The sequence below is a fragment of the Tympanuchus pallidicinctus genome, unplaced genomic scaffold, assembly GCF_026119805.1.
Source record: "Tympanuchus pallidicinctus isolate F22 unplaced genomic scaffold, pur_lepc_1.0 scaffold1, whole genome shotgun sequence".
Taxonomy (NCBI): domain Eukaryota; kingdom Metazoa; phylum Chordata; class Aves; order Galliformes; family Phasianidae; genus Tympanuchus; species Tympanuchus pallidicinctus.
In genome coordinates, this window is record NW_026294618.1 from 59,480,818 (window position 1) to 59,546,490 (window position 65,673).

The 65,673-nt window shown below is 36.8% G+C and overlaps 1 protein-coding gene across 1 annotated transcript; it reads left to right on the forward strand.

Moving 5' to 3' along the window:
• The first annotated feature begins 20,240 nt into the window (after window positions 1-20,240).
• Window positions 20,241-59,708, forward strand: NOX3 (NADPH oxidase 3). The gene is made up of 12 exons (XM_052678219.1): window positions 20,241-20,249; window positions 20,472-20,582; window positions 22,141-22,225; window positions 29,455-29,600; window positions 32,531-32,712; window positions 34,718-34,847; window positions 38,009-38,101; window positions 39,469-39,722; window positions 42,998-43,160; window positions 50,475-50,621; window positions 52,160-52,284; window positions 54,540-59,708. The coding sequence occupies exons 1-12, from the start codon at window positions 20,241-20,243 to the stop codon at window positions 54,664-54,666; spliced, it is 1,572 nt and encodes a 523-aa protein (XP_052534179.1). The 3' UTR covers window positions 54,667-59,708.
• Window positions 59,709-65,673: the final 5,965 nt, after the last annotated feature.

Consider the following 65,673-nt stretch of genomic DNA (forward strand, 5'->3'; position numbering starts at 1 on the left):
GATTTAAATAGTGCAATAGCTGTAGATCATCAGTGTGAGATATGCTTCCAGTCCATATACTTTTTTTTTTTTTTTTGAGTGGAGAGTGGTTTAGAAGGAGACAACCGTGTCAACTCTTGCTTAGCTATTAGTAGAAATAGTGAATCTGTTCTGATATGGGGTGGTCATATATATGTTCCCTAAGGGGGATAAAGTTAGAGGCAGAGGAGGTAAAGGCTATGACTCAACTTGCAGGTACTAAGGATTTTTTAACGCCTGCTCACCTATCAAAATTACTGCCTGGAACTACTTGAAAAAAAGTAAAAGCTGTAATAGAGCTTTCTGCAAAACTCTGCACATTTCTCAGTCATAACCTGATGTTTCAGAAGACCCACTTCTGAAGTGGGAAAAGCAGATGAAATATCTTCTGTCTTCTGAAACCCTCTACATAGAGCCTATCCTCTTGATCTTTTGTTCTGAAGACACTTGAGAGTTAAAATGTTTATTTCTAAACTACTGCATGTATAAATATAGAGCCCTAAAGTCAGATATTTTTTTCAGGCAGCAAGATGTCTCAAGATTATTCACAGAAGAGCTCTTTACCACAGAAGTTAAATTGCATATACCACCGTTGTCTCTTTTCCTAGATATTAATGATATAAAAATTCAAAATCCTTTCTCATTTTATTTGACGTTGATCTTATATTTAATTTGAAGCATGTGATACAAGCCATAGGCGTACTTTTGCAATAAGTTGCCCTTTAAACAAATAGACTTAAAGTTTATGGCAGACACATAATGAGTAAAATCAACCACTTAATTCCACCTCACTTAGGTTTACTCTTAGGGGCAGCTTGTTATAGTGAATATCAAATTCTGAGTTAGTAGCAGTGTGCATTCCCCAACAAGTGATTTATCCTTCTCTGGACAAGCTGTAACAGGCATATGTTTCCTTCATCAACTATGAGATGCAATTCAGAGGAAGCCCAAGCAAGGCAAAGAGGTATTTAATACATCCTGAGTTCTACAAGTCAATGAGAGTACTGAAAGTTTGTACTCTTTACTAACAATGTCTTGAGGACAACCTAGAGTCTGCTGTTAACAATTTCTGAAATGCACTGATATTACTCACATAAGTGAACGGATACAGGAGGTGTACTCCCATAAGCGAACAGATAAAAGAGGTGAGGCTCATGAAAAGCAAAAGTTTTGTATCTTCTGCAGGTATGTGGCTTTTGTTTTCAATGGATTTACTTTCATGAGGGAAAAGATCTTGGAGGATTCCACATAAAACATTTATTTACAGATCTCGGCGATATTGTGGCATCATACCCGAGGACTGAGGTCAGTGGAACACTGGTTTTACAGCAAAGCTCCAGCCTGAAAACTTTTCCATCTCAAACTGGTGAATACTGTTCTGTTAATGTCAGACTGAAACTTCCTCTCTTTTCCTCTCTTCTCTTTTTCTTTCACAAAAATGGAATCCTGAATCCCTGAATCTTTTTAGCACCCTCAAATTTTCAGGCAAAACAATCTGCTTTTGGAGCCTTTCTCAAGCAGTGCACAATTGACTATTTCTCTAGACAAAACAGTGTATATGTTGAACACTCAAAGCACTTCTGTTATTACTAGAAAAAAAATTGCATTCTAGGAGGAAAATGTGTGCTTGGATAAATTTGACTGACTACTGCTCAGTTCATGTAAACTGACAAGATAGGAGGCCTGTACATTTAGTCAAATAACATACGAAGAACTAATTTCAAACTAAGTATCTGAATGCTATCCTGATTAACATCAGTTAGATGTTTGTACAGATTAACTTCACTATAATACTAAGACGAAGTAAAAACAAACAAACAAACAGAAAGCATACAAAATACACAAATACCGAGCAATAAATTCAGTAGTGGTTCAAATAAGTCTCCATGTTGCATTAAACGAAGTTGAAAGGAAATATTATAGCTAGATAGATGTTTTGTTTGAGAGGGCTTTCTAAACTAATATTTCCTTTTTATCTCAGAACAACATCATCTAATCTAAAGATATATTACCTTTTGGAATATCGGAAATGCCAGAGACAAAACATAGCATCTTGCACATAGTATGAAAAGAAAATGATAGGCATAGCCTTATTCACCAGATTTATTCTGTGAAACAGAGTGCACTTGAACTATGAAACAGAGTGCACTTAACTACCTCATTTCAAGAAATGTTGTCAAGTAGCTTTTAATCTTACTAAGACTACCCATGTCCTTGAAAGTATTAACGATTTGGCAATTAAGAGGCATAGAACGTCGTGTCTTATATTTTGCCTTTACTTTACTGTTATTTTTTAATAATGGATAGTGACATATTTGATGTTCTATATGCCAGTTCTTCATCGCTTCATATAATTCTATTTCTTCTTAAAGTAGAAAAGTCTTCACAGCAAGTTGAAAGTCACCAGATAATAACTATGCTCTTCTTAAGTCAAGGATAAAGTTTCCAGAATTTCAATCATAACACTGTAGGAGCGCATTTCTGAATTCTATGTTTATACTTAGTAATTAGCAGAACCAATAAACTGGCTTACTGATGGGATATAAGTCATACTGACAACGATACAATACAACATGTCAATGCAGAGTGAGTCTTGAAGGCCCACCTACACAATTAAACAGCTGAAAGTTTATGAGACTTGTTTATGATCATTTATGCTGACAGAAATAACTTCTTAATTCCAGATTAGAGTTTCTCTTTCAAATATGAGATACCTCATAAAAACTCTTGGTATTAAAACTAAATAGAAAGAAATACCTGGGTGGCTTGCTGTAGGTGGCCCTGCATGAGCAAGAAGGTTTCACCAGAAAACCTTCAGAGATCCATTCTAGCCTCAGCTGCTCTTTAATCCTAAGGAAAAATGTATTGACTGGCAGCTATTTCTGATCTCTTGGGGAACTGGTCTTGTACACAGATTTGTAGTTTTAACCTAATAATTTAATTCCAGCAGTTGGCCCACCTTTAACAACAGATCTCTCCCTAACCACTTCACAATGTAGTTAAAATGCAAATGAAGAAGTAATTTGAAAAGTCCCAAGTTTAAAGCTATCTTAATGAAATCACTTCTTAATAATTTAGTACCCAAACTAGATAAAGTGATGTGACAGGATGCTAAACTGTAAGAATTTTAAGTTTGATCTGGCAGTTTTTATCGCTACTTTGTTTTTGTTTTTGCTTTTCCCTCATAATTCAGAAATTATATCCTTTTTTGCCTACAAGATGAAAAGTGGATAATTCTGATTCTATCGGATCTATGCTGTATTGATTAACAAGCACAATCTAAATTGCTTTCATAATTTTGCTGTTTATTGTGTTTAGTGGACTTATACTTCTCTATATTAGCACTCAGATGGTACCAGAAATCAATGTCAGTAGTGTGTACTTCCAATTTCATTTTGAATCTTGCATATTGTTATACAATCAGAGAATGAATATTTTATTATGTGCTCATAATAGTAATGTATGAGAATGAGAGATCCTTCTACGACTACAAAACTAGATGATATCATTGGACAAAAAATTCTCCAAATTACATTTAGTGGCAGAAATCATATGCTTGTTCTTTCCCATCTGATACCAACCATCAAAGGATTATGTATTTCTTTCATGAATAGAGAAAGGTATCTTTGTATATCTCAACTTCTGAATTTAGATTAGTGCTTACAGTGATTAATAATCACTTTAGGAGATTAAATTCTGGCAAAATGAGCCCTGTGACTTGTGTAGAATAGACTTGCAAGCTATGAACAAAACTTTTCCTGAAAAGATCTCTTCTGGACATCTTCCTTGTGCAACTGTTGTGGATGTCTGTGTGCGATAGAAAATAAATTTTTTAAGCACCTTTGAAAAATTTCAGTACTGTAGGTTTTATGGTTTTAGAGGCAGTAGAGCACAAGATGCACATCAAGGTTATCTCATATTTGCCTAACATTGAGAACTACATATTCTACTTGCAGCTCGTAAAATCTTGGATGAATTGGTGAATTGCTAATGAGTTTACTAAGCTACCAAACATAAAATGTGGAAATTCTGTTCTGAATAAAATGAGTTCATATTATCTATAGATAGTGACAACTGGCCATAATCTAAAGAATGAGATACAGAAATGCCTATTATTACTCACCTGAATGGACAAAGATAACATATTGTATTCTTAGAGAGAATCATCAAATTAAGATTTCCTTATCACTATATCCAATTGAAAAACGTAAGTACACTTTGATTCAGGTAGAATGAATAATCATGTTAAAGCGGTCTGGATAACTTGATAGTAAGCAGAACTAAAATAATCAATGTTCCTGCTAGAATTTGTTGGAAAGAAGAGTTCCAGAAGCGTTCTCAAGTGTTAGGTATGCCAGAACATTGTCCTGGAGTAGAAAATTTCATTTAATTGTCTTAAGATGGCTTTAGAGCAGTTGCACCAGAATACTGATTAGAAGAAAACTTAGATACTTTTCTGGTTGACAGGAGGCTCTTTGCAAGGTGACAGTTTCAGCCTCAGTTGCTGTTCACAGCTGAGGCACACACAGAAGAGTCCATGGGCCATCATAGAATTTAGGGGGAAAAGTGGATGTGCAACGGCCATTTTTAGCAGTTCAAGAGGCTGACATAGATTAATTTCATTAGCTACATATTGGTGGGTGGGCTGAATCTTTGCGTAAATAGCTTAGAGAAAAATACTGATATTCCCTATTAATATCACTCTGATTATCAGTTTAAGATGTCACCTGACATTAGCAGCTAGATGATTTCCAATAGCTCTTACTTCATATTTCTAGAAATAAACTCAAAGTGGGCTTAACTGTAATTATCACTCCTCTTGCTTTTTTCCAATACACCTGAGGTATCTGCTGAGATTAGAACTCAGTAGTCTCAGTGTCAGTGATATTTACTGAGTGTTACAGTGATTCAGCTTTCATTTTTAATCAATAGAAGTTCACTGGAGATCTTGCACCGACCCAATGCTAATTCCCCCATCACACACACTGTCAGAAGGCAATGTTTGCACTTTGTCCTCTAATTGTGCCTGGGAGACAGCCCTGAGGATGGACTGACAGAGAAATCATACAAAAGCTTGAGTAGAGGAGGAGGAACAGCTTCTTAAATTCATCTCTGCATGTGTAAAATGAGAGGCAAATGAAAGGCAAATGAAATAATAAATTGTCTAACCCTCTTTTTAGAGCCTTAGTTGCCTTCAGGACGGAGATTTTTTCCCCTCCCTTTGTATACAGGACCATGAAAAAGAATGTTGCAGTTTAGGGTAAGAAAAACAACAAACAAAAAAACCTGGTGGGAAGGACAAGGCAAAAAGATCTGATAATCCTTGGATAGTTAGGAGTTTCCTAGTGATTATTAAAGAAACAAGTGCAAAACAACTAAAAATCTAGGACACTCAAACAAGAAAATGATTGTACATCAATTTAATGGCATTCTTTTATGGGTTACAGGAGAGTACTAAAGATATATCATGGGAAATACTCATGAAACATAGCTCCATTTATGCACACAGCATGGGCAGTTTTTTGAAATAATTCTTTTGATCAGCTTTAAATGTAGTAGAAAAATTTAATTTCATGAGCATCTTGGCAAGTAGAGCAAGACTTCCAGAACAGACCACAACAGTACTGATGAAACTGCATCGGTTGCAACCAAATTAGGAGAGAGCTTTAAAAGCATGTTTATTGTATTAAGAACTTATGGAAGCCATTAGTGAAAAGTCTGTTCCAAAAGCAATATTTTCAGGTTTTTCTTTCTCTTGATGTTTTTATTTAAAAAAATACTCATATGAAAATTTCTATTGCTTAGGAGTACATTTTTTTCCACAGGGATTTTGATTTCAAGTCAGGAAAAAGCAGCAGTCACAGCTAGGTTCCTATGTGTGTATTTCAATGCAAATATATCTACTAATCAACAGGGAAAAGTGATAAAAAAGCATATATGCACTAGAAACAGAATTATATCTACACAAAATGTTCTCGGAATTTCCCGTGAGAAGATGGTAGCTTTAAAAAGTAAGTTACAAACGCCATCCCTAATCAGGAAAAAAAAAGTATGGCAAACTTTTCACAGTGCACTTATGAAAGGCATAGAAAATAAGTATTTAAGGATACATACGCTGTCAGCTCTGGAAGTAGTTCACATTAATTAAACACATGAACTCTTTCAGCATTGACACTGAAAATGCCTCCATGAGAGCCTTTGCTGAGCACTCCTTGTCATCTGGTTAGCAGGTTACTGTCAGTAAGGGAAGCTGCAACATCACCCCAAAAGTGAAAACCTCAAGAGCTTCAAGAGAGCCCAAGCACTGCTCGCCCACAGGATGCCTTTGTACTGGCTATGTTCTTCCATCGAGTTTCCTCTCCAGAGACACTTTGCCTTCCAATCTTGTTCTTATCACCTCACTGTTCTTTATCGCTCTTTCACTGCAATACAGATTTGTCCTTTCTTATTATTACTGTCAAACCTCAGAGTTGTCTGGTTTCTACTTCCACTCTCTGGAAGGCATACGGTAAATGTGTAGTGAATAGAGAAATGAAGTTAGAGGTAGATACAAATGCACCATAGACTGCCATAATGCATTAGATTTGCTTGCATACTTACTCAGAAAAATGAAGGTGCCAAGTCACCCAAAAACAGACTTCCAGAAAACAGTGTTGTTCAGGCTGTTCTAGCCTTCTCAGTTTAGCATTTATGGCTAAGGATACAAAAAGATCCTGGTTTATCTGCTTTGCCTTTGAAAATACTTGTAGCTTAATCCACATAAAAAAAAGGTCAAACTCCTCTTGAATGACTTGTTCTTCTACTGTTTTTCTACAACCTCCTTCTCCTTCCAGCCAGAGACAATTTTTCAATTTCTATTTCTATTTCTACTGCACTTAGTCCTGTTTTTCAGTCCTTTTGATGGACCTTTCTGCAGATCAGATGCAAAAGCACTGCTGTTTGTTTTTTTTCCATTGCAGGAAGCCAATACAATGTACCCAGCTTTACCTAAGACATGATGGAGCACTCCCAGTTTGTAGTAGATATAAAGATTTGGGTATTCATTTGCACAGTAACTTTAAGACTATCAGATGCATACTCTTTTGTTCAAAGACAATTTGAAAGGCCATTTGAATCTAAGGCAATAATTTTTTTCCAAAGAGCAGAGTGATAAAGAAAAAAATACATTAAAAAGTGAAAAAGCCTTAGCTTTTAAACCATCTTAATAAGTTCCTTGAATCATTATCCCAGCCAACCACTGACAGGTCAGGATGAGGGCAGACTCACAGGCCATTAGGTGAAGGATAGATAAGGTACAAAATACGTCACCCTCAGTCCTTCTCTAGAAATAATAAAATCCCTTCATTTTATATTTTTTACAGCATGTATTTAGCTAGAAGTGTTTATCTAAAATTGTTCACATCAAATGTATGAGATACTTGGAAAGTTACAGAATCTTTCAAAACAAGAATATTCTAAGAAGAAATTCAAAGGGTACTTCATTTTCAAGAAGAAAGTGATTAACCCTATTTGCAGATAACATTTTATCTTGAATTCTCACTCCTTCTCTTCACATAATAAGGAAAAATAAAGTTTTTGTAAACTCATAAGCAAACACACAGTAACAACTATGGGATATTTACTAGGCAGCTTACCACAGGTGCATGCACAGTTGTAGAGAGATGTCCCATTTGTCAAACTTCACTATACAACTAAAAAATAAGATTATGAATTGTATTCTTTTCAAATTTGGATGAGGAAACAGTGATAAAAATATAAAAAAGAAAAATCGCTCAGGAGAGTTAAGCTGTCTCATTTGTTTTATTTAGGCCCTGATTAATTTTCTTTTCAAAATTAAAATCAAGAATTTTAAATATATAATACATATTTTAACATGTTTTAAGTATAAAATACAAATAGAAACTGCTACTACCTGATTTAATATCAGATTTTTTATCAATATGAATTGGGTCAAACAGTATTATGTAACAGAAAAATGAAGATCAACAAATTTTCCAATGGCTTTGAGGATAAGAAAATGGATGAAAGAGAATGGAAGTAACAAAAAAAAAACCAGAAAAGTTGACATTCAGTGGATGTTCAGAAAGTGTAATTTACATGTATAGGAGACGGAGGGGAGTCATTAAAGGAAAAGCAAATTACGGGATAGTGTAAGTCAAAATCTGTTCTCTTAGAACTTTAATTAGCCACCCTCATCACGGTTTTTCTCTTACAGGCACTTCTGCCCCACTGCATTCAAACTACACCAGTTTTGTGCGCATCTGAATTCAGGGATAAATTACATGTTTTAATAAATACAGTCGTCCTCTGACAGGCTCATTCTGCAGCTTGTCACTCTTTATGATGTTGCTAAAGTTAGGGCAGCTTTGATGGAGAATTCGTTCACTCACTGCAGCCCGGATTTATCTGCCTTAGAAGCATGATCTGAGTCAAGCTCCTTACATTTTGTGATGCTGCAGAGGAAATTTTATGGCAGTAAATATTTAAGGATTATTTCATTTGATGAAATACAAAAATGTATACTGTTGTGTGCAGCATATTTTATATAATGTATCTGATATTGCACTTATTTCATACTGCCTGGGCTGCTTCAGTATCAAATATGCCACAAGCTGTCATTTTTAGGTTTGAATTAGCAGTTCATTAATATGTGTAGAACACTTCATGTTCCTCAGCAATCATCCCATGATGCCTTTAAGGTCTGGGAAGCATCATTAGATCAGTTTAAAATTGATTTATGTTTTCAGGGCTATCATCACAACATATTGTTTATTTATTTGTAAACTGAGACTCTTGAGCACTGCTCTGGTGCAAGGGATAAAAAATATTTAGAGACTGACTGCACACAAAGGTTTGTCAAAAGACGGCGTTATTTTCATTCTTGATCTCTGTGGCCATTTTCTTTATCATTCCCAATTTTTGCACATCATTTTTGACTACAGTCTCCGGATACATTTTCTTAAATTGGTTATAACAAGGCTATAAAGCATGCTATATTCCTACTCCCAGCCATAGCAATACAGCCAATGTCCCACTCTGCTAACTCATGGTAATAGGAATTCAGAATGAATCAAATTTCTGCTCAAAACCGTGAACCTTTCTGAAGTCACTGCTTTTCAGAAAACCAACCTCCATTCTGAACATAGAACTTTATTGTTAACTACATAGCTTGGCATACAGTCTATTTTGTTTGCCAAGACCAAGGCTGCAGGGCAAACCAGCCAGTGCCAGAACAGCACCAGCCACAATGTCAGTGATGCTGGAGCAGGTCTCACCACAAAGTATGGCAGCGGTTTCCCATTTAGCAATTATCAATAAGAGCTGATGGGTGGTGGACACAGAGGTATTAGAAGACACATAATGAATTATGCAATGTTTGTTATCATGTTTCTTTCAGTTTCTCACTGCCATTTACAAGTGGTCTATCAAATCACAGTAAACAAACATCATAGTTTTCTCCTCAAGAATAACAATTAACAGTGCTTATTTTACATTGTAGAAACAGTAGCAAATTTATTGTGAACTGCTTATGAGACAGGTGTCTGAAAATTCTGTTTTAATCATGTCTTACGAGTAATCGCCACATCTCCTTTGGCAAGTGATGCCATCTTCCCATTCTGATTTTTCTTTTAGTGATACTGTATCTTTGTTATTCGCAGTCTGATGTAAAGACTAAAAGGAAATGTTTATACAATACTTTACGTATGACAAGAGCTACCAAAAAATTGACCATGTTTTTTTGCATGAAAAATACATTATTTCCCACATATCAATTGAGTTATGACTCAAAGGAAACAGAATTGTAACTGAATTTCTGTCAAAACAATTTAAAAATTGGCACAACTTGTGAACAGGTTTCCCTCAAGGTTTTATATCTTTAAAAAAAAAAAAAAAATTATTCCACTTTTAAATTAATAGCATTTAACTGATAGTCCTTTAAGTGTCTTTTAATTTCTCTATTCTCAATTCATAGTCTGTTCTCAGAATTTTTACGAGAACTGAAATGAGCAATATTTGAATATAAACTTACTTTAATCTCTTCTGTTTTAAAACATTATATTGGGAAAACCTTTAATAAAATTGAATTCATTAGATTAAGCTGTAACTACAGTATAAACAGGCATACATTACAGACTTTAATCACCCCGTCCTTGCAGTTACCTTTGTGTTCACACTGAAAATGAGGAGAATTTACAGCTCCACAGAAACTGCAGGCAACTCAGATGTTGAAAACACACACAGTGCTCATATAAGATTGGAGGGAAGTGATGTAGGAGCTGACTTCCCAGTGTAGTGGGGTAATAGCGTAGAAAAAAGACAAAGCTGGGCTGTTTTTGTAGGGATGGGGTGGCAGAATGGTGGTAGGTCAGAAAGCACATTGGTGGTCATTGCCTGGCTGGAGCAAAGGGGAACTGCTCATGCTGCTTGCACTGCATTTCTGAGAAAGAGCCATGGTAGGAGAACAGCATGCACACAATGATCACTGACTGTAAAAGTGAATGACTTTTTGCCTTTGTGCACATTGTTGCCATGAGATGTTGGAGAAGTCTGAAGTTGCTACAAATTTCAGAGCTTTCATAAAAAGAATGGAGTTTGATGGTGGTGATATAGACGTGAGGAGAAAATGTTGAAAGGAGAAATAGCTAGAATCAGGCATCACTTGGAATCTTGCACACAAGTACATTATTGCTTAGACCATGAAATATTGTTTAAAGGTCTGCATAACCTTCACACTTTGTTTCTTCAACCTTATATGTTGTTTCTTCTCCTCGGTGTATTCATTCTTTATTTTCTTCAGTACGTATGCCATTTCAGGTCTTGTTCTCACAACAGAGATACTTTATAGACAGTGCCACTGGCTTATTTGAATTTAAGATAATGGAAGCAAATAACATTTTAGTGGCTGAGAAATGAGTCCAGAATACTTACAGCCTATTTTATATATCGCTATACTGCAGTGTTAAAAATGATGTCCTGAAATTCCTTTAAAATACAACTTCCACTTTGAACAGGCTAGAAAATACTGTATGCTATGTGAACTCTTAGCCCTTGACCTCTGTTCTCCTGAGAAGTAGTGAATAGCCATCTGGAACTGTATTTCTATTCCTTCTGCAAGAGCGCATGACAGCTGACACCAAGGAGTACATATGAATGGCCTTTTAATGTTCCTGTGTTGGGCAAACTGTATTTTATTTTTAATTTAATATGGAATAGGATTTAATACTAGACTCAGAATTAATTTGGAAAGGAATATAAAGTCCAAATGAGAAGTCATTCACAGTCTTAAAATCATTCAGATAGCATACAGATTACCAACTCTGGAAATTTTAACGCTATGCAAATGAGAAATTTGCATGCTGATGTGGGTTTTTTTGTTTGTTTTTTTGTTTTGTTTTGTTTTGTTTTCTTGAAAAATATGATTTATGGCAAACAGCCTTAAAACATACCTATAAGGAAGTCTTTATATTAATTTAATGAAAGTCTTTATTAATGTAATTGGTACTCATTTTAAGGGTATATGAAGTCACTCAAGGATCTAGGTTTCCTCCTTATCAGTGCTTTCTGTGTATCCACTGAAAGACTCTGACTGCCAAATCAAAAGCTGAAAATTTCACTGAAAATATTCAATCCTGCACTTGAAAACATTTCATCCTGATAAAAACTGACTGCTAATGGGATCACAAAGTTCTGAGTAAGAGTCAAAAATAAAATCAGACTAATCTAACAGCTACTTCATGAAAATTTTAACTAAAGAAAAATTAATTTAGTTAAATTAAGTGGGCTTATAGTTTAGGATAAGAAACTTCAGAATACTCCAGTCACTTGGTTCTGGTAAACTAAGAGATCACAGTGACCACAAAATGGATGAGGTGGGATGGCCCCTCTGAGACTGTCCAGTTCACCCCCACTATGCAGAGCTGGGTCACCTACAGCAGGCTGCTCAGGGCTGTGTCTTGTGTATCTTCAAGGATGGAAACTTTCTGGCCAGCCTGTGACGGTGCTTAGTCACCCACAAGGTAAAGAAGTGTCTCCTGATGTTCAGAGGGGACCTTCTGTTTCATTTGTTGCCATTGCCTCTTGTCTTGTTTGGGTACCACTGAGAATAGCCTGGCTTCATCTTATTTGCTTCCTCCCTTCTCATATATTTTACACATAGATAACACCCTCTTGAACACATTCTTCTCCAGGCTGAACAGTCCTACCTCTCCCAGACTATTCCCTCATTGATGATTCTTCAGTTTCTAGAACATCTTTGTGGCTCATGGCTGGACTTTGTCCAATAAATTCGTATTTTTCTTTTACTGGGCAGTGCAGCACTGGACCCATCACTCCAGAAATGACCTCATCGAGGCTGAGCAGAGGAAGGACCATCTGTGTAAGTCTGCTGGCCCCCAGATCATCCTGATGCATGAAGTTGTTACTTCCTAGATACAGAACTTGACATTTCCCCTTTTTGAACTTCTCAGATTCTTGTCAGTTCATTTTTCTCCACCTGCTAGGCACCAAACTTGCTATCACAGAAAGCTATCAGGATATTAACCACAGTTTCCCCATGCTGACTCCTCATAATCACCTTATAGTCCTGTAGGTGACTAGAAATGGTTTCCAGACAAATTTGCTCTATCACCTTTGCAGTAATTGAGTAGAAGCTGATCCAGTTACACTTCCCCAGCTCCATATTCTTACCATTCTTGACGATAGGAGTGATGCCTGCTCTCTTCCAGTCCCCAGGAATCTCCCCCAGTCGTGATGAACTTTCAAAGATAATTGAGAGTTGCCTTGTAGTGATCCCAGCTTGCTTCCTTGAAACTCATAAGGGTCCAATCAGCAACTGTTAAGATAGATAAATGTTACTACAACTCCAAAGAAAGCAACTTTAGCTTTTAGCACTTGTTCTCAGAATATTTTATGCTGCTACTTTTCAATTCTCTAAGCAAAATCTGAATTGCTGCCTATGTAAAAACGAAGCCCAAACCAAGCTGCACTGGAGAAATACTGCTAATAGCAGGAAGTACAAACAAATAACTAGGGTGCTTGAACTAAGTATGAGGCTCACCTTTGACAGACAAATCTCTTCACTTTTGCCTGTTAGAAGCAAGAATATATGTACATTTTGCCATTTTAGCTGGAATGCAAATTTGGATGTAGAAGAAAGGTATAAATTAGGGTTAGCATTATTGCTGTGGTGGTATGAGGCATATGAGAGGAAAATACATGCATAAGAAGTGACTGTGTGCTGCAGCCTAAGCATTCTGGTCAGCAGTGCAGAGCATGAAGAAGCATTCTTCATGAATGAAGAATGGCAAGAAGCTGGGCTGGATGGGGCTTCTAGTAACTTGGTCTAGAGGGAGGTGTCCTAGCCTATAGCAGGGGGATTGGAACTAGATGATCTTAAAGGTCCCATCCAATGCAAACGATTCTATCATTCTATAATCTCCTTACAGCTAACCTGAGCTGCATTGAGCATAAATGTCTCTATTCTGCTTTTTAATCATGGGAGAAACACCCTCGTGTCATGCTCTGATGATATCACATTATTTTCTGTCCCACTCTCACTCCAGTTACATGGAGTAGAATATGCTGCACATGTGGTCACTCAAGAGGGAAATGTGAGTGTGTTTGGGAGGACAACCATATTCCCCCTCTGTCTATCCACATGCCACAGCAGAGACCTTGCTCTTACCTTGTATTATCCCCAGCCTGGCAGAGACTGCTTTTGTAAGAGAAAATGCTGTATGTTCCTGCAAAATTATCACAAACTGCAAATCAACCAACTTAGTAGCTGTGCCTGGTACAGGAGATGAAGAACAGGAGGATGCTGGAGGATGCACAGCCAACGTGTTCTATTGAGAACAGAGCCGTACGAAAAATATATCTTCTATGGTGGGATTTTTCAAGTCTGACAAAACATGGACTGTACTGGCATCCCCTTGTTTCTCCTGCTTCTTGTTCTTCCCAAGTCTTGCTTCACGTTAATTTGTGTTGCACAGCCTGCTATCTACTAAACCAGTAAAAGACAAATCCATCTGGATAACTTGTGCACACATCTTGTGGTTGATTTTACTGTTGTTGTTTTGTTTGTTTTTACAAGATTTCTGCTGCTTTGGGGGGTTTGTTTTGCTTTATTTAGCTGAAAAACATCTCGTGTGGGAAAACCAGCACTTTGCACATGTAATTAGGAAGGTATGCTGCTCTGCTTCTGGAGATGCATCATCAAAAGCAGGGAGATTTTGGCACTTATTGAAACAAATAGCTTTTGAACATCTGAAATTGCTCCTTGAATATATTTTGATTACCATGTGAGCATGGTAATAAAGGAGTCTTTTGTGAGAGAAAAGATTTGGTCTCAAGTATTAATACTGCTATGCTGTGAGCTGATTATCTCCCAAGCTGAACCTCTTAAACACTTTCTCATTGATAAACCCTTCCCACCAGCTTGCGGATAGATTCTGAGAAGGAGTGTGTGCAATGAGGTAAGGAGTCCTGTTTCAGGCAGAAAAATAGCAGATCCCACAGTGATCAGTGGCAATCTATCTCCCTTTCAGTCTCCAACAAGATCTTTGATTTTTTCACAGACCGCATATATTTGGCTGATGCTTCGTTTCCTTTGCTTGACTGTGCTAGGTATAGATAGCATCAGCTGCAGTTCCCAGCCCTCAAACTGTCTATAACTGAGGTAGCCTTAACACTACTGCAGACACAGGGAGAGGAATCTAACCCGTGTGTGTGTTTGATTCCACTGGTCTGTGGAGTTCAAGAGGAGTTAGACATAGCAACAAAAGTCCTGCCTGGATGCCTACTTGTGTGACCTGCTGTAGGGAACCTGCTTTGGCAGGGGGGTTGGACTTGGTGATCTCTGGAGGTCCCTTCCAACCCCTACAATTCTGTGATTCTGTGATTCTGTGAAAAGAGGTTTATTGTTTCGAAGGACTTCTGAAGCTTAATTCCTGTTTTCTACACAGACACAGAAGTCCTTCTCTCCATCTTCTTCATTCTTCACTACAATTATAGACACAGTGCCTGCATATAGTTTTTGTCCACAAAAGCAAGTTCAGGAAATTGAGAAAGAACTGGGGCCCTCACCCCAGCAATTGATCCCAAGCAGAGTACAGAGGCAACCAGTAGTCAATACCTGCTATATTATTGCTAATTCTAGTACCTGTATCACAAGCATTTTGATAATTGCACAATTGTTTTTGTTCAAGTCTACTTATGCAGCCAATATTTTTAATAGGATTCATATATTTGGTTAAAAATGAGCATGTGGTTACTGAAAAATGCTGTAAATAAGGAGCCAGATGCCCTTGAAGTTTTCATATTCAGTCAATACTGTTCCCAAAGTCCTCACACTTTTTTTTTTAATTTCATGAGTTTTAGAACAACCTGATGATTTTTGAATCTTTGACACTGATGAAAATAATATTACTTCAGTCTTTTAGAGCTTTAGAGATTTCTTGAATGTTCTCAGACTGCAAAACAGTTCCCTCATCTGTAATGTGAGTACAGTTCATTAAATAAAAATCCATTAACGTTAATGAGGCACTTAAAAAAACTTTAAGAAAATCTCTAAAAATGACTTAGCTTTTTTTCTGCTACCAGCTACTCAGCCACTGCTTATAGATATTCAATAAGTTTCTTTATAAAACTGAAATTAGGGTGTTGAAGAAGAACCAAAGCTGAACCTTGGCCTGTGTTCATCAAAACTGTCTTCAAAAGAAAAAAGAAAAAAGGAAAAAAGCTCCACTGTATTTAGCATCAGCAGCTTTTCTCTCTCCACAAAAACTGAACAGTTCATCAATTAGATTGTGTGAATCTTTCATCCGTTCCAGACAAATATCCCTCTAATTTCTTAGACATCATAAAGAATATTTTTATAAAAGTAATGTAAAAATTAGATAACTCCTCCATTTGATATAGTCTAATACAAAGTGTACATTCTGATACAGCCAGCATAAGAATGGCTTTCAGACAGCCTGCAAAACTGAAGTATCCTGAACTTCTGGGTTACTTGTTCACCTGCATCCACTTCTTGATGTAGAATAGTGAAGTTTACTGAATTAATTGAGGTTACAGAAGTAAATTCAGGCATACAGAAAAACTGTGAATGGCATAGGGCAGAGTTCAGAGTCAGTTGAAATGGTTTTGATTTGAGAAACAAGGCATGCATAGCTAATAGTAAAATTAGGATAGCCAAGCAAAATAAAACACATATAGGTACACATAGTCTCACGTTAATAATTAATTTGTTTTGTAAAGGGCAAGCAATGTTCAAAGTACTTCACAAAATTGCTAACAACCTCAGACAGAGATAGCTGTCAAACAGAACTAGCTGCAATAGAGATCTGTAGCAGTAATTGATAGAAACATGAGCATTAAAGCTGAGTTACTTACACGAAGGAATTCAGCACCTCATAAACCTCTTTCCATGCAAAAACTGACCTTTCAGATTAATGACAGACCTGCTTGCCTCTTGCATGGAAACTCAGCATGCCCAACACTGCTTTTTCCTCATCTGCCAGAACAAAAACATTTCATCCTTGTCTTTTTAGGACAGTTTCATCTCACGATAACAATAATACAACGGGGAAAAAAAAAAGAAACATGGTTCAGCAAAATATCCTTCCTTGAGTCTTGTCTGAATAGTTTGCAGTAGAAATTGACTGAGATCACTGCAGATCAGTATAATAAAATGGTGATGATCTGTTCCTTTTTAGAAAATGTAGCAATAAAGAGCTTTTGTGTTAGCATTATGCCTTTATTGATAGATACCATACAGAAGACCACACACATTATCATAGTATATGAGAAAAAGCATAGCTGTTTCAGCAGACAAAAAACAAAGTGCAGTTGATTCATCGGCTCCTTTAAGAGCACTGGCATCTGGACCACAAGCACTTCAAAGTCTAATGCTGTACTGAGATGTGCTGCTTTGAAGTACAGCTGCTGATCTAGACAAATTTTGGAGCCTAAACCAGCATATGAATCTGCTGTACTCAGAAAAAAAAAAAAATCTATTTCAGATGCCAGTTTTGACTCATTTTAGAAAATTGCTGTCTGGATCGGCTGTACTTCAAAGCAGAGCATCGCAGTGTAGCATTTCCCTTTGAAGTGCAGCTAATCCTGATAGTGGGCTTTCTCCCTCCCTTTCGTTTAAAGTAGTTAAAATTGGCATCTGACCTTACCAGTATTTCTCCTCATCTTCTGTGTACTCTTCCCCTCTTCCTTATTTTTTTTTCCTTTGCCCTCTGAAAAATACAGCAATAATTGCTATCTTTATAGCTCCTGCATTATCAGAGCTACTATAAATAAGGTGGTTTTGGGAATAACCTCTATCAAGTCATGTAATAGACAGTAACCAAACATTGCACATGGCTTGTCATAAAGTTTGTTAATAAATAATTCTGGATTGTGCCATCTAAGAAAAATAGTGCTCAAAACAAATCTCTTGTAAATATTTGCGTTCAGAATATTCATAATCATGTTTCTACAGTAACTCTTTGTTAATGGCCATTAGTACTGGAATAAAAAGAAGCTGAGATTAATAACAACTGACCTTTAAAAAATGAAATGTTAAGCTGTTCTGTAACTGAAAGTCTTTGGTGCCAAGTCAGGAAGGCTGGATAGAATGGGGTTTACAGGCGAGGATGAAGATCACCACAGGCAGAATTTGCACAGTTAGCAAAGAGTCACAGTATCACAGAATGGCTTAGGTTGGAAGGGACCTCAAAGCCCACCCTGTCCCAACCCACTACCATGGGCAGGGCTGTTCCCCACTAGCTCAGGCTACTCAGGGCCCCTTCCAACCTGACCTTGAGTGCATCCAGGGATGGGCATCCACATCTTCTCTGGGCAGCCTGTACCAGTACAAATGGATCTGGGGGAAAATGCAGAGCGTCCATCATGGCAGGGCAAGATAGGAGCTAAGACCTGTTCAGAACCTTTCTTCAGAACCTGCTGATCACATCTAAGAGCAGCCTGCCTGAGCAGCATCGGCTTCCTTTCCCCAAGAGGATCAACAACTGTCAGTTACATGATGTACCAAAGGAAAGGGATTTCCCTCTTGACATGTGCAGGAAAGGAAATGAATTATTCTTCTCTATTAGTAAAGGAAAATCAGAAAATGTGTTCTTCACATTGATTATAATTATGGTGCTGGACATTCAAATAACCACTTACAAAAAGAGTCCTGGATAGGCCAACCTCATTCTCTGATAAACCTGTCAAAAGGTTTTGATCTTGCTGAGAGGTACTGAGTCCTGCTGACTCGCATTTGCAGGTGGCTCATTAAATCCTCACTGGAGCAAACCTCTGAGGAGAAGGATGTTGAACATCCTCTAGACAAACTTGGATGAATAGGAACATCTGGTTTTGTAAATAAAAATAAATCCTGGAAAACATCATAAGCTTTAACCCTGGAAAGTGTTTGTGTTTTGCATTTGGAAGAGCATTTTATTTCCTGAGTACCTTAAGAGTAGCCAAAGCCATCACTTTGCAGACAAAAACTGGGAGCAGGGTCAGGAGCAAATGAGAGCCAAGAGGAAGGCTGCTCTAGCTGTGTGTGCAGGAAACAGACCTGGCTTCTCCCTAACCCTTCTGTGCTAAGACCTCTGAAACAGACATTCCCACCTCACTGAAAATGGATGGATGCAGCTGTTGTTTGTGAAGCTTGATAGGGAAGACCAGAAGGAAATTACTTGTTCCCTCTCTCCTCCTAGTAGTGAGAGAAAGAATGCTATACGCACAGTTGCACCAAACTCTCTAAGCAGAACATTAACTGCTTATTTTATCCCCTCAGTCACCTGAATGAAAAACAGTCGTGCATTTCCACATTATCAGTTGCAAGAAATTTAGAAGAATGTTATAGAGTCACACTTTATTTTGACATTTGTGAGTCCTGACTGAGCAACTCTGACAATTCCAAAAGGCTTTTTAGCAATTCTTCTCTCTTATATACACATAAGGGATGCTCATTTTTGCTAAAAAATTAATAGATGTATAATGAAGAATCATTATATACTGCTCAAACAGAAAAGTGAAAGAAAAGCAAAGAAACAAACAAACAATCCCATCACTTACTACCAAAAAAAAAAACCCAACACCACCAACGAATAAATGCCAGTAAAAAAAGAGAGCAATGTAATGACAGCATCTCTCATTTGCTGAACAATAATTTTGTAGAGAGGAAGTACTGGACAATGACCAGCATTTTATTTACACAGGTCATGAGACATGTCACTTGGGTGATCTGTTCTTGTCAGGAAGATTTTAATTAGAAAATTCCTGGAGGGCTCCTGCTCCCACTACGTGCTTATTAACATCTAAAGACAAAAGGAGTTACTAGAAAAGCCTGAGGAATGGACAGAGAACTCAGGTTACACTGGAAGGCAAGACTTAGCTGCTGCTAGCATAGAAGAGACACTCAGAATGGCATGCTGGATTTTGAATGAAAAACTCTCAGTCCTATTATTAGTGAGTATATTTAGAGCTAAAATCCTAATTGGATATATATAAATATTTCAAGCTTGTTAAAGACATTTTATGGTTTGCTTAGAGTAATACTCCCGAGCTAAATGTAAAGCTTGCTATAAAATATTCAGCAACCTTTTTACAGCTAGTCTTAAAAACAATTTAAAGTCTTACTGTTTTATTTTTAATTATTTCTAAGTCTGTATACATTAGACCTCAGATAAAGGGAAGAGAGGATTGGCATTGTAATTCAAATTATATTACGTATCATTTTCAGAGGTTTTGGTCAGATGGGCATGAAGAGTAGAGAAAGGAATTTCCTCAGTGTCTAACTCACTCTGTTTCTGGAATTCTTTAATTTTAAGTTTTATTGCCTTTTTAGACACCAGGCTAAGCCTTGTGTTTAAGATCAAGTTTACCACCACACTGTAAATGTCATCTGTATCCTCTGTTGGGGACGTGGGGATAGGGCTATAATCCTGCATTTGCTAACAGATAGCCTCATTCCAGCAGGCATTTGTGATTTCTATCATCTGTGATCAAGAGATGCATTGCATGCTTATTTTGAAGTATTTCTCAGATACTTTTCAAAACTATAACCATACCTAGCTTTATATGCATTAGAAATATTCTTAGTTTCACTGATCTGCAGCCTATCTGCTTTGTAGTTGGTGTGGCTGGGCTTGAATTTATATCTGTTTATTGATACCTTCTGCTGGTATGAAGATGAAGATGCTTACATTTATACACGGATTATGCTGGGAGTAAGTATGAATTTGATTGTTAAAAGGCTCCACATGAAGAATGAATGTGTAATCTGATTTTATTCACATCTTTTTATGATATATATTTTTTTTATGCTTAGCAGTAATTTTCTCATATAAAAGTATTGTGTTACTGTAGTGTTGTCTTCCTTTTTTTTTTTTTTTTTTTAATCTTCTGTTCCAAACTTGTGATCTGATTTCTTTATACTGTTATATGCACAGTCAACCTTGGCTTGGGCGAGAGCTTCTGCAACGTGCCTTAATTTTAACTGCATGCTAATCCTGTTACCAGTCAGTAGAAATCTTATTTCATTCTTAAGAGGAGCAAGCACTGTAAGTACCATCTCTCAAATAGCCATATTATCCTTTCCTTTTCATTTCTGTAGTTCCACAAGATTGTCCATATCAAACATTTTCCAAGGAACCTTAAGTTTTGATAGAGAACTCTGTACACTATTGCCTAGCTATTACCATTTAAATTGTCAGTACTTATGACTGAGGAGAAACAAATTACTTGTTTAACGCAACACTCAATGCAACACTGATTTTGGCAGCCACATAGCACAGTGTCATGAAGTGAAAAGTGAGGAGCGACAAAAAGGGGTTGTAAGAATGCAACTCAGCCAAATGTAGAGAATATTCAAATATCATGAGTATCCTACGTGGCTGTAAAGAGAAAATAAGTGAGAGGAAATGTACATATAAACATGTCACAAGCATAATAAGGAACATGCCTAAGCCCTTTTGTCTGAGTGGAGACCATTTAGTTCTTCCCTTCTTGTAAGCATGTGTTCTCTGTTTTTGAGGGGTTGTCTGCTCAGAGGCATTTACATTAACCTTGGCATAACACATAGGAAGTACTTACGGCTTTATCTCTACTAGCTATAGCTTCAGCTTGCAGTGAGTTATGAGAATAAGAACTATTAGAATTCCAGTATCATTTATTTGGATTATCACTGATGATTTCACAACTCTGAGAACAACTGGAATTTAGAAATCACAGCATTAATTTATTTTATTGTCAGATGATTCTTATTTTCAGTTCTGGTGGCAGTTTTTTTTTGTTCTTTAAAGTACTGTAACGTTTCATCTAGTCTTCAGACCAGGAATCATCAATGCTTTTTGACTATTTGAGTCCAACGGATCTGAGAATTAAAAAAAAAAAAAAAAGTCCTGAATTTCTGAACTAGTTTGTGAATTTATATAAAATATTTGCATGCCCATTTAAATACTGAGTAAGAACTTAGAGAAGCGCTACTCTTCTCACAGTTTATCAATATTTCGATTTTCTAAACAATATTCTGCACTAGGCAGGGTTCTGGTTCCAGCATGGCCAGAACAAGACGAACCAGTGCCCATCAGAGGCCCATCATGGCACCCTGCAGTGCTCCATATTTTTGGACAGTTTATTACTTGGGAAGCAACATGGTTACACGCCAGGATCTTTGGCACGGCACTGTGCCAGGACAAGCAAGCAATCCAACCAGCCAGCACATATTTCAGGGGCTGACATGGGCCTGCAGGTGCTTCTGAGGTTCCTGCAGAGACTGTTGGCTGAGCTTGCAAGCAGCAATGGCCCAGTCTGGTTGTAAACACAGCCATCTCTGGGGCTCTTATTCCAGCAAATCAGTTGTCAGCTCAGATAATCTCCTCAAGTGTCGTAGAGGAAAGCAGTTTTGCCCAACCTAAATTTGAGCCCCTTCATAAGCTGAGTTGTTTTAAGAAATCTTAGAGTGTTGTTAAACCAAAAAACACTTACTTGAGCCCCAAAGTTAAGTTTGAACCAGAACTTCATTTTTAGATATACTGAATTCCTCTAACCTCCTTTCCAACTTGGAAGTTGCAAGTAGTAATACGAATGATATAAAACAACTTTTGCTTTTTTACCAAGTGCTGTGGAGGAGCACCAAGGAGGCAGCTTGACAAAAACATCACATTTCACAAGGTGGTTGCCTATGGAATAGCTGTAAATGCAAGTAAGCTTTTTTTTTGTTGTTGTTGTTCTTTGCCTTTGAACTATTTTGAATTTCACAGTGATTCTGCATAATGTCATCAGCCCTGACATGTGCTATTTTAGTACTAGCATTTGATAACTGCATCTTTAAATAAGTCAGGAAGTCTCATTTCATTAACCATTTGTAATCCTTTCAACTTGGATAATAACTAATGGTTGCCCGTTAGCTGATTTGGTTTCAATAACTTTCATTGTACCCCTTAGAGCAGATGTCTAGAGAGATGAAATAGCGTTATAGACTGATTTCCTAAGGAAATGATACTTATGAGCTACACTGTTCATCTGCCCACTGTTAAATCTTCTTCAATAAATTTTCAATCAGGTAATAAATTTCATCTGACTTTGAAGCAAGTAGCTATCTCAAAATCATTAAATTCCTACATATTTTTAAAAAGTGGAATATAGGTACAGGGTAAACCTGCATCTTGAGATCTCAAGTTTTCTGTTGATCCCTTTGAATACTGATAATTTGCCAGGCTGGGACAAAGACAACACCCTCCTGTTCCCCAGATGGTTAAAGGATCTGGGGGAAGAATGGAGCTTGGGGAATTTAGAAGACACATGGGGAACAGGGATAGCGTGGGGAAGAGCAGTGTACAGAGAAGGAGGAATAAAAAGTAATACGAAAGACATAAGTGCATAGAGATGGGGAGGTATCTGGGAAAGGTGGCACTGTTCTCTTACAAAAAGTGATGGAGATGCAGGAGGTAATCAGGGTTATTTATAAGCAAAATACATTGTAGGGTAAAAGTATTTCCCCTAGGCTGGCTGTGAGGGTGGATCTCAGTCCCAAAATACTTTGCAGTCTGTATGTAGGAGCTGCTTTCCTTTGTGTGTATGGGCAGTCAGTGTCCCCATATACTGAGGACAAATATATGGAGTTAGGATCCAACAAGTCAGGAACCAACTGTCAGGAACCAACAAGTAAAATTTGTTCCTTGTATTAGCATTAAAGAATTCAGAGCAGAAGGCGGGCAGATGAAAATGTGCATCCTATAGTATATTATGATGATTTACTTATCTGTCATATTCATTCATTTATCAGAGTTCAGTTTCAGCATATAGCAGATTCCTATAGAACGGAACATTGCTTCTGTAATTAACAAATGAACCCAGGAATGTAAACTAACCAGCTTCTACTTGGTGTATAATTTCTAATGCTACAAAAAGAAAGCAAAACTGCAAAAAGCTTTTATGTTTTTTGGTTTTACATTCATATGAAATGTTTCCTGCTGCATTAAGATGGACAATTTGGGAAGTACAAATCTATTAGAAAAGTGATTACTTTATGGTCTCAGTATTTCCAAGAAGACAAACACATAGACCTGATATGTAATGACAGAAAGCATCGCTATTTAATTCTATAACTTTCTAGGGAGAAAATATGGGGTTGGGGCTTTTTTTTGCTTGTTTGGCTGGTTGTTTTTTGTTGTTGTTTGTTTGTTTTGTCTTTGGCAGATTTGACTTGGTTTGGTTTTGGTTTCCAGAAGAAAAAAAATGGAGTTGATGAGACAATTGGAGAATAAAATAAAATACAGACAATTTTGATTTAAAAAACAAACAACAAAAAAAGCCAACTTAAAAAACAGCACTTCCCTAACAGAAAAATGAAAAGAAAATATAGATTTTGCAAAAATGCTACATCATTGTGTAGTCAGTCTTGGGTAAAGAACAGCCAGAAACACGACTATCTAGAATTAAATTTCAAATGCAAATAATAGAATAGAATAGAATAGAATAGAATAGAATAGAATAGAATAGAATAGAATAGAATAGAATAGATCAATCTATAGCACATACAGTGAAAAAACTAATATTCTCTCTTTTCAGATTAAAGAATAAGTGCCCACAGATATATTGAGTCCCTTTTTAAAAAGCTTGACTGTTAAAATGATGTGTAAATAGATGCCATTTTTCTATCAAGTGACACATTTATCCAAGTACTATTTCCTTTTGTTACACAGAAGCATAGTCAACTCTTATTAGACTATTGCAATTTAGTAATTGTTAGTTAAGTGAATGTTCTCCCCTGTATGATCAATAGCCTAAATGTGGCAGCAAGAAGTTAAACCAATTTGCAGATCAGATCAGTAATCTTATCCTCACAATATAAAATTGTAGACTCTTTTATTATTAAAGTAACATGCATTCATCTCAGCTTGCCAGGTGGTGTTATTCCAGCATATTTATTTAATAGCATGCTAAAAATAGTCACTGTGACACTAGTATTGTCTGACTTCTTGCAGTCAGCCTGCTCAGCTGAGGTACACGTGGCCTTGGAAGAAGTACATCTGTGTATTTAATTTTTCATCAACTCTAATACAAATCCAAGAGCAGGCTTTAATTGGTCAGGTCGTAAAGGGATATAATTAGAGACTAGTGGAAGAGGGAAGTTGGAGAGAGAAGAGAGGGTAAACAATGCTATCTATAATCAAGGGCATCATTGAAAATTCAGTAAAGGGAATTCTGCTTAGTTTGTTTTCCTGCATTCTGCATGCCTGTCTGTGATAAGAGCTGTCTGGGAGTTATTCACCCACTAATAAATCTTCCTTATGGATCTGTAATTCTGCTGGAATAAAACCACTGTTTCAGGCACTCCCAGTCTGATCAGTGCAAATCATTTTGTATTTTCTAATTTCTAAAGAGGCTTTGCAGTTGAGAGCTGGTGCCTAAAGATATCTACAAGAGATAGAAAATAACATTTTCTAGAATTCCATTTTCTTACTACACTGCCTTTACTGTCATAAAAAAGTACGTTTGTACCTATTATAAAGTGGGCAGTGCTGGTGGTACTTCTTTACTTTGGCATACAGTGCATGTTTTGAAGAACAACTTACTTGTTGTACTGTTTAGATGCTTGCAGAAAAGTTATACAGATCTACTCCTGCAACAGTGGTTGAATTATGATGTGAATAAAGCTTAAGAAGTTAAGGGATAGTAGGAGAAGGACAGTGGGTTTCTTTGTAATTAGTCTGCTTGGAATGGTGCTTTCTGCTCCTTACAAATTCCAATAGTGTGATTTTCTTTAAAAATGCAGACAGAAATATGGAGGTGCCAGGTTTGTTTGCCTTGTGACAAGCACTGAAAAATCTATAACTGAAAAAAAAAAAAAAAAAATCAAGAAAACTTTCCACTTTCAAAAGTAATTGAACAGTGTTTGTAGGTGAAGGCTGTTGGTGGTCTGAGTAACTTCTTTGCATAGTTCTGAGTTTTCAGGAAATTTTTTTTTTTTAAATCTCACGTAAGCTTGTTTGTCACTCTTGTAATTTTCATATAACCTGTGCATTTTTAATCCACAGAGGAAGCAAAGAGCTGAACTGAGGGATCTATGTAACCAGACATAAGGCAGTGGGTTGCAAAAGAATACAGGTTTGGTCAGGGGCAGACTCATTTGTTCTCAGCTTAAATTCCCATATTGCTGTTCTCCTCACCATGAGCTGAATGGTCTAGATTTGACCCTTTAATTTTACCATGATATGCTGGTTAACCAAAATGCTTGACTGCTAGCTGCAAGCTTCAATTTGATTATTATCCTGTACAGGCATGCAGAAAAAGAGAGAGAAATCTTGTTCTCAGATAAACACATCCAATTGTTGTTTGGTTCAATGAGAGTTGTGCATGCTTCACTGATGGCACAATTGGCTGAATAAGATGAGCTAAATTGACCAGACTTTCAAGATAATTTAATTACATCTCTTTGTTTTTAAGAATATGTACAGTAAACACCCTGCTCTGATAGCAGCTCTTTTCCTCCTCCACTCCTTCCAATAAAACCTTTTATTTGATCTCAGAGGTGGACCACATTAAACATCTCAGGGTCAAATACAAATTAATGCATATTAAGTGCTTCAGAGGTTCCTGATGTTGTTAAAAACAATAGTTGAAATCCTTCAGTCTTCATGCTCAGATATAAAAAGAAAACTATCTGAGTGATTGCATGATTTATTTTGTACTTTATATTTAGTCATGCAGAATGAGGAAAATATTGAACTGAAGATTCAATACTGAATACCTGAAACTTTGCTCTCACACTTACCTTATCTAAGCAGTGCAGGGGAAAAACAAAACAAAACAAAAGACCACATCAGCAACTGTAAATGCAGATTTCAGCAATTTGTACATAAATTTTGAAATTACTTGGTAAATTCTATGCACTGTAGATGCAAAGAACCTTCAGAAAATGTACTTTAGGAATGTAAAATATTTTAGCTAATGGGAGCATATCCAGTGCCAGACTTTTTAGTCTGCTACAATTATTGAAAAAATGAACCACATTGAAAATGGAATTAGATCTTTGCATTACTCTTACCATCCAGCTATAATTCAGTTTTAGACTGCATCATTTTTTCCTGGCAGCACAGAAAAACAACATCAGAAGTATTACGCTAATGACACTCAAGGCAAAATTTAAGATCATGGAATATTGGGGTAAACAGACATACTCAGTATTTTGGCTTGAATGTTAATATTTTTCAATGTATCATTATATTGTATATGTTAATAGTTACCACAGAATAGCTTGAAAGCAAGACCTATCCTGTTCATTCTGGGAGTCTTCCACTCTTGTAATACCTTCCACCTGCTAGATGAAAGCTGGAGAGAATATTACCCAGAAGGAAAGATTTCCAAAGAAGATTGTGGGATGCTGTTTCCATTGACAATAACATTTACAGTAAAGCAGAACAATATACAGTTGGACAAAAGAATGTATTTTAATAGCTTACAGAAAAAAAAAACCTCACTGGGTTAAGTTGAAGAAAACAGATTCCTTCTTCCAGGGAAATCTGGCAATACGATTGCCTTCAGTAAATCTTAGGCTAGAGGTTTTCTTGTGAAATGAAGTCTGTTCAACCAATACAATTATTTTTTTGCTCAGGATCGCAAATACTTTGCCAAGGAATATGGAAGAAACTACCATCTCATCTCACTTTCAGCACTCAGCATGTAGCAGGTAGCACTCAGTTTCCTGTCACTGCTGACACAACTAGAATTTGTACAAACCATGTGCAATCCCACTTTGAGGAAAGTGCAAGATTTCATAGCATTCCAAACAGCAGAAATGTCTTCACTTTGTATGAAAATTTCAGTGTGCCATATCCATTTTTTACAAATCTATATATTTCAAAGTTGAAATAAATAAAGTTATGCTATGAATACAGATCGAAATCTCCAAATCTAGTCAGTGTTACTACTCTAAATGAGCGAGTGTAGTCCAAAACTTACAGTTTATGCGTTTCAGGGAACTGTGTTGGTAAAATAAAGCTAAGGATTCCAACTGCATAAAATACATTTGATCCTGAAGATGTGGTGAATATTTATACCATGTCAGAGTTAGAGAATGACAGAACGGTTTGGACTGGACGACACCTTAAAGCCCATCCAGTTCCAATCTCCTGTCATGGGCAGGTTTGTCACTCATTAGATCAGGCTACCCAGGGCCCCATCCAAACTGGCCTTGACTACCTCTGGAGATGGGATATCCACAGCTTCTCTGGACAGAGATGGGTTATAAAGCACTTTAAACACATTTGAATTCAATCTCCATCCTGATTAAGCTATTCTGATTTGCATAAATTTATTATTCATTGGTCCAAAAATTCAGAAAAAATTGTGTAAAAAAATTCTCTACTGTGGGTGCTCAGTTTATTCACTTCAAATGTCCATGCCAATAAACAACTGATTATTGTAATTAAAGGTTTCATCAGGAAATGGTTCACAAGAGAATAACCAATCAGCCTAGTGACTAGGACAGATACTTTGGTTTAAGTTCCTACTTTAAGTTACATATAATAAGTATTTAAAAAAAGGTCTTTCATTCAAAAATGACTCACCCACTGAGTGCCTAAGCATGGGGCAATGAGATAGAGCAGGCAAAAAGAAATGGTGGGAAGAGTCCCTAAAGCTAACATCGTGCTTTGTGTGAAGTGTAACTTGACAGTCAACAAAAGTGCATCTGCTGCTCTAGAAGGATCATATCAGAACTGAGTGGAAATAACCTCTCTCCAGCCTGGACAGATGGGCTAAGCTGCCATTGGAGGACAGAGTGCGATCTTTCACTTTTTTTGCACAGGCTACTTTTAAGTACTTTCATGTTCTGCATTCTTCCTTGACTTGTATTCCCATGACCACAGCCCTCTCCACATGTTGTTTAGGAACCACACAGGCAATAAGAGAGCTTATTATGGATCTAAAGGACAACAATTAATAATTACAATATACAATTACAATTACAATTACAAAAACAGTAATTACAAAATCTTGAAATAGTGTATGGTAATAGTGCTTTTGTAAACATCTAATTGTTTTTCATTGTTGGTTTTCATCCTTCAGTATTTACTGTTTTGCATTAATTGCACCTTTCCCATAATGAATTTTAAAATCTGTCCTACCGAAAACTGAAAATGTGCTTCTAGTTTGATTATGATTTTATCTGTGTTAATCTGTTATAAAACAAGAGTTTTGTTCCCTTTTTGATCAACTTTCCACTTACAAAAAGGATTATGAGGAAGTTCGCTTATGCATTTTTTTAGACTAGTCACTTCCTCACCCTTTGGGAATCATGCTAGAAGTAGAAGTAATGAATGCTGCTGAGGACAAATTAGAGCTAACCCTGTGATTCAGACCTTTTCCTTAAAATCAGAATTCCTGTGTGATGCCCAAGCTCCACCAGCATATTGTGATGCTATACCCAGTTGTGGACAGGGGAGGATTTTGAAAGCGTCTCATAAGTCTTTCCAGTGCCAATCTATGCCTAAAATGGACAAGATAGTGTCCTGTGTAGCAATATTAGACCTTGGCATATATTAGAATATTCATGAAAAACAAAAAAAGGAAAAAAAAAAAAAAAAAAAAACAACCACAAACAAAAGTGGATTTTTATAAATTTTCTTTTAACACTTTAAATCCTAAGGTAAACAGCTTTATCTCATTTCTCAAGTGGTTGCCTGGGATAACACTGAAGCCTGCAGGACACTCAATTGTAAACATGCAACCCTGCAGCTGTTGTCTCCAGTTTGAACCAGTTGTTCAGATAAAATTTTCCTTTTGCTGTCAGTTTACTCTATTCAAAGCTCTCGATTTATGCCTAAGCTTTTCAAATAGTCAAGCAGTGCGTGCTTAACAGAACTGCTTCTGGCGCTGGGGATACATACGAGCATGTCTATAGTCTTGTGCCTCTCTTCTCTCATGCAGCCATCCACATTGTTGCCCACTTGATCAATATAGAGCGGTATCACAACAGCCAGTCAAAGGAAGCAGGGGGGCTGCGGAATAAGCTTTCTGGCCTTGGCAAGAGGCCAAATGAAAGCTACTTGAACCCAATCAGGACCTACGAAACAGTAAGCTGTCACTTTCCGGTTTTCTTCATGTAAAAAGTTTTCCTTTGTGGATCCTACTGTCATGAAAACTATATTTCAAAGCCTTTTAACCAAAGCAATAAGGTGCTGCCAGAGGTTAACCTCAATTTCAGCTGAAAACACTTAGAGCTGCATTTTCAGGTTATTTAGCTCAAAGAAATGCCTATCGTATTTTAATTAGTTTGCCAGGAGACAAGAAGGGGGAAGGCTAAGGGAACTCATAAATTGTAGACAGTGAGATAAACCTGCAAGGAATTTTAAAAACTAAAATAAACTGTAAATATATGGAGCAAACACAACTTCTTTCTAGCAAGAAACAACAATTGAACAGCAGTAACACACGACATTGCTTCCACTGTTGCTATTTGTCTCTCCCCATGGGATTTCTTCCCAGTTTGAAGGTTGCTTCTGCCCTGTTACAGAGTGGGACTGCCCAAGGAAGACACGTCCAACAGCACCCAGAGGCTTGCTACATAGGGGATGCAGTGTATGGGGAAGCCTGGCATAGTGTGTGCAGGACTATGCATAACTCTGTCCTGCAAATGAATGACTCTGTTTTCCTTGGGGAAATAATGATACTGCGCATCCCTCTTACTTACTTGGGTACCTTGTAACAGCATTGCTAGAGATCTTCTTTGCAATACTCACAAGATACAGAAAAACACATCAATTCTGCTATGCATGCATGTAAAATACACAAAAGTTTCTCAGCTTTATCCCTTACACTATTCATCAGACACTATACTACTTTTTGTGTATAGTCTTGTATGCTGTTGTGTACTCTCAGGCTACGCAAGCCCCTAGTAAGACTCCCACATGTAATTTTTCTACATTTGAGGAAATTCCCACACACCCAGCTTGTGGTAAATGCTTCTTAAAGACCATGGAGTGGGCCCTTTCAATCAGAAACTAAGTGAGATGATGGCTGGACAATCAACAGTAGTCTTTCATAGTATTTTCAATTATAAGGCATTTTGTCCCTTTTTTTTTCTCTGTTCTTCTCCAGCTTAAATGTGACTTTCGCATCTTTCTAAACAAACAAACAAACAGTTATCAAGTTTCAAGAAAAACAAGCAAATTAATGGTCTCAAAATTATGAGTACAGAAGCTTTGATGTTAGCATTGACAAAGTAGCCAGAGCAGAACAGTGAGGAAGGACTAAGCTGTGTCACTTCTGAATAGCTGGTGCCTACACTCACCACATGCATATGAAATGTTTCTCCAGAACAGAGCAGAACTCAGAGTACTGAATGGCAACCCACTGCCTTCCAGTACGTATTTTTTTTCTCTGCTAAGCCTTCTCATAGTGTTATAATTGAGAGGTAGGCTTCTAATTAACATTAAGATCCTAAATATCCTTGAAAAAGAAAGCTAGCATTTTCAGAGATTTTATCCAGATTTCTCACAGTAATATGCCCCACAATTACTTGCTAATTTACAGCCTCGATTATACTCTAACCTCTAATATTTATATTTATCTCCCACTTGTGTTTCAGTAGCTATACTCAGAATTAATAAATTATGAAGGAAAGCAAAGTGAAGATTGCTTCTAACTTCAGAGAGGAAAATTCTGAGTGCAACAGCTCAGATTTCCTTTCCAATTCCATTGTAACCCTGGAGTAGAAATGTACTAAGAGTTTTTGATGTTTTTCCTTGTTTCATCTCAACATTCAAATAGACAGTGTAGTGGAAGTGTTCAAAATATCACCTAGATCAATCCTGTTAATATGTAGAAGGGTCTGAGCACACTCTTCACAGGCACCAATTTGAAAATGTGCTGTGTGCAGTTGAGTGTGAATATTTGAAAGGATGATTTTACTGTAAAAAGTGACAGTAAAAATGACATTGTGGAATTTTATCACCTCTAGCATTTCAATATCAGATGAGTTGAATTTACAAATACCATGTGGATTTTACTTCTACTGTACTAGTAGCTGTAGCATCAACTCATGATCCAGCAGGCATATTCAGTTTCCTCCTTCCTGAACACCAGCCCTAGAAAAAGACATATATACTTTGCAGGCCAAGCAGAGGCTTTATTTATACTCTGCTGCCATATTTAGCTTGAGTCTTATCTTGCATGTGAGATTCTTACTGCTGTTCTTCATGATTCACTTTACAAATGAGATCAGCATCTGACTGTTGTGCTCAAAATATGTCTTCATTCTCACTTCAGTTTATTTTAGTGGGTTTAGACAGATGTAACAGACCTTCGCTGATGTCTGTGAGTCACGAATAAGAAGGAACATGCTTTGGCCCAGAATATTAATGTAAAGATGTGAATATAAACATATATTTCAGATACTAAATATTATCCTGTGATATACAGGTAAATGTAAAGAACATGCAAATAAGATATGCTATTTAGGTGAGAGTATGCCATTTTTATACACCACTAAAAGACTGCGAAAATCTTTGAAGTAAAATAAGCACAAAACAGACCCACACATTCCAAGTGACTTAGCACCTCACTTTATCATCCTCCCATGAATAACACAATTGGTAGAGCTGTTTTGGTTATTACATTTCTAAGCTTAATCTTCTCTCTCATCTGTTTCCTTTTTTCTTCTGAGATGCTTTTACATAAGATAAGCAAGTAAAAGTACTACTGGGACTGCCTGATTTCCCTCCTTTCAATTCCTCAAACAAATAAGTGGCAGTGAGCATTTATAAATCTGTATGGGATAAGCCCAATCAGAAATAGAACAGGTGGATGATTTTCCATGCTTTTCTGAAATGAAATTGATGTTTGCCTTGCCTGAAAGTCTTGTTCTGAATTTGTTCCTATTCTGAATATGTAACATAAAATTTGATTTAATATATAATAGTAAGAACAGTGACATTATTAACAAAGTAAAAATGCTACTACGAACAACAATATTAGTAATAGTAATAATGTATGTTTACTCTAGAACATAACAGGAGAGGTACTGACCACCATAGCTGGAGTAACAGGAGTTATGATAACTGTGGCTTTTGTTCTGATCGTGACTTCATCCACAGAGCTCATCAGAAGGTTGTGCTATGAGGTGTTCTGGTATACCCACCACCTCTTTGTGGTTTTCTTTATTGGTTTAATAATCCATGGTACAGGGTAAGTACCTGCATGAACTACATGAGGTATGTGTGAAAGTCTGAGATGAACACAATCCAAATCTTTCACTCTGTGCCTTTCTAATACCAAACTGTTGAGATCTTTGCTTGGAGACAGGATGCAAAATGAAAACCTTCTGAGATTAGTACACACCACTTCTCCAAGGACTTTTCTGTGTTTTCTGTGTTTTTCTTTCAAACACTCTTCGGCTATTTCCCTGTCATATGATTTGCAGAATCAACACATTCAGACTGAAGGAACTTCCATCTCTGAGAACTGGGGGTGTTACAGATCAACTTTTTATTGGCTCCAATTAATAGGAATACTCCTTAACTTCATAGCTCTTGTAAGGCATTTTTTCAAGAGAGCTTGTACAAGATTGCTAAGCTTTCTGCATTTCTGCACTTCCCCTAATTTTCCTTTATCTTCCCTCTTCAGTAGTGTTACTGTGAACCTCTAGTAGTCCATATACATGCTCATTTTAATTCAGATAGAGCGTGTAGTTTTGAGGCAAATCTTGCAGTCCTTCTCCCTATGTTTTTGTTCATATTATTGCACAACATTAGACTGTAAAACGTAGAGTGACTGAAGATGAAACAATACCAACAGTTTTGTCTCTGTGTTCATGAGACCAACGTAGATCTAGTCCGAAGTCTTTGGTAACTCCCAAATGTGCACAGAGGGTTAGGCACTCAACAAAACATGTTTTGCTCTTTTCCTGCCAACTACCTGGTGTATACATGGCCTGAAGCTATACTAATACTTTTCACATGTCACAGTATCTTTTTTACATCTGTTTTATAAAACATTCACATAGTGTTGACTGCCTCTGAAGTATGTACAGACCCTTGTTCTTTGACACATGGGAACTTCTTAGCCCACTGCAATGTGTTCACACCTATTCCTTTGGGGAGCATGGAGTTATCACGAGACAGATAACAGGCTGGCACTATGCTTTGTGCTGTTACTTTCCTCACCTCCTTTCTTGTTATTTGAGACATGCTACATTTAGTTTAACCTTGAAGGGCTCCTGGAATTGGCCCAATTGATTAGTCCCAAGATTCAGAGTCACAGCTTCAAATAAATGCTGTAAACTGTATCCTGGTCTAATTAAAAAGCATTCCTTAATTCTCCCCTTTAAATCTGTAAGGATCCAATTTCAAGCAACCTTTGAAGAACCCTTTGGAAGTCTTTGGTTTTGTGTGCTTCCTCCTTCTCAGGTGACTGCACAAAAGCAACAGCTCTCTCAAGTCTTCTTTTCTGTCTTCTGTCTAAACTGGTGGCAGCTGGTGATAGTGTCACATAAAAGAAGGCAGCACTTGTCTCTTGTAAGACAAATAGACAGGACAGGCTTATGTTGTAGAGTCAAAGTGAGAATGGAAGGGAAAATTCAGAGAAACCATGTGAAACAAACAGCGTTTCTCATAAAAATCTTACTTCCCTACCCACAGTAAACACCAGCTGAAACACATTAAAACTGAGAAGTTGAGACTGATATGTTTGGAAAAATCACATCTTAGCAATCTCAGAAGTAAAGAACTTACAATTTAATATGTTTAGAAAGCACACATCTAATTGCGGTCCTCCAACTTTATTTGCAGCTTTTAAAAATGCATTTAGAAAGCAGCAAAGGAAAGAGAAGGTCTGTCTCCATTAAAGTTTATTGTTTTTCTAAACAGTACCAGATGGTCATATATAGAGGAGGTCAGTGTGTCCAAAGAACTTGGAAATCATTCTGATTTTGACACAGAAAATAGAACATGCATTTTCTTTGAAACAGCTTCATTTGTGCTCTTCATTTGCACTGGTGTATAACAATATTATAACAAATTTCTTGCACTTGGTTAAAAGTCATGGCAAACATAAAGGAAACATGAAGAGAGTACAATATGACCTGTTTTTGATTGTCAGTCGTCTCCATGTCTGCATCCAAGTACTAGCATGAAACATACACGTGTCCAGAGACATTACGAAGAGGTGTGTTGACAAATATTTTTGTTTTAAGTCAGCTAGTCCGGGCTCAGACACCTCACAGTCTGCTGCTTCACAACATCACTTACTGTAAAGAACACTACTTGGAATGGGAGAAAACCACTCAGTGCCCTTTGCCGCAGTTTTCTGGTAACAAACCTGTGGTAAGAGTATTGTTTGTCTTCTGCTTTTGGCTTAATATCCTTCTTTGAGAGGCCATGTGTCTGTCATAAGGAATGAGGGGGCTGCAGTGTATGATGCCAGTGACTGGCACTCAAGTGTCATGTTTTGAGAGTAATTGCCCATTTGTGTTCTGTGACCTCCCCCCGTGCACTGAAAAGACAGTGATCCCTACCTCCTACATAATCTGTACAGACAGGTACAGATGGAGAGATATTTGTAAAAGTTTGGTGTTAGTAATAATAATTAATACTTCTGGAAGATTCTTTAGTAAGTCAGCACTCCTTTTTATTTCAAATTGGCCTCTATTTGTGTTTTGGTTGGTTAGTTGAGTTTTGTTGCTTTTTTCCCCCCCTTTTTTTTTTTGTGGGTTTTGTGTTTTGTTGGCAGTGGTAGGTTTTATTTTTTTATTACATTTTGTTTTTATTTAGCAGCAGCAATAGCCTTGATGTGCTCATCTCATTGCACAAATATGGTCTCTAGGTAAAAATCTTTTAGGAGTAGAGATACAGAAAATGCAGTGAAACAGGAGAGATAGAGATGCAAATTATTATTATTATTTTAACTAATAGTGCTTTAATATTAATAGCTTAATTACCAAGGGAGACTAAACCGAAGATAAGATTATGTCCTTGCTTTGGGGCACATACCTCCTATCATCCAGCCTTGATGTCTTAAGTTAGGTAAAACGGAGAGAATTTGAAACAATAAATTATGAAAGGCAGGAAAAATGTCCCACAGAAGGGTGGTTTCACTGCAACAAGATTGCAAATCCACAGGGGGTAATTAAGTAGCAGATTTGTACAGTGTGTCAGATGTCTAGCATCTAAACAAGATCATTTAACATTTACAGTTCAAGATTTAGCTTGCTCATATGCAAGTTTTTGTTGTTTCTTCCAGAAAGAGAAAGCGTATGAAAGGAAATCTTAATGTAAAGGAGAAAAAATTAGCATTCAGTATCTTGCAGCTCTGTTAATGGCTGACATAGATTTTTCTTAAACTAAACTATTGTTAGCCACTACTCAAACTGAATATTAATGAGAAAATGAATGCCTCTCTAAAAATTTCAGCTACAGTGTCTCCATAAAAATCAATAGGTGGCTTCACACTGTGAATACAGACACAAACTTGCTTCCAACTGCATGTCTTGACATTCATTATCATAAAGCTAACTGGAGAGAACTTCCATTTCTCTATCTTAAACCTACTTTGCCACACTTTCCTGCAAACCCAAGGCTGTGCTTGCAAAGTCACATTACTTCAAATGAATTGTGATGATACCGTACGGTACATCAATTGTCTGTTAGAACTGGGCTTTGCTGGATGAGTGCTGTGCAATGGTGTCAGCCCGCAAGCCTCAATGGGCAAAAATCCATTCAGAGGCTCAGAAGATGTGGCAGCACCAGCAAGGCAGGGATTTAGAACTGGGACAAAGGGACAGCCTTGTGCACGTGCAGCTGGGATTGTGCAGTGTGGCACTGGAGCACACACTCCCCTGGCCTCAGGTATGCTGAGGCAGATGGGCCCCCCCCTCAGGCATCTACGCCTGCTTCCTGGCTTCATGTCTCTGCCCATCTCCTCCTACTGAGGGTGTTTTAAACATTTCTTTTACACCCAGTGTATCTGAACTTCTGTCCTCACAGTGTCTACCATCCCATCACTGTGCTTAGTTCATTCTCATCAGAGGAGGAAACACCACCTGGGCAGGAATACAGATGCTCTGATTAAATGGCCAGGAGTCTGCGTTGTCTAGCGGCACAGCCCTCCTGGTAGATGCCTCATTGTCCCAAACCAGCCATGAGATATTTTGGATTGAAAGCTCTGTTGCAGAGAAGTTGAAATCTTTTGAAATCTTAGCTTAGCTGTCACATTAGAGAGACTGCAGCATTAACATTCCTGTCACATGCTTTTATTTACAGGTAACACAAATGGAAGGAAGGAAAAACAGGCTTCATCATTATTGTGCCTTGATGTATGCTAATATATTCAAGACATTTGAGATTAACCACTGTGCAGAGACACCTGTAGTATTTAGGGGCAACCGATGCGTTGAGTTTCTGCTTTAGCTCAGAATCTCCTGGCTTATACTAGTTTCTTCCTACTATTAAATCATTTTTTAAAATTTAATTTTCAAAACTTAAACTTGGGAAATTGCTGCTCCATCTTCTTATCACTTTCTAAGAAAGCCACATAATTTTACAGCTTGCTTCTCATGAAAGATACTTTATATTCCCTGTTACTCAGCTTGTGGGGAAAAGTCAATGTTTCAATAGGTAAAGTTACTCTTGATAGTCAAATCATTGAATAGTCATTCAGACGGCTAAAATGCATTGTATGAGTAACTGAACTGCAATAAAACTGTATCTCCTAGGGGGAAAAAAAACATGAGGGAAAAACAAAACACATAAAAAACACGTACTTCGTTTATTTATTATTCCAAAGATTCCATTACATCTAATTATCTAAGCTATTGTCATAGCACATATCTGTACTATGCTAATACTCTTGAATAGCCTGAATAGCCAAGAACTTTGTACTGATGGTCCACAACAAAAAGTAGAACGATCCTCTGCAACACCTTAAGTAAGAGCTAGCTAATGGATTAAATGGAATTACATCCCATTTCTCTAATTGAATATTTGATATTTAATGTCTTCACATGTAGTTGCAAAAAACACACAGCTGAAAATATGATGTACCCATATATGATCTGATCCATCTGGATTATTTTAGATTTTGAAGAGAAAAAAGGAGTAAGCCTAGGATGGGTGATACTATATGCATCTACATGTCTTTAGGTCCAATTATGTTTATATTTAACTCCTAAACAGATTAATTCTTTTGCTTCGTAGTAGGAATGGATATTAAAAGACTCTTCTTGGCTGGAATACAGATGGATATTAGCAATGCTTTTGGACTGTGTCTGTGACAGAGTCCCCTATGTCCATTCCATGAGAACATTAGAATTGCTACGGTAGCAACTGAAATACTCCTGTGAGAAAGGCAAATGAAAAAAAAAAGAAAAATCACAGAAGAGAAAGCAAATACTTACATTTTAGGCTAACTTCAGATTTAAACAGTGAACACAACATAATTTTATTGAAGTTGAAAAAAATACTGTTTTTTAATATTAAACTTTCTACAGGCTTGGAAATGGGTTGTGAGTCCTGTGGTGCTGTATATCTGTGAAAGAATTGTTAGATTCTGGAGATTTCAACAGGAGGTAGTCATTACTAAGGTATGTTGCACAGTTGCACGTTTGCGTAAAAAGAAAGTGATTCCACTGCGTTACTTTTTCCCTTTTATAGACATCTACTCCACATTATGATCTTATTTTTCACCTCCAGATTCAACTCTTCTTCCATCATTACTATGGTTTCAGCCAGGTATTGATTTTAATTTTGCATTTATTCCAATAGCAAGTCCATAAGACTATTCCATATGGGACCAAATTTGATTAATGAACTACCAGACTCACAAAGCCCCCCCATCACGCACCTCTGCACAGACACCATTTTTTTCCACAGAACTTAAATGCAACTTACACTGGAGTAAATGGCATAGAGGCCCTCAACTTCATCAGGATATGGTTTTTACTGTCAAATCAGAAGGCTTCCAAGGAGATTAAGGGCTTTATTATCAGGCAGCACAAATAGTCAAAATGTCATTGATACCAGCACAACTGTGCCAATTTGTCCCAGTTGCAAACATCTTTGTGTGCTAAGGATCTGTTTAATTCACAGCAGAGTAAATTGGAGCAGCAAAGTCCATGTGTATCAAGCCAGTGATCAGAAGGAGGCTTATCTTGTGTGAGGGAAAAGCATGCAGGATAAATCATGCTGCTGATTTCACAGGGTGACTGTGATCTTTGCATCTCAGTATGCCATGCACGACACAAAACTAACTGCTAAGCTGAGATTACATCTTAATAAAAGTATGCTAGGATTGAACTCCACCAACCCTGTTTCTTCTTGCCAAATCAATAGCTCCTGTTCTCTGTCACCCTCACTGTGAAGAAGTTCCTTCACATATCAGTACAGAACTTCCTATGCTCAATTTTATGGCCATCCCCTTGTCCTGTCCCCACAGACTGCTGAAAAGAGGTCAACTATGTCCCCTTGACTCCCACACTTAAGATATTTATAAACATTAATAAGATCACCTCTTAGTCTTCTTTTCTCAAGGCTGAACAGACCGAGGATGCTCAGCCTTTCCTCATAAGAGGGGTGCTCCAGGCCATTTATTATTTTCATGGCCTTCTGCTAGACTCTTTCCAGGAGATCCCTGCAAAGGCTTTTGCAAAAGCTTCCATGTTAGGAAAAAGTTAACAAAACATTGACCTGCTAAAGACTTTACTCTGCATCTTATGACTCATAATGAGAGCTGCCAGGTATTATACAATGTATACACTCTCAAATTATTGGACAACAACAGCACTACAGTATAAAGTTTAGACAGTTATCTATAGATACTTAAACATGACTGTGCATTCCAATTTTAATTAACTTGAGCTCAAGTACAGATGATTAAGAAGTCATCTGTAGTTCAGTGAAAATGGTTATTCTTCTCACAGAAAATTAAGTAAAACTTTTTACTATTCTTCAGGTGGTGACACATTCCTCTGGAGTCCTAGAGCTTCACATGAAGAAGCATGGCTTTAAAATGGAAGCGGGTCAGTATATCTTTCTGCAGTGCTCATCAATCTCATCTTTGGAGTGGCACCCCTTCACCCTCACCTCAGCTCCTGAGGAAGACTTCTTCAGTGTTCATATCAGGGTAGCTGGGGACTGGACTGCAGCCCTCTTCAAGGCTTTTGGAGCAGAGGAGAAAACTTTCAAGGAGTTGTGGATGTTACCAAGGTTTGAATATCAAACAATACATTTTAAAGAGTTAATTTTACATTTAAAAATAAATTTTAACATTTTAATTAATTCTGTGTGTGTTCTTTGTGTCATAGATCATAGATCATAGTCCGAGGTTCAGAAATATGCTATTATGCTAATATGAAAACAAAACCCCTACAAATAAAATCAGTCATGAACTTAGGTCAGTGGCAATCATGAAAACCCAATGAATAACCCAAGTCCAAGTCTATATATATGTATGCACATATATATTGCTATTATTTACATCTCTGCCATCTGTATCTATAGACATTGCAAACTGAATTAAACTGAATTGCAAACTGAACTGTAACAACACTAAAAGCTACTTGCTAGCTATTTTTCTGAATGTTTCCTTTCTGGCAGCACCAATCACGTACCACCCAAATGTTCAATTTGTCCCTTCAGGTTACTCAAATAATTTGTGGCTACAGAAACCTATGCCTGAGCCTTGCTTCTTTTCATCAGTCTCCCTCAACTCAGTCTCTGTCCTAATATATAAAGGTTATCAGCACTCAAGTTCTATCTTGTGGCATCTTAATCCAAGCAAAATGTTGATCTTTCATTGTTGAAAGTCAGCAGGGCTCAGCTGAAGTTAATACAGCCATTCAGACTTACATCTGCTAAGTATCTGGCTCTACACCAGATGGATTCAAACCATTTAGAAATTTGTGGTCATAGAGGGGATTTTCAGCACAGGAAACAGTCCAGTACAGGATCATTTCTATTACAGTGGAATGCTTAGGACTTAACACTGAAGGAGTTATTTCTACCTCAGAAAATTGCTTTTGATGAGGTGGTTCTAGTGAAACCAAATAGCAAAAGGTAAAACTATTTTATGTAATTTAGTGATACTTGGATGCTAAAGAACATTCCTCTAAAAAGCTTATGAACACCATCAAGCTACAGAGGCATACCAGACTGCGGAGACAGAGAAGAAAATGCGTAGTTCTTGCTTTATGTCAGTTAATATGAATTAGAAATAAAAGCTGTGCCTTTGTAAAAGGCAGCTGGAAAGAGAATTTTGCTGTTTCAATAGAACAGGAGCAGAAATGACCCACAGTGACTGACATCCAGTATAAAGAGAGAGAAAGAGGAAAACATCATCAAATGTTGCTGGTCATAATGCAAAATTGAAATAAACAGCAATGTTATACATAAAGACTCCTTTTTGTAATTTTGTTAGCCTGCCTAATGCCATCATTGAATTGCTTTCTTGCAACATAATAAAAGAATCTTTCAATAGTTAAGCTAGCAATAATGAAAAAACAAGTCTTTTTCACAGCTTTGAGTATCTAAAGATAAACAACAAACTGGTGGCTATAATTCAAAAATAACTTAGCAGAATTAAATTAAATTTAATTTAGCAGAAACCAAGCAAAAGATGGAAGTTATATAGCAACTAAATGATAAGGTAAGGTTCTAAAAATAAAATATGCAAATTGTAATTAATAAAGGAAGATAAAAATAAAATATACATCTATTTTAAATAGACAGGTAATCCAAAGCATATCTAGGAATAATCTATATCTCTATTTTTGAATCCTCTATTGGCATATGAAAATGTAGTGTTTTTTTGTTGGTTTTTTTTTTTTTTTTGTCACTATTTGATTACCTTCCTACATTCCTGCACCCTTTCTAGATCAAATGACTGGGTTGTATAGCTTTGTTTCTCTTTCCTTGCTTTCTCTGAGTCTTTGCATTAGGCTAATTTCTATAGCTGGGGCACACAAATGCATCCAAACCAATGATGGGATCTCTGTCATCTGATGATTTACGAACAGATGGACTAGACAAATATTTGTAAGGAATTAATTAAATGTAGTTGATCTTGTTTTATAGCATGCAGAGAGATTAAATAATCTCTTGAAATTCCTCCAAGATCTATTTCTTCTCAGTCAACTAACAATGTGAATTGCTACAAAGAACACACTGATCTATGTAGAACGTTTATTTTAAAGTAGTTCTTAGATTCTTTACATGTATGCTCTTAATTCTGAGTGCATAAAGAGCACAGGGCTGGGCAATAATTTTGCTAAGGATATATTCTAAAAATAGCTTATTTTGTTTTTGTCTGAGACCAGATGTTCAAAAGTTATTTCTGAGTTGTTGTTTCATTTGCTACATCACACTTGCAGAAATTAAAATGAGCCATTTGGCAAATACAAATGAAAGAGAGAATGTTTGCTAGGATTTCAGGTACACTTTGGGAAAGCAACAATTGGTTTTCAGATCCATTGTGTCCATACATTTGTTTATACCATTGTTTAGTGATTTTGCTTTCGTTTCCTGTTAAAACACTTAATTGTTTCTATGTCTGGATATTTTTTCATACTATCAAAATTGGTCTTTTAAGATGATTGGTGCAAAAAAGGAAAAGCCTAAAACAACAGAAATCTGAAAGGAAAAAAATACTTTTTTTCCTGCACTTGCTGTTGGATTCCAAAACAATCTTCTGAAGCACTTATGCTATCTGAAGATAGACTGGACAGAGCACTCCAAAGCACAGCATGTATTTATATTCCATGTTGGTAATGGAATTAATCTGATTATTTAATGATCTTTTTCATCTCTAATGTTGTTCAAAATGAATGCTTTAGCATCAGTAATATTGATTATAAAGGCTAGCAATATAAACAAATGTTTTTCTTTACAATTTCTCCTCTGTGTCAGATACTAAGTACAGTATTACTGCCAAAAATGTATTTCTGGAATACTGATTGTTCTGAAAGAGCTGAGAAAGTACTGGTTTCCTTGCATATGCCTACCTTTTTCTTACTTTCTCTTTTATTACTTTAATACACATGGAGAAGTTTTCAAAATAATTAATATAATCAGTTTGTCTTTACTTTGATATATACAATGCAGAAAATAAAGCTCTAAAACAGGATGCTTTTCAGTGATTTGTAATTAAATATGCAAATTCCACCGCTAAATTTGGACATGCAATTATATGACTAATCACATTTCAGAAAGCCAGAAAATTGCAATTGCATGCTTAAATAGATGGCCAGGCCCCAGACCCACATGGGTGCTCTTGTTCTCTTGTTTCAGAGAAAAACAGTTGCTTTGCTATTAAGTGACACCCAATGAAAATTAAATGTGTTTGCATGGATTATTCATGCGCCAGCTTAGTCACAGAGTTCTTTTATTTTAACAGAAGTTCTGTTTTCAAAACATGTAGCCCAACAAATTTTTAACCTTTCTACTGCTTTATATGTTGCTGATTCTTGACTGTTTTGTTGCTGTAGATTGGTTGTGGATGGACCATATGGATCTGCAACCACAGATGTTTTTCGCTACAGAGTGAGTGTGTGCATTGCAGCTGGGATAGGAGTCACGCCATTTGCCTCTATTTTAAAATCCATTTGGTACAAGTGCTGCAATCCTCATACAGTATTGGTGCTGCAGAAGGTAAGTGGGAAAGTTTATCACTCTATTAAAGAGTTCCACAAATAAATCTATTTTCCAGGTTGCAGAGGCAATTCAGAGTTGGAGACTCACTTGAGTGCTTTATCTTGCCATCAGATGCACTCATTCACTCTCCAGCTGCCTCAGGAACTTTTCTGTGGTAGATTTTCCCAATTTCCCTGTTATTTCCTGAGGAATAAAGCAGCCCAAGCACTGGTTTTAGTAAAAGCTGAAGAATCATAATTGTACTTGGAGACAAATACATAGTAACTCTCATACGTAGACACATAGACAGAGCTCGAAGATAAACTGTCCCCTCTCCTACAAAATGAATTCTGTGAGGTCATCTCAGAGAGCACTGAAGGCAATACCTGCTCTATGCCCAGGTGCAGGTCTCATGCAGGCCCTTGGGATACCAGTCTTGACACAAATACTGCTTTCAGCACCCATCAGCTGCTTTTCTCACCCTGCAGAAGGAATGAAAAAAGGTATTTGAGATCTGAATGAGATGCATATATCAAGACGTATGTTTCTGCTTGCAAACAACTTTAATTATTTTCTTGAAAAGAATATACTGGAGGCTGTAAGGAATGGATGGCACCAATGAAGCTAATATACTCTTGATGTACTCACCTGTTTTACACCTTCTGCTAAGGATGGATGAGGCACTACTGAGAGAGGACAGGTGAAGGAGAGATACTCAGTGAGGCAGGGTGAGGGATAAGAAGATAACAGAGGAAAAAAAAATAAGCTTTAAGCATGTTCTTCTCTATCCATCATGGCTACTGATATCTTGCTGACTTTTCTTTCAGCTTCCTTTAGTTGGTTTTCCAACATTAAAGCTGAATCAGAAATTGCTCAGCATCACACATTTAAGGACAGATATCCGAGAGGGTCAGTACATATGGAGCTGATTGCAGGACCAAGGGGCTGATCTTTTTAAATAAAAAAGTGTTACAATTGGCTTCTTAATGACAAGCTGCCACTATGAAAGCATCTGGGATTTCAGTAACTGAGGAGACGAGGACAGGTTCAGATTGCCGGGGGGATCTTTGAGGCAGAAAAAAAACACTGAGAAAGAAGGGAAATGAGGGAAATAAAAACGAAAATACGAGCTAGATGTAAAAAGAAGTCTACTTGTGAATGTTTGCATCGTATCAGAATGATCACTTCTACTGGAAGGAATTCTATCTATGAACATATGTGTGTTATATATGTGTATTATATATATTGTATATGCATGCATGTAAAAACATTATTATTATCATCGCTGTTGTTATCTTAAGGGGAAAAGATGTGAATTTAACTACACACTGAGTGTATAGTATACCTCAAGATATATAGCTGTGAGAGAACCTTGGGCAAGTGTGCCTACAAGGCAAAAGCATGGTGCATTCTTCCAGAGCTTTCTGCTATAGAGTTTGGTTTTCTGGAATTCATGTGAAATGCAAAAGTATAATGATTTCTGTATATCTTTTATCTATATCTTGGTTTCCTTATTGGTGTGGTGGGAATAGTGATGCTTATTTTTCAGAGGTGTTATGAGGCTTAGCTACGTTAGTGTTTGTAAAGTATTTTGAAAGCCTAGATGAAAGGTACTGGGGAAGTTCACAGCATTCCTTAAAAAATTTAGTGGTCATCTTAGTGAGAGCAATTAATCTCATGGTTGCTCAACATTTTTTTCCCCATTGGTTAAAATCTTCCACTTGTGGTATAATTACAAATAATTTAATCTTCCACAAAGCATGCAGTGCCCTCTTTCTGCCGAGTACCATAGAAATGTCTATTAAGGAAATAAATAAAAGTTTGTGTTTTGTTTTTTTTTTTTTAACAACTTAGTTTTGATTTGAGTACAGTTATCATTACGCTTATTGAACTAATATTTCTTAGTGTTGCCTACATACAGTTGTGTTATAAATGCTCATAGCTTCTATAATGTCTGTAGCTGTATAATTTAAAAAAAAAAAAAACCAAAAACCATCAACAAAAACAGCAAACTGAAAGGAGTGCACATTTATCTAATTGATTCTTCACAATTAAATAGCCTTAGAGCCTTCATTTCTCTATCTTTTTTTTAGTGATTAAGAAGGGAACTGCTGCTGGAAAGTTTCTTCTGCCTTTAGTTATGCACAAAATGATCTTTTCTTTATATTACTGATATGATTTTTTGAACCAATTGCTGTTGAAATCAATAAAATTGTACTGATTCATCAGATGCGGTTATTAGCAAATGTGCACTTCCTATTTTACTGAAAATAAAGACATTACAAAAAGTCTCACCAAAGGCCTACCTAGCCCCATATTCTTTATTCAATATTGTCTGTTTATGAGCACCAAGAGAAAAATCATGAGAGACATCAGACAGAAAAATCATATAGCGATACTTCTTTAATGCACACTGCCTTTGAGCAAGTTCAGTAATGTCTTGATACAAGAGCTGCCTTGTTCTGTTTAATAATCCTTAATAGATTTTTCTTCCGTGACCTTGCCTAGTTGCTTTTTAAACCCATGTAGATCTTTGGCAACCACGGCATATTTTGGAAGTGAGTTCAACAACTGTCCAACTACTTAACCTCTTCCATTTTCTTTAGACCAACCATCCCTGTCTGAGGTAACCTTCCACTTTGAGGTCCACCCCAGACCATCAGTTTCTCAGCAAAACATTTTGGATTAAAGGCCTGAAAAGCTGGCCTATCTTAGCTGTTAAATGCAACCTGAGATATCTTTGAGCAGTTTAGGCTTCTTGCTTCAAATTTAGGAGTATGAATTTGAGCCTTTTCCTATATTTATGTGAAAGGCCACAAGCTGCCACTGTAACTCCAAATCCTATGCCATGTTGTATGTGCCTCTGCTGTCACTGCTGTGCTTTAGCTGTAATGGCCCTCTGGATGAATTCACGTGGCTGAGTGAGATCTCTGAACTTTTTTGGTTTGCTACAGCCCATGAGCAGCATGGCATATTTAGGAGCAGGAGAGGTTTTGCAGGGAGGTGTCCAGCTGCAAGTGCAGGAGGGTTTTGCTGTTGAGTGTCTTACGTCTAAGGGACAGCAACAAGAGCTAGGGATGAGGGTGCCTCTCTGGGTGGCCCTGACCTCATCACCTTTTACACCTCACTTGTGAAAAGATGGCTTTGTTCAGAGTCACAGCTTCCTTCCGTCTTCAGAGCACAGGGAAACAGACAGATGATCATCAGCAAGTAATTACTAATGACTTTCCGCAATGTAGAAAGTGATTTACAAAATATATTCTTCCACCTTACAGGAAAGAAGTATGAGAGCTCTTGTCTGCTGTACAAAATTCAGAATAGGGGAAAATAAATTATAAATATGTACATATTGCAAGGGAGTAAAGTACTGTAGAAATAAGCAACAATTCAAGCGCCTGCATTACAGATCTGATTAATAGCAATACTGCATCTAACTCAATTTGTGAAAAGAGCACTTGGAAAATTTAAGACAGTTTACTTGGGTAAGCCATCAAGCTGATGAATGTAGTTGATGCAGGTAGGGTGGGTAGAGACTAATGAAACATAAATCTGAAGCAGATTTTTAAGTGTTCTAAATAAATGCAGTCAGTTAATATTATTGGGCTTACAATAAAAAAATACTAGATTCAGAATAATTGTTTAATTGTAGAAATGCACTGATGCTAGCTTTATTCTACAATTTTAATGAGGATGGATTTTATTGCGTGTTTATTGTATTTTAATTATACATGTTATATGCCGTGCTTTGCCATAGGTACTCAGTGTAAAGAAAGGAAGACTCCTTCATAAACAGCATTTATTTTAGCTTATTATACTAGAAGTCCTTATTGATCTAAGATAAGAGAAGACCTTTTATCCATAGGCCAGCCTAATTCACTCTCTTTTCTTTCTAAGATTATAATCATGGTCAAAAATACTTCTTAGAATGACAATCTTTCTTCATTAGCTAATGCTCTCTACTGCTAACATGAAAACCTTAGAGGCAGTGCAATGGATACAGCTTCAGCAGAACTGCACCAGTGATGAATTTAAGGAATTTCTGCTGCTTCAGAAAGTGATATTCTTTCTCAAGGGGACTTTGCTAGAGGCAGCTTGACCTAGTTCAGTCGAACTGGCTGCTACAGTGACAGTTAGGTTTGTAATCAGCTAAAATCACTCCTTCAAGCTCCATAATCTATGCTAGAAAATAGTTCTCCATTTTCAGGACCATGCTACCTCAGCTCATCAGCTAGCTTTTCTTTCCCCTTCCCTGAATGTGCTTGGTGCTCAGCTCTGCCTATGTGCTCCCAGTTGCTACCCTGAACACAATTAATTATTCCTTTAGAAGCACACGCCTCCTTTCCATACACAAGTACTAAATACTTATTTGTTTAGAATGAACTGCTAAAAATACTTCAGAAATAAGATGATCAAGTAGAGGTTGGGGGAAAATGTTTCTCACTACAAATCTACAGCCACAGTGTGATACAGACTGACAGCACTCAGTGGCATCATTTTCAAGGTGCTAGGGATGTCCAACAAGCAGGGACTTTAGGATTTGAATATAAAAACTAAATAAATGTTAAGGCTACAAATTATGCATTTCTGCTAATTTAAATAACGCTGTTGTTGATTACAAAAATGAAATGCTATGAAGTCAGCAGGCTTGCTTTTTCATCTTAACCTCTGCCATTGCAAATCAGGAGCAATCCCCCTGCAAAGCAATTTTTTAAGTAAAACATTGAAATAGAACGGGAAAAAGCAAACAACCAAGATGATTCATACTAAAGTTCTGCAGACAATCCTATTTCTGGACTGTAGGTATCCTGCTTAACCATGAATGCTGTATCTTTTCCTCCTAGGTTTGTATTTTGTTTATATTTCCTACAGAAACGACAGATGGACTCATATAGCATATTCAGATCTAAGAAACATCTCAAATCACTGTTATGCTCTCTCACCAAATCTCCAGTGAAGCATAGTTTTACCACATTTTTCTTCCAGCATTTTACCAAAAGTCTGCCAATTTGGTTTACAGAAACTTTGGGAAATATCCTTATAACTTTCTGGTTTCTTTTCCAATTTTTGCACTTCTGAAGCATTTAATATGAATCTTTGTTTCATTGGTCCTATGGAAATGGGCTACAATTTCGAAATTTTCACAGTTCCCCAGAATGATTGAGGACAGACCTTAAAGATTACCTTTTATACTGAGGTATAATAAAAGGCAGAGAAGCCTGGTGAGCACAAATAGAGAAGAGTTGAAGGAAGTTAAGAGATTTTGCAACAATATAAAAATCATGGTTATAATAAAAATAGTGTCAACTATCTCTTCATTATAGTTTTATAGCTGACCTCCATGTCATTGCTTTATCACTTGGAACTGCATATTTTTAAGCTTTCTTCATGCTTGTGAAGTATCCCTTTAGAGGCACTACTTAAATAATTACACTCAAAATTACATTGCCCACAGAGGCTCATTTTCTATGAGCTGACAAGATGACTGACAGTAGTCAGTCATTGTGTCCTTAGCAAAGAAACAGACAGGGAAACAAGAGCTTTTTCCAACACTGATCCTTCTTCCCAAATTTCTCTATGCTACATATCCTTGTTTAGCAATTTTCCACGTTGTTTTTGCCTTTTCCTTTTTCCATGATAACATAAAGATGCAAACAACATCTTACATTCAGTCATGCTGCTTAGCCTCCAGATGGAGAAGCATTCATTTCCCCAAAGAGAAAATTTACATTAGCTTTGTTGTCCTTAAGCACATAATGGAAGTGTACATGACAGGGAAGAACTTTTAGGTCTTCAAGTTAGGCTTCACAAATTCTCCACTCAGTATATGCAAACCATGTTTTTTCACAAGATTGGACCTCAGATTTGTTAGAAGGACATAATAACCTTGGAGATACATGCAGAAGACTCTTGAATTGGAGAACTCACATTGCTTCCAGATGTTTTTCCCTGTGTGCATCTGTGCTTAGGATACTGGATGTTGGGATGTCTGGTACCCTCTGATCAAATAAAAAGAATGATGGATTGCATAGCAAAAGCTATAGAACCTGAGTAATAAGAATGATAATCAAATTTTTCTTATAATTGTGGTGCATCTGAGCATCACAATAGTGCCTAGCAGACTCCAGACACCATACATTGTTAATTAATTAAAAGATACTTTATATGCAGTTAAGATAATTGACCACAATAGATTATACATTTTCTGGAGAGGTCATAAATGTCCCTGGACCACTTGAATGTAAGTACTGAGCAGAATATGGGTTTAGGGGAGTCTTATCTGATCCACCTGAAGATGACATGGCAAGGATTCTTGAAATAGAAAGACTCATACTCATATGAATGGCAACTGACCATCTGGTTTGAAAGATATGATTTCCCATGCAAGCATTTCCCTTTACCAGGTTCCCAGTAAATAAGAAACACTCTGGTTTGTTTGTGACTGTTAGTGCAATGAAGGAATATATAGAAAAAAAAGCCACAGAAATTACTAAGAAATGGAAAAATTAGCCTCTTAGTAACAGATTCCAGGAATGTTTGGTTTGCCAAAGAGAAGATTATAGGACAACTTGATTCTAGCTTCTAATTTCTGCCTGGGGAGCAAAGCTTTAATAATAGATTCTCCACTCCAACATACAACATTAAAAAAATATCCACCATGTGGAAGATGAAGCTAGAAAAGTGTGGATGAGAAAAACTATTTGAATTTTTCATAGGTCTTTAACCAATACAAAACTACATCCTGGGACAGTAGTTCGTTAGACCTCCTTGGCAACTTTAAAATTACAGTTTAATGTTTTTTCTAGAAGTTATGAGCTCCAATTTAAACCAGACATTCTTTAAAAAAGCAACTAGGTATGTTCTCTCGGCTTTTTTGTACAGTTTTTGACTTGAATTATGTAACTAATACCTTCTGACTACATCTACAGTTAACCTTTGGCATCTTGAGAAACAAGAATTCCTTGCTTCAGTGCTGAATGAAATTGAAATTCCCTTTATATTATAACTGAAAATCAATATAAAGTTCCAAAGGATAATAAAGTTATTTACAAGAAATGCAGGACTAGGTATTCTATGTCAAATTAAGAAATACTGGCAGGGGAAAATAGGAAACTTGTACACTGCCTATCTTTGCTAACACATGAATGCTCAATCTTGAAGATGAAAATAACATTTTGTAAACAATAGAACGTCTACATCACTGAAAAAATGTGTTATTATGTTTAAATTCATAGTGGAGAGTTGTACACAATGTGTTTAATAACCAGTGCTAATCATTAGGAAGTTTCATTGAAAGTTTTCTTCTTACTAAATCTCTTTATTTTTATCTCACAGGTTTATTTTTACTGGATTTGCCGAGACCCATCCACATTTGAGTGGTTTGCTGATCTTCTGTTCCTTTTGGAAACAAAAATGATTGAAAAAGGGAAAAATGATTTCCTAAGTTATCACATATTTCTTACTGGCTGGGACGAAAGTCAGGTAATAATGAAACTCTTATGAGTCTGAGTTAATGTACCTTGCTCTTCCAGTATGGTGACATAAGGAACAGGAACAGCTGAATGAATGATGGATGAAGCAGAGAGACAAAGAACTGTAAATATAAAGACACCAGGTTGTTTCCCTCTCACATTTAGAAAAATAGGAACAGAGAAAACAAGCTGGTGATCCTTCCAGTACAGTATGTTGTCTTGTGCAGCCCTGGCTAGCAGGTGTTCCAAAAAAACAAAAGTGCAGAGAGCCTCTGGAATCTTGCGAAAGGCCATTTTTTCCATGTGTCTTTGGAACTTTCTTTAAACAGATTATAGCATTTTTTTGCACTGAACTATAAAACATCAGATAATTTTATTATTTTTACTATATTATATTTTATGTTTTTTGTGTATGCATACAGCATAATTTTGAACCCCGTTGCATTCAAAGCATTTTTTGCAAAAAAAATCTATTGACCAATTAATACTGTTTGAGAAGATATTTTCTCTGATTGCCCTTAAATTTACCATCCTATAATTTCACGGGATCATCTTACCTAGTGGCACTTAATCTTTAGAGTAGGTAGCTTTAATTCAGCTTATTTAGTCCTTACCTAGACCTAAATGAATTGATTATTTCTCTCTGATTCTTTTTTTTTCAAACCAAACTCAGATCACACTGTGATCAAAGTTAGGCATCTGTCAAAAACTCTCACAGGTATCTCTTTACTCTACTATTTTATTTCTTGCTGTCTCCACTGAATGTAAGGATTGCGTAGTAGATATTAAAAATTAGGGTTCCTGTCAAGGAATGAGGTATGTACACAAAATTCAGAAAAATCTTTTATTGTAAAGTATATAGCAGTCATAATAGTCTGTTTATTAGATTAGCAATATCACAGGGTATTACCTAAAACAAGTTTTGAAAGAACCTATTCATGATCTTAATAAAGCACAAACCTGCCCTCACCTTGCAGCTGTCAACATTTTGCCTCCCCCTTGAGCAAATATCAGACCAAAAGTCAATTAGGCAGACAACTATTCTTGCTGAGACGGCTGAGACTCTTCACTCATGTGCTCCGTCAAGTTACCTCCTTCCCTTCACACCCTTTTGTCCTGTCAGCACTGCCTTATTACCCCGTGCTGTTCCTTATGTGATTCAGGAGAAATCTTAGAGCTGTGCTGCTTACCCACCTACACTGGTGCTGTTCCTGCTCCTGGAGCACCCCAGGACTGTGGAGGGAGAGCACTGTTTTTCAGTGGCTTCTTCTCAGATCAAATTAGGCCCAGGTACTAAAACCAGGCATTTGATCCCTACTCATATCAAACATTTAGTCGCAAGATGAATTCCTTTGAGGTCACAGGCAGTTTTTGACTTTTTTGTACTTCTGCACTACTATCTCCTCTTTCCTCACTGTCTTTTGATAATTACACTTTTCTTTATTAATACTCCTGTCTTTCACTGAGAAGCAGTGTTATTGCTTTCTCCTATTACTTTGAGTACACGTTATTGATTTTAAAATTATTACATTGCATATTTGTCTTTAGGCTACTCATATAGGCCTGCATTATGATGAGAAGGTGGATGTAATTACTGGTTTGAGGCAGAAGACCTTCTATGGAAGGCCAAACTGGGACAATGAGTTCAAGCAGCTAGCTGAAAACCATCCTAGGTAAGGCAGGTTGGCTTCTAACCTTGTTAGGTAACTCGTCTCTCAGCATAAACAGTGGGAGGAGGGGAGGGCAAACCTTTCTAAATGACCCTTTTAAAATAATTTAGTTTTTTTGCTGTGTGGAAAGAAGATTTATGCTTAATGAAGCTTTTAATGAAGAAATCTCGGAAAGAGAATGCCAATAAAATCTAATTTTTGGACAAGAAAATCTAATATTTAGAAGTATTTCAATATCCTGGCCTTTGTCCAGATATAATTGAAACACACAATCCAATTACTGTTCTGCACAAAGGACAAAGTAGCATTAATTTCCCTTGAAGATGGTTATTAAAGAGATAAACTGTGATTTTTTTCTTATGATGTCAAGGATATGTTTGTTCACTGAACATATTTGGCTACTCTTGCAAGACTATGCTGTTCTGTTATTAGTTCATCTCTGCTGGCAAAGACAGTTCATTTGAACTTGGTGGATTCACTAGTGGCCTGAGAAAAGCTTCTTTGTTCCTGAAAGCCTTTGAAGCAAGAATTTGAAATATTTTGTGTTCGGTGGTAGAAGATTCCAGAATCCTTGGGACTCTTTATGATTTCCAAACATTTACCTGCTAAAGCAAAATAAAGGCTTGCACTTGAGAGACAGAGATACAAAAAGAAAAAGAAGAAAGAAAACTTTTTTTTAAAGATGAAAAAGACTCAAGAAAAAGCTGAAAGGGAGGAGATCAAAGAGAATACAGTAAGCTACAAGAATACCATAAAATTGCAAAAATAACAGTAATAGAAAAACTATTTGATAGAGGTCAAAATAAATACAATCAGGAAATAAGGAAAGATTAAAAATAGAAAGAGGCCAAGGGTAGAAAACATGATTTTTGAAAGACCTTTTATACAGGTTCCGCTGAAAAAACAGAGCTTTTAAAGTTATAGTTGAAACATAATCATTTTGTTACTTTTTTAAGTACAGCCGAGAAAAGTCTGTTTTTCTGATGCTCGGGGAAGGAGATAGTATTAACTTTCCACACTGGATCTTGTGATATTTCCTTAGAAAGTCAGTGCTAAGTGGCAGAAAAATCTGTATTTGCTTCTGAACATAGATGTATGCATTATTTGTCAATTTTGACCTCTTAAAGAAAACACTGCACTCCTTGTGTACAATTAATCACAAAAAATATCCTACCTTTCCTTGCTCTGAGTTACAGGAGGCTCAAGAATTTATACTGTGTAATAGAACAATTAGCTTGCATGAACAAACTATATTTTGAGTTCCTACATCTAAGTCCACCAAGTTTCCCACTGTTCAACAGAGTCTTTTGCATATTAATGGGAGTATACCACTGCAAGTTGAACCTAATGTAGTGGAGAACCAGAGCTATATTTTGAGGACTATGGCTACGGCTCCAAAATCAGATCTACAGCCACTCCTTTAAGGGAGCAAAAACCTTTTGAAGATCACATTCACTTATCACTTACATTGTGTCTAAGTAGATTCAGCTTCCCCCAGTAGCACAGCATGTGTGCATGTCTGTGTCCACATATATATGTTTCAAAATAATATGTGCTGTATACTTATAAGCCAGTTCTTTAAAGCACTCTCCAGCAAGGAATCATGTTTCCACTTCTTTGTAACACGCTTGTGCACTTATCAACAAAACGTTTGTTGTCACGTTCTTGTTGTTTTATGAGAACTGTTTACAATTTTTGCTTAAATCTGACACTTAAAAAATTGTCCACAGACAGTAAAGCATTAAAATAAATAAGTGAATAAATAAAAACTACAAAGAAACAAAAGAGAAACACCCAACCAAAGAAACATGCAACAACAGCAAAACAACAAAACAACAGCAAAAAAAAAAAAAAAGACTCAGAAATAGCTGAGCGATTTATGCATTTTTAGGGAAAGAGAGTATTAATTCGTATGGAGAAAAAGCATTCTAAATTTCCAGCCCAAACAGATGTTTGCTTTTCTCAATCAAAAGAGTATGACAATCAAAACCAAAGAACCATGATTTAAAATAATTTGTGACCTCCAGTGCAACTATCCAAATAAATAAATCAATATGACATAATAAACACTGCAGTGTTACAATAATTATACTGTAGTACTTTGTGATATTAATACAATTTTTTCAAGTGTATTTCTAAAAAAAATCAATTCAAAAGCATCATTTCAACTGATACAAAGCTCGAGGCTGTCAAAAGTTGCAGTTTATCCATTTTACTGCTTTTATGGTTTTTTTTTGTTGTTGTTACTGTGATTACAGCAATAGCATTGGAGTGTTCTTCTGCGGACCCAAGAATCTCTCTAAGACCCTTCAAAAGATGTGCAACTCATATTCAACAGTTGATCCAAGAGGAGTTCAATTTCACTACAACGAAGAAAGTTTCTAGACTGTACTTAACTCTCTAATAGATATTACCAAGTTATACTTTTTTCTTCACATTCTCCTGTACTCTATCCATTCTGTGGCATTCAAGCTGTAAACTGAAGCAGCAACACTGACTTTAGTGGAAAAATACCATCCTATGCCAACTAAAGAATTGAATCCAATCCTTAGCATTTCCTTCAAAGAACTGAAGGACCAATTTCTAATTGCTCAGTCAGTGATGCAGTGAATCCAGCTACATCTGTTTGAAAACACATACAAATCACTAAACTTTGAAGAAAAAGGCAAGAGAGAAAAGGAAATGAAGAACTGCACCTCACTGTTATGTGTGATCAAACTACTACTGCAGGCAATACTATCATTCCTGCTGTTTAAATCATGCCCAGCCATTCAAAGCATTTTCCTTCCTGGTGTTCTGATCTTGCACTTCTAGCCTCCAACTGCGCGCACATCCACATCACCTTTTGTGTCACAGCAATACTGTTTAAATATACACTTTTCAATGAATTCCTTTTGACCTACCAAAGCAGGCAACATTTAAGCATGCTGTTTCTGCAGAGGTACTGGCAGAGCATACCATAAGCTAATATTTTCTGAAGGTTAAGGAGACTGTAGAAATTTTGGCACTCAGCAAATGCATGTCCTGAGAGAGGTAACTGGAAGTGTGGGAAAAAGTTTTGTGCGTCCTTTAAATGCTAAGCTGCTTCATGAGCACTAAAGAATGGACTGCAGAAAGTTATAGAATCACGGGTATCACAGATTGGCTGGCATGGAAAGGGATCTCTGGAGGTCATGCGATCCTGGGTCATGTGTCCTTTCTTTCACTTCTTGTGCACTTTGTTTTTGTGGTGTTTTCTTTTTTGTGTGTGTGTCATTCCTGGTTCACAAGGGTGAAGTCCTGCAGAGTGCCTGTCTTAACTGACCTTTAAACACTTTTACCTACTGATCTTGATCAGCTCACAGCTGGTTTCTCATCCACCCATCTACCCCTATGCAGGGCTACATGTATTCCTGCCATTCTCACTCATAAAGGGCAACTGCCCACCTCACCACAACAGCCTGTCTTTCCCAAAAAGCCTGCAGCCATCCATTGCAGCTATACAGTCATATGTACTATCATACTATGCTCCCAGGGAGATCATAGCCGTTCAACAACATGGAAGCCCCTAATTCTTCCTGTGTCCTTCCTATACCATGAGAGCTAGTAGGCAGCACTTCAGAGGGGTATCTTGCCACATGGGTTTTACAGAAAGGGATGAGAACTTCTTTTGTCATGCTATCCTGTCAGAAGTTACTTGTTCATGTGCATACATTTGGAATAGGTTTGCTTCTGCCGTGCTTTGTACCTGTTAACACTGTCTCACACACTTTGCTTGTTGTCTGCGATTCCTCACTTGGCTGTTGGTCAGCTGCTCTCACCTGCTGTTCCCATTTCAAAACTCTCCTCACAGGCTGCCTAGGGAGATGGTGAAGACACGATCCCTGGAGGTGTCCAAGAAATGTGTAGATGTGGTACTAAGGGACGTGGTTTAGTGGGGAAGTATTTGTGACAGGTAAACAGTTGTTCTGGATGATCTTGGTTCAACCTTGGTAATTCTATGGCTCTACAATTCAGCACAGTTAAGCATGTAGAGCACCAAATTATTTTAGAACTAGGGAGGAGACAATATTAAAAATTCATGACTTACGTAAGCTAGAAAAACAAGAAATGTATTTCCTTACCTCACTCCCCCAGCACAGAAGTTAGAGAAATCTATACTCAAGTTGGAATGAGGCATAATGGAGTTCACTAGGATCATGTAATGCATTTCTCCAGCCACACAAGAAAAGTGGAAGATAGAAAACATCCTATGTATGTCAGCAGTTGAATAAGACAAATGACAACATTATATATGTACACATACACACACGGGAAATGCCCACAAGAGGGGACATGGCTGTATAGGCAAAAGAAACAACAATAAAAATTGTGTCACAGAGAATTACAATATTATTCTACATCTCTTCTATTAGGATATACAGTATGTGTGAACTGAGCTTGATACAGTCTTATTATTATTAAGTTTAGGGCAAGGCATCTTTATTTTAAATTGCTGAAGTTTTCTTAAATGCCTGCCTATGTGAAATGATTAATGCGATGCATACTGTGTAGCAGTAAAGTGAGTGGAGAATTAGAGCCTCTGCCAGTTCACCTAGAGGCATTTATCTTTCATTTTTTTCCCTGGTGCCCGTGCTGAGCCTCAGGGTAAGCTGACACATTTTTTAATATAAATTAAGTTTCTTTTTTTGTGTGTGTTGAAAATCTTGAAGGAAATGAGAAATGTGTGTAGGCACCAATACCAGCTGCCATTGCATGAAAGAAAGAGGTGACAATTTCCTGCAGATTCTGAATGATTGTTTTAATGGGGTTGGATTGGAGGTAACAAGCACAAAGATATTGTGCTGCCAGAAAAACAGGATCTGTTCTACCCCTAGCCTCATGCAACAAGATGCAACATTTAGCTTCTGGCTCAACATGGCATCTCTTCACTGCTTTGATTTATTCTCACTTTTGCAAATCACTGTGGCATGCTACAGGAGATGCATTTAGAGCCCTTGTTATAGTTCATTGAGTAGTACTGCTGTTATCACCACCAGAGGAAAATTTCACTTGTATCAGGACCGAGTGACCTAGAATAAAAGAAAAATAATAATAATAAAAAAAAAAGAAATGAGGAGATTTGTTGAACCAGGATGATACTGCATTTAGATTGAGTGAAAATCTCTTTATTACAAATACAATTTAAATCAAAATGGAAACTAGGAAAATTTGGCTTCCTGCCTTGTTTTGAATAACACTGAACGCACAGCAGTGATGATAATGTGAGTGCATGTGTAATGACTCTATTATTATGTTTATATATGGAAACATCATTCACTGTCATGGAAAATGAAAGATATCTTCATGGATTTCTCTGTTCAGCTTCTTCAGCAGGAAGTGTTCAGCACTTCTTAGGACAATATTAGTAAATAAAACATAGTCATAACAGCACATGTTTATCACATCCTGTGACAGAAAACTAATCATAGACAAGGATCATAAATACGTAGATTAATTACTTTGGCTTTCACAGTAGAAATAAAGGTATTACAATAGTAAGAGTTGTGTTATGATAATTTATGCTTATTTATTAGGAAGTCTAAGTTGAAATATATGATTTTACATGTTTTGGGCTTCCCTCCTTTCTTCCTTCCCCCAGGTTATACATGTAGTCGAAATTAAGCAAGTTTGTGCCTTAGTTTACAATGGAAGATAAAACAGGAGCTAACACTTTCCACACTGTGTCCATCATATGGGACATATATCATATCATTACAAAGATGTGCTTCTTTCCTGCTTTTGGATATAACAAAAGGGCTAAGAGGAAATGTTAACTGCAACAAAAATGCAAATTTCAAATGTTTGAATATTCCTGATTAGCAGGAAATTTTATAAGAACTGCTTTAAAGGTAGCTCAGCCACTCTGGAGGAGTAATAAACTAAGTGACATGGTGGCTTTGTTGTCTTTTTTGGTCAACAATTTTAGTGTTGGTAGTTTTTCTTTTCTTTTTTTCTAAGTGGGGGGGGAAATCAATTTGCTTTTCCTCAGGAACAATGAAAAGGAAAAGAAAAATGTGACACTGCTTCAACCCAGCTTGACCTATGAATTCGAAAAGGATAAATAAAGCATGCATTCAAAGAGTGCAAATTCATGGCGATCTAAGCAGCATAGCAGGAGGTGGCTCTGGAGGTCCGTGACTGTGTGCAGCAGAAATTAACTGTCCCCAGGCTGCTGTCTCCTCTCCTGACACTTCTCAAGCATTCCAATGCCAGGCATGAATCTGCCTTGGTCTTCAGAAACAAGAGCACTTACAAGGTTGAGGGCTGTACCAGGGACTGGATGGCCTATAGCCTAAATCTCCTGAGAGCTTAGCTAGGCATTCTCCTACAAGCCAGGTTATCTGTTCTATAGCAGTAACTCCATCTCCTTATGTCTGATCATTTAATTGTCTGAGAAATTCTGTACTTCATTGTCTATGGAATAAAATTGAGTGTCCATTGCATTTAAGCTGCAGTCACGAACAGAAACATTTTCCAGGAATGCCTACTTACACAGTTCTTGCATTTGAACACGTTCAAATGAGGGTGAACTGATTATCTGTATTTTAAAAACATAGCCAAATGAGTCTGTTTAACATTAGTCTTCTTGACCTTCAACAAATCATCTCATACAGTGAAATAAATTTCATTCACACAACGGTTTTAATATAAGTGAACAAATGTGTCAGTTGACATGGAAACACACTTTTTCTCCTATCAAAAGCAAGAAAGGACTAAAAAGCTTAGGCTCATTAAAAGATATATATTAATAACCTTTCAGAATACATAGAAACAAACAAAAGTTTTACAGTATAATGAAGCACTCAAACTAGCATATTTCAAAGGCCAGCTGCTTCAAGTAGTTGCAACTATTATTTCTAAACAATAATGATTTCTAACGTGGTAAGACATTTTTATTCACTGAGGATAAAAGCCCTGAGCCTGCCAATCCTTACACATGTGCCTCAAACTTACTTCAAACAACACTTTCACTGTCCTAGAGGATTAAATATAGTTCCCTTTGATGAGCATGCATAGAAGACTAACATCAAGTTGAAGGGTGGGTCTGGAAGGCCAATCTATCTTATTCTATTCTATTCCATTAAACTACTGGACTGCCTTCATTCTTGTGTAGACTGTTTCTCTGGTACAGTAATTCTGAATATGAAAGATAATTTACAATCATATTCACCTTAAGGCACATGGATAAGATTTCGTTGATGCACTTCAGCAAAAGGCCTGAGTTTTGGTTGTCTCATAGCACCAATTATAATCAATTATACTCATCAAAGGAACTTGATCAACCTGCAAAACTGAACACTCATTAATTGTACATTACTATATAATGTCATTATATTTAGATAAAAATGTTTAGATTGAGGAATGCCTATCATCTGCACAGTAATATTAATAAAACAGTCATGCAATTTTCTGAGTTTGTGTGCTGCTAAGAAAATTCAGAGGGCTATGCAAAAAGCATATCAATGACGAGTTAGCCATATAAAATCACTCTTTTTTCGATTCCTTACCATGCAAGCAAGAGGAATACAGTTAAGAGGCACAGCTGGACAACTTTGAATGTAATATCAAAGGTCTGAGGATGAAACAAACAAATGTATGCTGTGATACTGGTCAACATAGAAGTTACTTTAAATTGAAACCATGTGGAGAATAGCAAGATTTGAGTGAACTGGACTTTCGGTAACATAAACATGCCTGAGAACAATTTATCTGACAGGAATATACATCACCTGTTTTATTATTTAATGGAAGCTATGGTTGTCGTTACAAATATGTATCTGTAATACAAAACATTAAGCACAATCACAAATGCTGGCCACCTAAGGCATATTACAGCAAGTACGTCATTCTTCTATCACACTGTGCATTCATAAAGGAGCCTGAAACATTTTAAAAATAGCCTGATGCTGGGAGGTACTGATTTGCAAGAGCTTTTAGTGAAACCAAAAGAAACTGTAGCTGCTTGGCATTCTGCAGAACTAGACCTTTGGAGTCTAGTCAATGAAATTACCTGGAGTTTTGCCAGAAAGAGGACAGTAAAATTTGGCTCAGATAGTCAATCTCAGTGCAGAATTACATATTATAATTATTGAAATGCTAAACTTTACAGGAAAAAAAGAAGAAAAAAAAAGAATTCCCTTTAGATGGCCAGATTTGTTTATAGCAAAATAGCTAGTGCTTTACTACACGCTGACTGTCCTAATACTAGAGGTATAAATAACCATCAATATTGAAGAGCGTTAAGTAGGAAGACATCTCTGTGGGGAAGGATGCTTTTATATCCAGACATTAATGTTACAACTCTAGCAAAGTGCTTATGCTTAATTAAAGGCATACAAGGTGGATTCTGTATTACAGGGGAGCTGGCACATGATCGAGGCTTGGTCTAGAAGTTGAAAGCTTTTCTCAAGTGAGACCCAAAATGCTTTCACCAGAAGTGCTACCTAAATAAGAGGGACTCTTCTCACAGATTTAATGAAGGAACTAGGAATCTCCTTGGCTTTGCTCCCCAGATAGATCATATCTTTAAGTAGAGGCATGAAATTGGTTGTCCTCTTTTCAGGGGAGCCAGGTAAGACCAATCTAGATTTTAATATTTGTATTTCCCATAATACTTTGTACTACATTCATGTCTCTCTGTCTATCTTCTGGTCTTCTTTCCAACCGTTCTCATCCTCAGCAAATATTATTTAATTTGACAAACAATTTCAAGCAAGATACAATGTATGTATAATCTTAACTCTTATATCACCGTATCACCAAAATTGTATGGACACCGCTAAAGTATAGCACATGACCTATGCCACTGAACAGTCACTGAAACTAAGTGTCCAAACACACCCAACTGCGAAACTGCACATCTTAGAATATGGAAGGCATGCCAAGCTTAAAATATAGTGCTGAACCTTGTAAATTAGTGACTGAAATTGAGACTTTAGTAGGCAAACATTTTGTCTCATTCATTCAGTAAAATGCTGCACCAAGAAGAGATATTTGTTCCTATATAAACAGGAAGGATGAGGCTAATAGCGGTATACTACAAACTGTTCTGTCATACACCTTAGAATTTTAATAAATTAGGGTAGAGAAACAAACATACTCAAGGACTTCAGAGAACGCCGCAATTAAAGGGCTCCATCAGCTTAGCATATGAAAATTCAGATTAAGAGATGACTCTATAATAATGTACAAGCACCTTCATGTGGAGAAAATCTAGGCACCAGCAAGCTCTTTAATCTCACAGATTAAAGCACAACAAACAATTCAATACAGAAAACAGGCAGTTGCTTTTAACAGAGAAAGGTATTTACTGGACAGCCACTGCTGCAGGAATTAGTAAAACTTGCTGTCATCCAATCAAGACTGAGAGCAACCTGGGTAGATCCATACTACCCAGTTACCAGACAGGTTCAGTTCAGTGGAAGTTATTGCTGCAGTTGAGTAGCCAGGTGAAAATTACTGGCTGCTGCTATTTAAGCTTCAATGGAAAAAGATGCAGTCATTCATTTGGTGTTCAAAACGTATAGTTTTTCACAATATCCTTGTCAGTTCACAAATTCGGAACTTCAGTTTTTAGATGAGAAACTGAGACATAGAAATGCTAAGCAGTTTGCCTCAAGGTCTCAAAAGAATGGCAGAACAATGAGTAAATTGCAGCCTTTCAGGACCAAGATTATTGTTTGATCTTCCTGTTATAAACTGTATTAAGTGTATTTGACATGGTCCTTAAAAATATCAGAGAGTAAGCTTTCTGAATGAACATGAAACAGAATTGAATAATTTTCTTACTAATGGCAATCATTAACATTGTTATTAAGCACCGCAACTTCAAAGGCAAATATTTTGATTCCCACGACTTGCATGATACATGCTTACTCACTCTTAGAATTGAATGTAAGATATAAAGAATTTACATGAGAAGTAGGCCCTCTGTGATCAGATGGGAGGAGGTTTAAAAAATATATAAAAAACAGTATCAGAAAAGAAACAAGATTTGAGGTTTTCAATTAAGAGTAAGTATCCAAATATCCAAGCACAGATTTTGATGCTGGACTCTAGTCCAATCCTACTTTAAGTAAAGAACACAGGAAAACGTTTGTTACCTCAAACAGTAACAGGATTCAGCTCAATACTATGCAGCACAGCAGAGAAATGGGCAGCCAGGAAAGCTAAGACTTAATTTTGAAGTAGAATAGATCAGAAAATTTTAAACCTCCTCTTTAAATATTTCATGTGAAGAATATATAGCAACAAAGAATAAAGCCAGGCAAATAAATAACATTCTGCTTCAGTTTCCTGGGATGCACTTATCCCCTTTATGACCATTTGAGGCTACACTGCATTTATTTGCTTTCTGATATCAGCAACCTTGCTCGTACTTGGAGAATTTTCTGATTGCAAAGGTGGATCTGTTTATTTCTTATGTCTATCCTCCATTAATAGCTTAAAATAAATTCTAGCAGAACCAGATATGAAGTCTTCATCCTGACTCTTTATCACCTCTGCATTATTGGCTCTATAGTAATCCAAGATAATGGTATTTGGTTATTGCCCTGCTTAAAGGTACATTAAAGCTGCGTCTGCAATAATACTATTTACAAGAGTAAATCCATTCCTTCTCATTCCATTCACTAATATTTTCTATTAAACTAATGCTAGGGGAGGAAGGATTTAGTACACTTCACCTCCCTCAGAAGTAATCAGAAAACATTTATGAACATTTGCAATTGTGATAGGAGAAACAGAAGGCATTTTATTATGCTGCTTTTATCCTTTTTTTTTTCTAACTGGTGTTAACTACTGTACAAAAATCCAATGCTTGTCTGAGGAAAGAGATCTAAGAATTTTCAAAATTCTGTGTCTAATTTGAGGAGAAAGGGCTAATAACTTACTAGATAAGTTCAATTCCACAAAGTACTGGGACACTGTCAAAAAAAAGGAATGAAAATCACTTTAAAGGACAATGTCAATCAAGAAATCCATTCATTGAGAGCTTGCTTCATGAACTGAAGCTAATTAATGTTCTCATGTAGGGTTGAACTCAAACCAACAGAATGATACCAGCTCCATAGCTGAATTACTTTTTCAGTATTCTGACACTTAAAATTCCACCTAGTCACTTTAAAAGGATTGAGCACATGATTAAATTGTTCTTCGGAAGGGAAGAGAAGAACAATTCAAATCTCCTAAAAAACAAAGCTGACCTAAGGTATTTAAATACAGAATGACTTGGAAAACGCTTTCTACAAAAAGCATTCTTTAATTATCTGCACAGTTACTCCTTGCAGAGATCTGTTTGGAAGCTCTAGAAAAGCACTTTTGTCAGCTCACTTTTACATAGTGCTTCAGTAAAGAAGTTAAATTTCCTAATAAAGCATGACAGTGAAGATGGCAGCATGAACTGTGCATATTTTTTTAACAACACAGACATCTGGAAAAATGAGAAAATAAAAGCCAAATGTAGATCAAACAGATCTCTGTATCTTGGGAATGGGAAATAGCAGAGATCATTCTTAGAAAGGACATAGATCTGGAATATTTGCAAAACAACTTTAATGTAGGACATTCTCCATGACCATGCTTTCATGGTCTTCCAGCTTATATGCACCTCTATTTGCCCTTGTTTGTACTAGACAAGAATGAGGTTTCAGTGTGTGTTTATGCTGGGAGACAATGATCAGATGTATATGGCTATAAAACCACATCTGCTAATTTCTCTACAGCTGCTTAAAAGCATAACATTTGCTCACCTAGGTTATCAACTAACTCAAAATTATGCTTATAACTGCATTTTTCATCAAATACAGGAGATCACCAAAGGTAGCATTTCATAAGGAATTGAGTTAGGAGACTAAATCACATTGAGTTTCAGTACAGGCATCTAGGTGACACAAATATGTGACATATATAGATCAGTATTTTCAATATTAACCCATGTCAAAAGTATGAAACCTTTCACATCAGGAAGTACCACACTGGAGCTGACAAAAAGCCAAGGGCCTTAAGCAAAGGAGGGGCAGAGGAAGTGTAATGATGATGATTCAAAGTGATTTATGAAGAACATAAATGCCACGAGCATATATGCTCTCTGTGTGATTGACACGGTGAATGGCACAGGGCATAGCACTGCCATCCATGACTGTAGCAGTGTAGTGAAGAAGCCTACTAATAACAGTTTAAGCAGGAAATATTCTTTTCAGGCTCATATTCAGGACAATATCACTGCAGCTCAGGAATTTGTGCAGCTCATCCACAAGCATGTTTCTCTGATGAAGCAATGAGTTTGTATTAGCTTCTATCTGGCAACATATAAAAAAAAACTTGCTTCCAGAAATATCTCTAGCCCTGAGGAAATGAAATAACATACAGAACAATTCTTGGAATTTTGACTTGGGCTTTAGATAACCAAAAGAGCCAAAATTCTAAGATCTTAAGAGTTTACTCTTAAGTTTGCCAACTCCTCCTGAACTCCTAAACTGGATCTTGCTTTGAGCTGTATCTAGCTTTTTGTGTCCACATTGAACCCAGGAGTCATAGTTAATATGAAAAGAGAATGAGGAGAGGTAAGCACCTTAGTGGAAAAAAGACGTCCTTAATTTATTTCACAGCTAAGAAGTCAGAAATCTTATGTCTATGGTTCCCTCATGTTGTTTGCCTTTAGTTGCATCTCCAAAGTTGTTGGAAACTTTCTAGAACTACAATGGGAGGGACATGGGTAGCAGACAACTCCAAACTCCCAGACCTGAATAACAAGCCCGATATAAGTTTATGAGATGCAGCTGTGGACCCTGACATGTGGCCAAAGAGCTTTCATCAGCAGATACGTTTAAAAACTGATTCGACGTAGTCCCAAGCAACCTGTTCTAGTTGGATCTGTTTAAGCAGAAGGGTTGATAACTAAGTTATCTAAAGAGCTCTTTTTCACAGTTCTGTAATTCTGTAAAGATGCTGCTGTATTACATGTTTGGAATTTAGCAAGTTTCAGTTATCTATGGACTTTTCCCCTTTACCATTATATTCTATATGTACGGTAGCACCAGGAAATGTTAAAACAAACAAACAAGGATCAGAAGTGAAAATGTGATCTGAAATACTCTCAGTGTGAAGGAAAGTGGTTTCAAAGACAATCAAGAAATAGTTACAGAAAATAGTCAATTAAAGCATCTTTGAAAAGTCCTAATTGTTCTAGATAGTAATATCTCCTTTGTATTGATTTCTGGCCTTCACCCTTCCTTGCTTCACTTGTCAAAATTATCAAAAATCACATGCACTTCATCGTCTACCTCCCACTTCAACTAGATGCCTCTTCTTATATCTTCCCCTGCCATTCCTCTTACATTGCAACATATGCCATGCATTCTCACATTCACT

Coding starts and splice junctions, on each gene's coding strand:
- NOX3 (XM_052678219.1), top strand. Junction 38,102..39,468: donor AGGAGGTAGTCATTACTAAG/GTATGTTGCACA, acceptor ACTATTCTTCAG/GTGGTGACACATTCCTCTGG. Junction 39,723..42,997: donor GAGTTGTGGATGTTACCAAG/GTTTGAATATCA, acceptor TTGTTGCTGTAG/ATTGGTTGTGGATGGACCAT.